A 56,258-nucleotide genomic window follows, 5' to 3' on the forward strand; every position below is an offset into this window, starting at 1 on the left:
CCTCACAATTTGTTCTCCATAAAATCATGACATGCATTTTGTCTTTTGATTTCCAATAGAGTAAAATATTAAATAAGTTGTTTGAAACTCTAAATTAAACATGTTTGGTTTCACTGAAGCTTTCTGCCATAATTTTCTTGTGCTTTTTGTAAAGATATTGAAGCGATGAGAACATACAAAAGAGACGCTTCACCACATCACTTTAAGTTGGAAATAAAGTCGTACTCCTCATTATCAACCACGCTCGCAAGAAAGTATGAATCTAGTGCGTTTGAAGCTGGCGGTCACAAATGGTGGGTTTTTCCAGTCATCTACTAGCGTAGTCTCTCCGTTATGCAAAAGGAGGAGGGATTCCACTTTCAATTATGTTGTTGAACATATTTTCATTTTAATAATATGTGTTTTTCGGTTGCATTTAATTTATATTTGTTTTATGCTATAGCTTATAGAAAATTAGCATTTAGCTTTGCACTCGAGGAACTAGCTTTGTTTATATGATTTCTATCTCTAGAAAGACAATAGAAATTGGAAGTACAAAAGAAAATTATTATTAGATTATTGAACTAATAACTTTAATTAGCCCATCCGTTGATAAATTCATATCCCGCCCACTGCTCTACTCTTTAAATCTCATCGAAAACCATATAATCATTTGATTATTATCACAAGATTTATTTCATTTTATAATTTGATACATGAATACATGCATAAACTCGAAGTTTTGCACTGTATTTAGGCAAATCTTAAGATGTATAATTATACTTGTAAGTTTGTATTGCAGGAGGTTGTCACTTTACCCAAATGAAATGATAAATGGACATTGTTACATCTCCCTCTACTTGGCAACAGCGAAATCAAGCGTTCCTTCTTTGAGTTCAATGTTCAGTCGTATTTGTGCCCCGCGTTCTTTGATGTCAGAATACAATGGTATTAGTGACGGGGAACACGTTTATGCCACTTTTAGATTGTTTGTATTTGATCAGACACAGCAGGAATATTTTACCGTCGAAGGTGAAGACTCTGCTATAATATTATTTCTCATTTACACACACACACATGTACTAATTAACTTTGAATTTGCATGTTGACGTATGTGCAGATGGGGCCGGAATATTAAGCCGATTTGATCGCGTGACAACGGAGGTGGGTTTTGCAAAATTTCTCCTCCGCGATACTTTCGAGCATCCTTCTGAGGGATACCTTCTGAATGACTGCTGCACATTTGGGGCGGAGGTTTTTGTTAATACGAGTGGGAGGACGAGTTATGGGGAATCTATTTCCCGGATACACAAGTCCATTCTCAGCCCCCCTTTCCGTTATGATTTGGTAAAGTTCTCGTCACAATTTGGGCTGGAGCACTTGTGTCCAAATCTGATCAGTTTTGGAGAAAGAAAATGGTATGGCACTTTCACTCAATCAAATTGTTGGAGAGTAATATTGGGTACTTGATTTGTGGGCTTGATGAATTGTTGGACCCTCCTTTTTTTTTTTTTGGGTTAGGAATTAATAATTTTTACCAAAATTAATCTATACATAGATAAAGCAAAAGATAGAGAATGATCAAACATTAAAAATACCATAAAATATTTTTGGTTAATTCAAACATTAAGAATTAAAATTATTAATTAAATGAGAATAATATGGTAAATTCACACTTTTTCATATTTCAAAAAATTAAAATTAAAAGAAAATTTTGATAATAAGTCCTACTTTTATCTATATATATAAAGCAAAAGGCAGAGAATGGTGAAACATTCAAAATACCAGAAAATGCCCTTGGTTAATGCAAACATTAAGAATTCAAATTATTAATTAAATGAGGATAATATGATAAATTCACACTTTTTCATATTTAAAAAAATTAAAAGAAAAAGAAAAAGCAGATAATGGATCCTATTTTTATGGAACACAACTATCCATTATCTTTTTTAATTCTAAAATAAATTTACTTATTTTTTTAAAAAAACCTCTCGCAAGCGCGAAAGCGCGTGCAGAGAGGCTAGTATAACATAACTACTCATGTTATATTTAAATTCGACGCCATTTTGGACTTTGGAGCCTCATACTCTCAATAGAGCTGGCATGTGGCTAACCTTTATAAGTATTTTATGTTGCCAAGCCAGTGTGTGGCTAACCTTTATAAGTATCTTATATTGCATTTTCTGTTTGTGTGCTTTGTACATGTATACGTTTGACCTCTATGACGCAATAAGTAATATCTAAGATTAATTGGCCATAGTCAATATGCCTTTTTTCTTTTTCTTTTTTTGGGTTTTTTAAAAAGGGATAATTTTTTCTACTAATTGTAGGCAGCTATGTGTTTATCCAAAAGGATACGGGCAACATAAGGACGTATCACTGTCACTTTACCTACGATCGGCCGACGATTTGTACACCCTTCCCAGCGTTTATGTAGAATTCAAGCTTCGGGTAGTGGATCGAGCCTTTAATTTACACCATATTGAACGAACAGGTACCTATTTTTGTATCTTCCTAATTATATACTTATCAATTCATTGGTCTTACTTGAAAAATCTCTACAAATTTGATTTTTCTGTTTTCAGGCAAACACTGGTTCGTGTCCTCGGACAACACTTTTGGTTGGCTAGATTTTATGCCGTTGCGAACTTTAAATGACCCTTCAAAGGGGTTCCTTGGGGATGATATATTATCTGTTGTAGTTGAAATGCTGGTTAAGCATGGGTCCCAAAAATAGAGAGATATTGTATTTGAAGTCATGTTGCGGAGATGTGCCGATTAGTGTGTCAATTTTATCAGTTACTTTTCAAGTTTGAATTCATCAATGAATAATAAATAATGTTTTGTTTTTGCAATAAGTGTAATTGGGTTTATATATGATTTTTTATTATAAAAAAGCGATAGTAATTATTGATGAAACATAATAAATTACAAAGCAGCCATAGTGCTGGAGATGAGTACATTCAATGACCAAAGACAACAACATGTTGATTTGATCTTGATAGAATTAGGCCTAAATATATATAAAAAAAGATTTAAATCCTCGATTTAGTAGCCAAAAGCATTTTACTTACACTTACAATACATATCCACTGCGCAGTAGCAAAAACGGTAAATCCGTATCAAAAGACGAAAACTAAAATACAAAACACAGTACATTTTTAAAGAACAAACTTGCTAAACCCCAATCTGCACAATCCGACAATTTTCATTTTTGTAATTCCAAAAAATGAACTGGAGTCAAATCCTTGTATATGTGGGCCAAAACTGTAACTATATTATGGCAACAATGGTGTTTCACGATAATTGCTTCAACAATACAAAACACATCATCATAGCAGCAGGTTCTACATTCACCGACATCGACGTCGCTGATCAGTGCATAGTTATATATCATTTTGTACCATTCTAACTTATGATTTGGTTATGCTTTTTAGTTAAACTTTTGCTTTTAATCTATTTTGTGTTTATCATTTATTTCATTGAGCTTTAGGTAGTAATGGTGGCTTTGGATAGGAAAATGTGCAAAATGATGCAAAAACGTGCAAATTGAGTTAGCAATTTGTTTCGGCCTTAACTCCTTCCTACAACCTTGGATTGGCCCAAATAACATTTGGTTGGAAAGATTACATTCTGCATTGCAAGATGGACAGCTTAAAGTCATTAGTTGCTTAAGGGAAGCCCAATTCGTGAGCCCATGAAGTTGCTAGTCATGCTGACCTAAGGATGAGCTGATTGTTGCTTGGTCAAGATGAGCTATGCATGAGCTATGGTTTCTAGTGGGATTTATTGGTGAAGTGCAATAGCCAAAAAAGAAAAGAAACTGATTTTCTATTGCATTTGTGTGTTAGGTAAAGTTGGTGAAGTGGGTGTTGTATGCGGAAGCCATACTCAATTCAAATTTCTCACTTCCTTCTCCCTATAAATACCATTTCCATTCCACACCAAAAGATGAACCACATCCTAGTATTCACACTCCCACAAACCACTCTATCCATCCTCCACACTCCCATCATTTCCCAAACACTTTCTTCCCTTTCCCTACGAATTTTCTCTTTCTCAGCCATCACCACTCACCCAAACTCATCCCAAATCCCCTCCTTAACCTTCATATATCATTTGAGACGTGGGAAAGCTCTTGGAGAAGCATTAGACGTGAAGAAACTCTTGGAGAAGCATTGGACACCACAAGAACTCCAGAAAAAGGGTTTCTCTACTCTTATTGCATTCATTATGTTTTCTCATTTCTGTTTAAGTTTCTTTCCCATTATGAGTAGCTAAATCCATAACTAGGGCTTCGATGTAACCTAACATGAATATTCTGGGTTTATAAATTTCAAGTTTGATTCATGATTCATGTTCATATTCATATTCATATTCATTATGCCTAGCTAATCAGAATGCCTAGCTACCATTCAAATTTGTGTATTTTGGTTGAAACTAAAGTAGACACCATGTGCTTTTGTTTCAATTGAACTATGAATATGAAGAGTATGTATGGACATTCGAAAACAGGGATTAGATACATGCTTGGTTGTTGGTTCTTAAAAAAATTCTTCTATACTTGTTGGATTTCTAATGCTTAATTTAGGTTTAACAACAAAGGATCTAATTACTGAATTAGGAATACAAGGTTAGGACTAGACACCATGGCTTAATCTTACTTTAGCTAGAATTAGTCTTTGAATCTGAATTAGATTTGTCACTTGAATCCTTATAACCTAGAATTGGATTGTTATAGTGAATCGAATGCCCTAGTCTCCAAATCTATTTTTCAACCCTTAAGACAATTCTTTGTTACACTTGTTTACTTGTGAAATTACATGTAGGATGACTAAAAATGCCTAGAGGGGGTGAATAGGCCAATTTAAGATTATAATCAATAAACAAAAAACAAACTTCGGTAGCAGGATTGATATGGCTTATCAATCCTGAAAAGTGCTGAGCATAAAATAAAGGAACATGCAGAGAATTATTTTACGTGGTAAACCCCCACGTATGGGGAAAATCCATAGGACTCCTCAGTCCAACACAAATCCACTATTGAACGATGATTACAAGAAGTACTCACACACTTATCCTAGACACATTCTAAATAATGTTTACCGACTTCTTCGTAACTCCACTTTTGTCACGGATGATCTTCGACACTCCTTATGTTAAAAGTAATATTGGTCACGATTGCTTCAAGCTCACCGGAGGAAAACCACCACCACGGTCTCGGTGGCCCCAATTGTATGAGTCACCGACATGCATTTAAATGTAATATGAATGATGAAAGGATTTGATAAATCACCAAGTAAACATGGAACACCTAATGACTTATCTCAAAAATACGCACATCAGCTTTCTCTTGAAAATTCTATATACTCAAACAAAATCAGAAAGCTGTGTTTCTCAAAGAAAAACACGCCATATTTTTTATATAGACATATTCTCCTATTTGTAAGAGAAGTCCACCAACCACATGATCAATCTCTTGCAATAGATGAGATTTGATTCTTAGAATCCTATTTAAAGTTGCAAGCTTATGCACTATTACAAATACCTTTTACTCCAAACACTCCTTATACAAGGAAACTAAATATAACAAGATTGACACAAAGAAACCAATAGAACGTGCTATCCAAGTCAAGAATAATGAAAACATAATATTTTAACTTAAATCAAAATAGAGTCCAACTAGGAAAGTAATATCAAGAGATAAAATCTAATCCAATTAAAAATAGGATTAACATAAAAATACTTGAGGGAAAATAATTCCAACTAAGAATCCTATAATGAATGCATGATTATGTCATGATTTACCTGAAATCAATTTCCTCATATCGATCAAGTCACACTTCGAAAATCTGGGATTGAATGTGTTGCGCCAAAACTTCCAGTAAAATATATTCACACCCTAATTCCCGACCTATGCTAGAGTCTAGGAAATGCCAATACAATTTTCATACTAACAACTTGCTTTTGTTTGCAATTTCATTTTGTTCGTTTGTTTTCACAATCACAAGCACTCTCACTTCAAATTCCAATTTTATTTTACTTTCAAACTCAATCTCACTTTAAAATCTATGTTAGACTTAAGTTCTTGTTTCTAGAATTGGGTAATCTAAGCACATAATTTATCTGAACTTCTCAATCCTCATGGGTATGACCTCGTTCTTGTCTTGCTTTACTACTAATTAGACTGTACAATTGTGAGTAACATAATAGTCGCTACCTCCACCGAGATCGAGAGCACCACCAACAACCACTCAAGACCTTTATTTATCTCCAAATCACAAGTTAAAATTGTTGGAAAAAATTGGCTCACCTAAAAATAAGATGCATGTTTTCAGAGGAAAAGTGACTGGTCGACAGGTAGACGCGACCGGTTGTTTTGAAACATAGTGGAAGGCTTGAAAAATCGCCAGAAAGTGACCGGTGGGCCTCTATTTGCGACCGGTCATTTTAAGTCTAAATGCATGCCAATGAACCTGCTTCAAAGCCACCGGTCGTTTCAGTTGTGCTGTTTTGTTTTCGACACATTTTCAAGACTCTTTTTCATGTGCTTACCTAATTGCAAGGACCACCTTAGTCAGTTATGAGTTCTAGGGAGGTTGGCAATCTACTGGGAGAGCTGGGATAGCACTTATGGTTGTTTGTTCATTTGTTTCGAAGGCTTCCTACTCTTTGGTTCTAGATAAGGTGGCTGAAGTTAAGGGGTGCAGCCTTTGCTGACTTGCTTTTTGGTTCCACTAACTCTGGATCAATATGGGGTGGCTGAAGGTTGAAAGTGCAACAAGAGGAAGCTTCCTCCAAGGTTCAAAGGCATATCTATACCAGCATAATTAAAGGGAAACAGATGCAAGACAAGAAGTGTGGTTGGAAGCTAGAGTGAGAAAAGAGAAAACCAAGTGTGAGAGAGTTTTACATGTGCATCAAAGTGTTGAGCAAGGGGTGTGAGAGAAATCAAAATTGTAACCTATCTTCATTAGTGAAATTTCTCAAGGAGATCACTAAAGAGGATGTAGACAAATTTTTGAACCTCTATAAATACTTGTGTCATTTGTGCTCGGTTATTTTTTCTGTGTGTGAGTGTTTGACACATCCATCATTGTATTTATCTAAAGTCCATCAACAACAAAATCCTAAGGGAGCTATTTGCTCAACAAAATGAACCACCCAGATATGAAGTAGATCTAAAACAAGAGCTCCGAATCTGCAAAAAGAAGACAAACAAAACAACCTGCACAACCAACAAACTAGCCCAAATGGCAAGAGAAGCCAATAACCCCCACGTTTTTAGAGTTTTCTCTTGCTCTCTCTCTCTCTCTCCCCCTCACATTTTTAGAGTTTTAGGCCTATTACCAATAGGTTTATATATAATTTAAATTTGTAATAGGTGTTTTTTTTTCAATGTATGTTTTGTTATTTTGAGAGAATGACGATAATATATTATTGAAATAAAGATGAGTAACTAGTACAAAAATTGTGATATGTCGTCAAGGATTAAGCGAGTGTGTTTATACAAATGGGCTCAGTTGTCGATCTAACTAAGTAGCCTTACTCACTCAATCGCAAGCTGGAACACTATATAAAATAGATTAATATAATATTTTTCCTTACATTTTTTTAGAGGAACACTATATAAAATAGTTATCTTGGTGTCTTCTTTTTTCTATTCTTTATTTATTTTAATTTCATCAATGCTACTACGAAAATGGGATTATAAAATATTCAAATGTGAGATCATGTGCTAATAACAACTTCTTCTTTTTTTCTTGCCGTGTTGAATTATTTATTGAATAATGTTTAATAGTGATGCCTTATCATAAGGAATCACTCCCAAAAAAGACACTCAGCTTGACCACTCTTATCATATGCAACATGATTTGCTGACAGGAGAAACATAATTAATATACCCATCCTTCTAATTTCGATCCAACTAATTATTCTACTTAAGTGTAAAGGACAGGCTAAGTGATGGACATATTTTATATTATATATTTAACCTCATTCTTAGTATATTTTGGTTAATATTTTGGAAGAATTTTGATACTTTGAATTATATTTTCAATATAGGACTTTCGACTCTCTCTGGAGCAAAACATAATCAAATGGAGGAATTTTGGAGTAATTTTAGTTGGAGGACGTTCTTGAGTCACTTAGCTTGATCGTATCAAAATTTCAGAGTTTTCTTCCAAGCGGTTATTTTCTGGCAATAAAATAAAGGAGTAGTGCGCGGTGCTGGAATAGTGACGTATTGGGCTTTTATTGCGTTTTTGGAGCACAAGGTGACCTCGGATGGGTTCGTGGCCTTCTAGAGAAGTGTTCAGAACATTTTTATCTTTAAAACAAGCTATCTTGGTCCAGATTTGGAGGAGATTTGGGGCTAAAACGTGGCTGGGCAGATTTTGGGCAGATTCTCCTATTCCAATTTGGACTTTATTTCCTAGTATTATTTTATTTTAATTAGTTTCCTTGTGGGGATGGAAAAGCTGTACATTGGTAGCTAGGTTTTAAGGGGTATTTAAGCTCTTTCTCACAAGGAATTCTGGACTTCTTTTTCACTTTTGAACTTTGCGTTGTGGAGAGCAATTGTTAGGGTTTTGGGTTTTCGCAACTTTCAGGTGTTTTTGTTCTTTTCTTCTTAATGATATTTTCTTGGATTTCAATTATGAGTATGCGTAACTAAATTTCTTTTGCTAGGGTGAAGCCTTAAACCTTAGCATGAATATGTGATTTTTATTTAATTGCTATGATGAGTGCATGCCTACTTGAATTGTTAATCACTGTTTTAAACTATCTAATTGTCTTAATACCTGATTACCATTAGGATCTTTAGAAAAGTAATTGGATGCAATTTTGGTCGGAAGGTTCCCTGAAATTGATGCTAGCTTTTTGTGATTAATAATTGTAATTTCACTTAAGATGAACACCACGTCTTAAGGGTTGCATGATTTTTCAAAGGGTTTTCACAAAACTTAATGAGTCTTTCATGTTCAGATTTGATCCGAACGTCCGGACGAGTTGCATGTTGGATATACGTTCAGTGTTGGAGGTTCCAAGTAGAATATACATTAGGAAAACCTAACCTTCAAAGTGGCATGTGCAAATCATAAGTAATTGGTAAAAATTCATAGGATTGCTAGGTGATGGTGAAACCTTAGTGCTTTTATAAATTGATATTCAAAACTCTTTCCTTCAATCGTATTTGTTTTTGTTTAATATTTGTTTTTAGAATCAACCAAATTCATAATTATCTTTCTTGACTTTTTATTTTAATTAGTTATTTGGAATTTATTTTTACTTAAATTGCTAATTAGTCCTTGAGGAAAACGACCTTGCATGAGCATCTATACTACAATAGCCTTGTATTCTTGCAAGTATTTTATGTGATTTTAACCATGTTTGCACAAGTACTAAAAATCCTATTACTAAGCTTTAAAAACTAATTCAGAACAATGCCGTAATTTTATTACAGAAATACTTAATCACTTGTGCTACAATTCCTTTGCAAAACAAATCATCTTTGTTTCTCTCCAAAACATACTGTGGCGTCTGACGATAACTAATAATGTAGTCTTTTTTTAATTGTTCAATTGATATTTGCTTAAACTTTGTTTTTCTCGGCTGGTGTATTTAATAAGCTTTGTAGTCAACCATACACGAACACGACCCCACGATTTTTTTGTTTTTTTGTTTTTTGGATTGTTTATTTATTATCTTTCTCTATCTCGAAGTATAGGTGTACTTCCTTTTCACATGCATTTTCTGTTAGCTCAAGTATTGCTTAGCTTACTATGTATATTAAAGGCAAAAAAGTCACTTTTGGTTTTTGTAGTTTGTCTCTTTTACCATTTTGGCCTCTGTCGTTTCAATTTGGTCAATTTTAACCTTCTAGTTTTACTTCAAAGCAATTCAAAGACAATATCTCATTTCTATCACATTAAAATAACTTCTGTCATTTCGAGCATTTCCACTGCTCCCTACCAGCCCAGTCAAGAGGCCCCCTCGACTCCCAAAAGTGTTTTCAGCGCCCAAGTCTTGTCAAGGCAAGAGACGGGTTCCACCTACCCAGGCAAGGACCAAGACAAAATCAGCCCGCCCTCCTGCCTAAGGGCTATGACTTCACCACTAAAGCCAGGATGGCGTCAACACACGAAATCAAATTTTTTTACTGTTTGAGCATAAAGAATTGGTTTCTAGGAGAAGATCTCTCTTTCTTTTTGTGATTGTTTCATTCGACTCCATGCTTGAACAAGGTTAATTACTATATTGGTTTTATAACTTATTAAGAACTTACATATCTTGGGTAGTAAGGTCTAACAATTTGGGAATCCAGAAGTCAACTTCAGCTAACACTTTTAAATTCCTAAGTCTTTCTTAAGTATCTGATGAGATCTCCCCAAAGCATTATCAATATGAAATCTGAGATATTACATGCTCACTCAACGACAATCTTAAAATAATAAGCTCTCTTAAATACTAAACATGTTATTTTGTCAAACCATCAATCTAATACCGTACATTAAAAGAATCTGTTTCATAAGAGAACATTTATCTGGCCATTGTACATATCACAAAATGGTGCACATACTCGTTGATGGTGGATCATAGATGTAGAATTCCAACTGAGGATGGTGAGAACAAGGTTGTGGTCTTGCATTTTCGGCTTTCTTTTCCTGTTTAGGTTCATCTTGGTTCACAGCTTTCTTTTCAGTTATTTCTTCGACACTGACCAAGTCTGCGTAGCCAAGCTTCTTCCTCAACGACTTCGCCATGTCCACAGCATCAATTCCATCTCCAGTTATCACCATTTTGTCTCTGTTGGGTCCCTGGAAAGCCACTGATATTACACCTGCAACATTATAAGTCATAAACAAAATTATCGAACTAATTAAACAAATCTCCCATTAATATGAAAGAATATAGTTTCAAAGTATGAAGGGCACCATCTTCCGCAACAGCTATCTTCATGGCCTTGGACCGACACTTATCACATCGAATCTGCGCCTCAATGGTTATCTTTTGCTGTAGGTCATGCATCCAACGAAACAAATGTGTCAGAATCAAACCATGGACTAAATATGACATGCTGCGCCTTCTTTCCTTTTCCCCAGAAAATAAAACGATACAAACTCAAGAGATTAAGAGAGAACATATATAAATTGCATGTTTCTGGGAGAAGTGATCTACCTTCATATTGTCTGCTAGTATACTGAACAAAATTAAACTTTGGGGTTTCCAAGAAGAACGTATGGATGTTCTAATGCTGTAATAAGAATGTGAAGCTGAGTGTCGTTTTTATAATGTCAACCGTTCTAGAATGGCAGTGGCAGCTAAGCCTACACGTGATTATCTTCACTAATTGAGTTTAAGGGAACAAGTTTGGGGATCGATTCACGTTTTGTGGGTTCAACGTGCGCTGTCCTATCAGACTAAGTCAAAAAATTTAGTTAATTAATTTTTGCTAATTTGATTTAAGACTGTATTTACAAGTCAATCTTGTAGTGACAAGTCAACATTTTAAAGTCAGCACCGCTAGTGTGTAAGCAAGAGTAGTGTTATTAGAATATTATGAAGCACCACATGTTCAACCAAAGTAAAAAAGAAAAATCTGTTCTAGCCAGGCTCATTCATTGTACAATGACTTGTTGCCCTCAGGAGAGAGAATTTAAGAAAAAGGAAATCTAAATTAAAGATCTTCATGGAATAAATAAGGTTGATATTCCCTTGTTTAAGGAATAGATCAATAACAGCAGCTATCTTCATGGCCTTGGCACGATGTTTTCTGCTTCTCATCTGCACCTCAATGACAATTTTTTGCTGTGCAATTAATTCAAAAAAGCATGTCACGTATAACATATTTATTTGGCTTTGCAGCAGTACTTCTCCTCGTACAATAGAACTTGTTTTCTTTTACCCTTTTCTTGAAAACTAAATTAGCGTTCACGTATCCAAATTTGATCGAAAGGTATACACGCTAGTCTTTCGATTCATGTGTAAAATCAAAATAATCAATCTTTTATATGGAGAAAACCAAAAAACATATTTGAGAACTTTCTTGAGTTGAAAAGATTAAAAATATAAATATGGCTTTGGAAAACAGATGGGTTCACTTTTCAGATAGAAAATCATCGGCCAACCTCTTACATATCATATGTATATACAAAAAAAAAGAAAAGAGAAATATAGAAATTAAAGAAGTTGACAGCCATTGATGTATGTAAGACACGTAATGAAAGCCCCATATATATCAACAGTTGAGAATAGTCATGTACAAATGGCCTACCCTCCTTATAAGTTTGTTTTGGATTGATTATACTTACCATCATATTGCACCCTGCACAACAAGTGGCTCTGAGTATAAATGATTTTGTTGTGTAGCAATCCTAGAAAGAAGAAGATGAAGAAGTATAAATATTTATTGAATCCCTATATGTATATATATATATATATATATATATTTGATGTCAACGATTCTTCTTCTTCTTTTTCCTTAGTTTTTGGGGGTCAAATGATTTCAACCATTCTAACATCGCAAGTAATCCACATGTGAGTTTCGTTCATGGAGCTGGCAATCCGCGATCCACTTTTTGAGGGTTCAAAGTATATACACCGCGTTTCACACTAGCTACAAGTGGCAATCAGAATGCTTTGCTTATGACTCTGTTTCTGCGATCTTTCTTGATTATGACTTGTTAGAGTGAATTATTGAAGTAGCATATTGTAACCTAACCCAAAATTTATCGAGTCAATAATTGCCCAAAATCCCCAAACCATCAAGTTTTGACTTAGAAGGTCATGAGGCAATCTCATTAGGTCATCAAGATGACCTCATGCATGACCAAATAACTGTACTGACATGGCATGCATTCAAAAACTTCGTCACAGAAATTTGAGATTAAATAAATCTAAGACTTTTTTCCATTTTAACTACTAAAAATTGTTATGATAAAGTTTAAGACTTAACTATTGATTTGCCCCTTGAATTTGTACATAACTTTCGATTTACCTCTAAATTTTTTTTCCTACAAAATTAAGGATACGAACTCTCTTTTTTCGCCAATTTCCCTCCTGCCGTATGAATGCGTAATATTTCATCCAATTTACCGTTAAATATGAGAAAAAAGGTCATTTCGTATATTAAAAATAAATAAAAAGTTTTAAAAATTGAAATAATATCCTCTCTCTCTCTATCTCTCTGTAGGTGGGTTGCGGGCTAGGTTATGTGGGTGAGGGGTGGAAATAGGGATCTATTGCCACTGCTGGGGTGGAGGGAAGGGATGGGTCTAGGTCTGAGGGTGGGTCTCCGAGGGGAGGAGGCAAGGGCTGGGGGATGGGTCTAGGTTCGGGGTGGATCGAGGGTGGGGAGGGTGGTTGTATGGTGACGGTTTAGGTAGAGATAAATACAAAGGATGAGAGAGAGGAAGATATAGAGGGAAAAGGTTGGGGAAGGCAGGATTAGGGGTTGGGTCGTGGAAGTGGGTGTCTGTGATGTTGAGTTGTTGAGGGGGTGCATCAAGGGGTCTTTGTTCGATGGGGTTGCAGGAGGAGAGAGAGAGAGTTGAGGATGGTGACATAGAGATTAGAGGGGGAGGGTGGGGGAGATGGAAGGGGAAGAGGAGGAGGAGGCGGGAGATGGATGGGGAAGGAGGGCCGGGTTCTTCGAGTTGGGGGGAAAGGTTGGCGCTAGGTTCGGTTCAGTAGGTCCCATGAATTTGATTTCCCTCTTTTTCTTCAATTTTTTCCAAAAAAATTTGTATTTTTAAAATAATTTAATAGAAAATTGAATTAAATGTTGAGGATTTAGACGACAGGAGGAATTGGCAAAAAAAAAAATGTTCATATCTTTAATTTTATATATATATATAAGTAAAAAAGATAAAATAAATTAAGTACAAGTTTAAAGGAACAAATCAACAGTTAAGCCTAAAGTTTAACACTAGATTTTTTTTTTTGTTTTTTCCAGAAAAGTTTAGCACTAGTTGAAAAGTGAAGGTAAATCCAAAATGAAAGTTGTGATCTAATCTAAAATGTTTATGATCCAAATTAAAGTAATGGCTTAAACGCAAGTAGTCCACGTAAAGAAAAAAGGCCTACCACTGTTTTATCAGAACCACCTAAATTAGTTTTAAAGTATTATATTATATATATACCCACTTCTATCATCATTATTATAAAGATATTCTTATTTATCGAATTTTGGGAAGAAAAAAATGTCTAAAATGAGCCACCTGTCATGAATTTATTAATATTTTATATATGAAATTTCCCTTTTGTTCTTGTGTCGTGAAATTTATAGAACGAAGCCACATCTTGCCAGCTGGGTTAAAGTTAAAGAAATAAAATCCACAAGCTGTCTTAATTGCCCTAACATATGAATTTACTTTATTGCCATTGTCATTAACTTTCAATTTCTTTGGTTTCTGTCTTTCGAACGCAACTCATTTGTTCAAATGCAGCTCCTTCATTCTTCATTGTTTGGGAGGTCTAGTTTTGATTTCTATGATTTCAGGTGTGATTTCTATATATGAACAGAGGTTTGAGTGCAATTTCTGCTACTATTAGTTCAGTTCTTGTTGATTTTTGAATTGATATTGCGTTGTAGGATTTTTGTGCACATTATGTTCTTCTGTGAGCTGCGATTGTCGTTTTTAGTTGGATTTTGAGTTATGAAATCATGAGACAAGTTATATTCTCAAAATTTTGAAGTTTTTTCGGATTTTACGGATTATTTTTGTTCTATTCCAAGCCAGCGAGTTTTTATACCTTTTTTTCGAATTTATTCTAACTCTAAATTTTTAATGTTTATTGTCATGCACAAGACGTTTTGATTAGTTTTTTGTTTTGCTACTATGTTATTGTGCTCAATTTGAACATGACCTTAATAGCATGGTACTGTTTGATAGGATGAACGCACTGTTATTGTTGTGATTTTCCAGATGAACTTAATGGCATGTAATTGTTTAAAACTTGATATTTCTAAGTGTTATAAAAATTATAGTTTTTCTCGTTCCGTAAAAGTCAAAAGCAAAGCCTTTTATAATATAAATAATATACTAAATAGATTGAAAATCTTTTTAAGGTAAAGTAAAACTAAAGAAACAAATAATAGGTAAATAAAAGTACAATAAATTAATATTATGAAAGCAAATTTGGTATAGTGAAGCACGTCAAATACGGTGTCCTAAAACCTTTCTAGCCTCCTTGCGTGCAAATACTAACGGTCTACAAGACTCCAAGATACGACACTCAATACATAGGCTCAAAGTCCTCTATGAGCACATTCACAGTCGAATATAGGTCTCCAAATCACAGAATCGTTGCCCAATAATAATAATATATGTAAAGAAAGTATGAAAGGTATAGGAAGAGAGAATCATATTGTGGTGGTGATTGTGGTGTGTGGTATCGTAGTAGTATTTGTGTTATATGGTTGTTGTTCAAATATGAAGGAGGAGTGACATTTTATAGGCATCCAAGAACATGTAAACTCCACCACATTAAACTATAAATAAAACCAAAAAAATTAAAATTTATAACCTCCACAATAAAGAAAATAAAAAAACTAAAATAATTAAACAAATCAAAACGGTAAATTTTTTAAAACCTTTTTAAAATTCCAATACTAAGAATTTGTTTGTGTGGTGTAGTAGCAGTGTGGTGTTTTATTTTATGTTTGATATATGTTGAGTCCCAAAAAAGTCACAAGAAACCCAAAGACATTTCAAGCTCAATATAACATATAATGTTGGTTATGCATTAATCCAAACTGTATTTTGGGAATTAATTCATTAATAAATATAAAAATAGTGTGCATGCCATGCCAAGCCAATAATACATTTTTCATATGTCAATCACCTACCAAGCTCGCATGAACCCAAGTCATGTGGTTTACAGGGCTTGCACGAGGGATTGTAGTATGGAAAGTTACGGAGGTCCATAAGGCCCACGGAAACTCTTGGATAATAGAGACTTTAGGCTAACTACTTGGGAGCACCAAAGTCCAAGCCCATTACTTGGAGTTCTCCAAGGTAGGTGAGCAAATGAGATATTTTTCAAGCACTTCTTTTTGCCCATAGGAAATAGTCATTTTCCAATGCCTAGCTTTACCCGCTGAAAATAAGAATGTCCTAATACTTCCTTTTACCCGCTGGAAACAAGCCAATTCCAACACTTCTTTTTACCTATAGGAAATAGTCATTTTCCAATGCCTACCTTTACCTACTGGAAATAAGAATGTCTCAATGCCCCCTTTTACCTGTTGGAAATAGACTAGCTCCAACACTTTCTTTTACCTATTGGAAATGAAAGAGAGTCTTCACCTTCTATAAATTGGGAGGCATTGCTCAGCCAAAGTCAATCCCTCTTGGTTGCTGCAAGCTTCTCAGCAACCAGGAGAACTCACCTTTCTTCAGCTGCTGCAAGCATTCCAGTAGCCTTCACATTCATTCCTGAGCCATCAACCTCCATCGTTGGGTTGCTGGAAGCATCCCAGCAACCATCGACCAACATCTCTTGGTTGCTCAAACATACCAGCAACTATCAGACCATTTTTCTTCTTCCCTTCGGCTGCTGCAAGCATTTCAGCTGCCATCCCAGCCATCCCTCAGCCATCACAACCATGTCTTCTACTTTCTCACCCTATAAATCCATCATCTTCTCCATAAAGCCTCACCAAACATAACTCCAAACTTTTCCTTCATTCCAAGCTATAAACACCATAGCCTTCAAATCTCAAGCTTTTCCTCTCATCACCCTTCTCTTGAAACTCTTAAATCCCCATAGCTATAGCCACAAACAACAGATTATCACTACCCAAACTCAAGCATATCTAAAACCAAGCCAAGCACATGCATTCTCATTTGCTAAACTTGTGGGTCTTTAGCTCCTTCACTCCAAGCTCTCATGCCAAGCCTAGTAGTATCTTGATTCACTAAAGCAGACTCTCATGCCAAGCCTGTGCAACATCAATGTACCATCTTCAACTCTTTGTCAAGCTGCCGGAAACATCAGCATAAAACACGCAGCCACTAGAAGAAGAACAAAATACTCCCCTGGGACTTGTTTCTCCCTTGAGATACTTTGGGCCTAGTTCTCGCTAACTCAGAAAAAAAGGGGCAACGAAGACTTGATTCTTCACTCTATGCCTGTCCAAGAATCAATAAGCCCGAATGAGCCTTCCGACAGAAAAATACCCTAACAATATATTATTTGGATTTTTGTGTTTAAATTTTTTTTTTTTTTTAGGGAAGTTCACTGTTATTACTTGGAGTCCACTGTTAAAGTGCTATTATCGTAAAATAGACTATTAGTGCATGTTAAATTGATTTTTTGTTTTAAACAAACACTGATTAAAATGGTGAAGAAAATGGTTCACTTTATTATTGGCAATCCACTATTAAAATGCTATTACCGTAAAATAAATTGTTAATGCATGTTCAATAGACCGTTAGTACATGTTAAATAGAATGTTTTTTAGAAGCACATAACTTGAAATTTAAAAGCACCTAAATGTTCAAAGGCTGTACAAGTCCTAGGAAAGCAGAAGAAAAGTAGCCAAATATTGGATTACAATTTCATTTTTTTTGCATTTCACTCCTCTCTATTTCATGGAATTCTAGCTTTTTTCATTGCTCATTCTTTTCATCAACACTTCTTTTCTTAGTTGCAGACATATCAACAACAGAATTACTTAGTGATAATAGTTTCCATTTGAGGAACCTGAGTATACAAAGTATTGAACTCATCACTTTGACCAAACTTCAACATATCCGACACATAGTAATATTGGTTGAGACTTGGATTTTGGGTAGCACTAATCTTGATTCTCATGAGAGTTACTAGAGAACAGCCGATTCTCACAGTCGCAGTCTCACGATGTCTCTTATTTAGGTGAGTTCTCCACAAGTACATGTGACTTTCACCCCGTGGGAGATTGCCCGCCTCAAAACTTATTAAGAGGTAAATCCCTTCATGAAGTCACATAAAATAGCACTTTTGCCTTAGGAATGAGTAGAAGAATATCTCAAAGATATCTCCATAGTTTTATGAGTGCTATATGAGTCATGCAGTATGAATTGTTTCTATCACATTGAACTTCCTTCATAGGATTGTCAATCATAGAAGTTGAGTTACCTCCATAGGTGACTCCCCGATGAGTTTAAACATATCCCCTTTGACATTTTGCATTAATAACCTCCTCCACGAGGCATGCATATCATGACTAGCCTTCATAAGGCATATATAATGTGGATCATGTGCTGAAGCCTTTTTTATGGTTTTTGCTTTTTTTTTTTTATCTATAAAACAGGGATGGGCTTCATTGTGGGGTTTGTTTTTTTTTTTTTTTTGAAAAGGCAGAGCAATGTTGTAATTAATAAGTGTTTGAAGTGTTATTTTGTTTTTGAAAATGGGCTTCGAGTTTTATTAATTTATAGAGTTTCAATATAGTTGGGTTTTCTACTATTTAATGTCCCTCTAATGGGTATAATCTCCAACTCCAATTTTTTGGGTCAACGACCTAAATTAGTAATTAATTTTTTAATTAATTAATTTTTAATATAAATTTTATCAGCTATGAGGAAAGTATTGGGGGCCAATATCATGTACTTTTCTCGTGGGCCGACTCTATATTGCACGGACACGTCAAATACCTTGAGTGTTGGAGTGTGACACGCCGGTGACATAATCAACCCAACGTCAAGACACGGCAGTGGTTTTTTTTGCAATTTTAAAAATAAAAACTCTATCTCAGATGATGAAGAGATTGAAGAGGCTGAACATAGAAGCCTCTGCTTGAAACTTTCCATAACCACAGAGAGAGAGAGAGAGAGAGAGAGAGAGCTGAACCCACCCACAATCACAGTTTTCAACTGAAGCCTCTGCCTGAAACTTTCCCGATGGAATTATAAATAAAATAATAAAATAATAAAATAAAAAAGAGGCAAATGAGAGATGGTGAACTGGGGAAAAAGGGAGATGTGAGGAAGTGGGTTGTGATGAGAGAGAGAGAGAGATAATGGGGAGGTGGGGTTGGGTTGGGTCTGCTGGTGATGGGACCTTTTTTTTGTTTTAGATAATTTTAGGTTTTTTTTTTTTTTTTTTTTTTTTGCGAAAGAATTTTAGGTTTTTTTTTAATGATTAAAAGTATTATTCTACGTTTTTACTACCATAATCCTTATGAAAAATATAAGAAACGGGTGAAAATGAGATATTAATGGCAGTTTCATTTCTTAAAATTCCTCATAAAGAATATTTTTATTGAAAACAATTGTATGAGTATGAATTATTTGTTAGGATATGATTTCTCCACTCTATTTTTCTATACTTAGACTCCTTTTGCTTTTAAATGCTTTTTAAAATTAAGTATAAAGAAAAAGAAAATAAAGTATAAAGAAAAAGAAAAAAGCGAAAGGGAGTGTAAGTGGAGAAAAGGGAAGTGGGGAAATCAGCTCCCATTTTTTAACATATATAAGTTTATTATTATTTTAATTACCATGTCTTAGTCGTGTCTGTGTCTTAGTTTTTTGAGATTTCCCATGTCACCGTGTCGCGTTTTCGTGTCCTTGTGTCTATCTTCAAGGAAGAAAATAGTATGTACGTGCAATATATCTTACGTATGTATATAAAGAAAACTGTTATTCACACTCCATATAAAAAGAAACATTATGCAATCCTTTATTCGCTATGGAAGTTAAACGGGGATCATTGTAACTTTCTTGTGTTTATTAATTTTAGGAAGTTAAGTGTTTGTTAGAACGGAGAACTAGAGAACAAATCACTATCATTTATGTTAGAATCAAACGAAGATTTAAAGAACTTTCCAAGCTTTTATGCAAAATTCAGACTTCGGGTATTGGATCGAGTCCATGGAGTGGCAGAGCTAGGAATCTTACCACAAGGGGTCTTAGTGTAAAAGTCCCAATAAAAATTTTGGCCAAGAGGACACCAGTTATTCAGCTCTTTACACACTAATGTCTCATAAACGCACACACAGAACATGCATAAATATACACTATTGTATGAGACAGACCTTACCTGGCTTTTATTATTCTTTAAGGACAAATAAGGCAAAAAATTGGGGGTTTTAGAATGAAGGTATCGGTGCTGGAGAGAAAGGATACGCTGGGCATTTTCATTAATTTTTTTTTTATTACAGACCTGGCCCAAAACGACGTCATTTTGCCCATGTTGTTTTTAAATAAATTTATAAAATAAAAATAAATAAAAAACCGCGCGTGCAACCTTCTTCTTCAGGTGGCACAACCTTCTTTCTTCTTCAGTCATTTAGTCAAGCACTTGATGTGCAGCTCTAAGAGGTCGTACCAACAGCTCCAAGGGACCTCTAAACTTATTTCCATGACTTCCAAAAGGTCGTGCAACCCCACTGACCTCATTGTGGCTCCGCCACTGTCCATGGTAAACATACTACTGAAAAAGAAGGTAATTCCCTTTACACCTATCTCTATTTGCTATATTCCTTATCTATGTGTCAACTCATTGTCCTCACTGGAAAAGAAAAAATGAAGTAAGAAATTAAGGTCCCTTTTGCTATGGAGGGTTAGACTCGGCTATCCTAGAGTAGTTACTATTGTTTCACAAGGGAACATTACTATTGTTTTACATGAATAGTGAATAGTGACTGCCCTAGCTCCCCCCTTACTATGGCTAAGGGTAAATGAGTGGAGTTGCTCTAAGAGTTTGGACTTTAATCTAACACATCAATCATGATAGTTGATGCGACGCTCATGACTTAATGCAGAAATTCTTATGCATACAGTTGATATTCACCTCATGAGTATCATACCTTATTAACCGACATTAGGGGAGGAGGGAAGACAACAAATGCAAGGATAGATGACTTCGGACCCAGCCCAGTTGGCTAAAATACTTGCCCAATTAATTAAACTCATTAACCTGTGCTTTAATTTGGTTCTTTGGTCCAAATGAACATGCGTATCCTCTAGGTTGGGAGGATTGATGATAGTTTCTTGTCAACTTCAAATTGTTTGCATTAGATATTTTGCACAAACATGATCATAAATCCAAGAACTCTCTACTATTTTATTCATCCACATGTTAAACTATCAAAGCTCCCCCAACCATCATACCCTTGATGCTAATGAGCTCTTGGAGTTCTGGTAACGTGGCGCGCATGTTTAGCAGATCTCAAATTCTCAAAAAGCGAAAAATCATTAAGATGATCGAAAATTAACTCCAATATACAGATAGACGGTGTTAAATAAGGGAGAGTAAAGTTACACACACACTGTCAATGTACCATAAGAGTTTGAACTTAAGACTATTTATCTGCAAGTTTATTATTTTTTGAGTTGACTATATCTAATATTGTAGTCTTCTCTTTACTATTATTTTGATATTTTCTTTTGGCTGGCTTTTTAAAAGGCAAACCTTATAGTCACTCAACCATTAGATATTAGTATCTCCGAGCTTCTTTTTTTTATATTTAGAAATTGAATTCATTCATAAAACCAAAATATTGTACATAGAACGATATTAGTATCTTGGAATTTTGTTTATTTTGTTATTGTTATAGCTATGTTTTTATTATATTGTAGATTGATCATTGTTATTAAAACACACAATGCATTGCAATTTATATTTCTATAGAATTAGTTTTTTGTTTGCAATTTCTGTTTTTGTTTTTATATTTGGAATTATGAAAAAGGAACTGCTCACTTTTGCATAGACTGCATTGCAGTTTTGCTCACACTCATTGTAATTTTTATTTAATTACAATTGGCTAAATTATTTTATAACTGAATATTGGTATGCTTTTTGAAGTTAATGAAAATTATACAATTGTGTCATCAATGGATATGCCTTTTTGACTTTGTTTGGTTGTTTGTTTTCATGATGAATTTGATTTTTTACGTTGTAGATTGATCATTACTATAATACACAATGCATTGTTGTCACATCCCGGGATCGACTCCACCGTAGCACGATATTGTCCGCTTTGGGCCCCCCTCTCTGCCCGCACGGTTTTGTTTTTGGGAGCTCACGAGCAACTTCCCAGTGGGTCACCCATCCTGGGATTGCTCTAGCCCCCAACTTGCTTAACTTCGGAGTTCCTACGACTCCGAAGCCAGTGAGCTCCCAAAAGGCCTCGTGCTAGATGGATGCGGGTGTGCACATATAAGGCACATCACCCCCTCTCTTTGGGCCCCCTCTCTGCCTGCACGGTTTTGTTTTTGGGAGCTCACGAGCAACTTCTCAGTGGGTCACCCATCCTGGGATTGCTCTAGCCCCCAACTCGCTTAACTTCGGAGTTCCTACTACTCCGAAGCCAGTGAGCTCCCAAAAGGCCTCGTGCTAGATGGATGCGGGTGTGCACATATAAGGCATATCACCCCCTCTTCGTTAGTTGATGTGGGATCTTACAATTGTAGTTTATATTTTATAGAATTGGTTTTTGTTTTTGTTGCAGTCTATGTTTTTTTTTGTTGCAATTTATGTGTTTGTTTGCTATTTTTGTTCACATCATTGATATGTACATTGTTTTGTTTTGCATAACTATAGAGCATGAGGGATTTGGTACAAATCTTGCCCGAATCGATGTTTTGTTTTTTTTAAAAAAAAATCATTGACTGTTAATATAAATATTGCGTAACTGAACAAATATCATAAAAACAAAGTTGGTGTAGTGATTTGAAAATGAGGATTTTACGTAATTTTGAGGTTCTTGATTTCAAATGAATAATGAAACTGTTTAAATAAACTTCAGTGGCATTCCTTGTAATTTATAGGGATTACTTTAAAATATAAGGCTATATTTTTCTTCCCACGTGCTGGATTCTTAATCAGCAATGCCATGTCAATTGCCTCTAAATTTCCGTCAAATAGTGTCAAACTCGAACCCTAATGTCATGTCAGCTGTCTTTTAATAGCTATATGTGTCTACTTTTGGAATGGGTAACTCAATTTCTGGAATTTTGTATTGGTTGATTGATGGGTTTTAGATTTGAACTTGGATATGTGTCATTTTACCATACTGTGGACTTACAAAAAACATATGAGTTAGAGAATACACAATTAAGCAACCACAAAGTGTGGTGTGGTTGATAAATTAGCATTTTTAATTGGCGAATTGTTTGATGTCTTAAAAGTAGGGGTTCAAAACTAGTTGAGAGCACTTTGCGCCCAGGGACAAACGAGTCGAATTCAGAGCGAAAATTAATTTCACCATTCGAATATGGGGACACCTCATGATATTTACTAAATAAAAAATAAAAAATACACAGTTAAGCAAAAGCCCATATGACTCGTTCACTTCTTCCTATTGCTTTGCGACAGTTCACACCTTCCTATTTCACCACATATCAGTCATGATCTCTTGGACCCCTGTAGTCCAAGAGATTTATGGTCACCCACCGTTGGATGTAAATTCAACGGTTGACTTGAATCGGGTAATAATCATTTATGTCATATTGCATTTATATATATCATTTTGAACCATTGGATTAATATCCAACGGTGGGTGACCACAATCTCTTGGACTCCTGTGGTCCAAGAGATCGGGACTGCACCACATATATACTACTTATGATTTGTTTAGGTTTGGGCTCTATCTTCTCTCTCATTTAGGTGGATTCATTTCATCTAAACTTTAATTTTTTGATTATTTTATCTTGTAAACTTTTAGTAAAGCTTATCTCGGGATATTTGATTAAATTTCTGATAACCATTATGGCTAAACAGTCAAATTTGATTGCTCATTGCTATTTTTATATCCATGTTTAGTCTTGTAAATTAAAGTTAGTCTTGTAACTCTTTATTTATCATTTAAGGGCTGTGACTTTTGTCCTCCTTAATAATTTAGCATTAATCTAATATTACTAAATCCTCAAGAATATTGTCACACCACAACCACCCCCACTACTACCACCATGCACTACCACCATCATCATCGACAACAAACCCCAACAATATGGTCACCACAACCACAACCACTCTCACTATCACCATGTCACTATTTCAAAATTTCCACATCCAAAAGACCATTCAGAAAATAATAATAATAATAATAATAATAAAAAGAACCCATGCGTGAAGTCATTTTAGTCACCCCCATAGTCATCTATCTATCTTGGAGTCAAAATTCAATGGTTGATATTCAAACTTGGATCAAATATCCTGATATGGTATTAATGTCAACCATAGATTTTTGATCCACTAATTGGCTATGAACTCCGGTGCCAATAATAGATGGTGTTGTGCCTAACACACTATTCATGTCCACTTTCTTTGAATCAGATTCTTGCTTAAAGTCTCCTTTGAATCAGATTCTACTAAAAAACCATCAATAATGTTTTTTTTTTGGTCAATACCATCAATAATGTAAGAATGTATATATATAATCCCATTCTATTAGGGGATTATTCAAATAATTTTATTTGAGGGACGCCCTTTAGGGTACTCTATAATTTTTTTTTCCAATGATCCAAACCATTTATTTTTTAGGTCTTCATTCATAAATCATCCTTACAAAAAATTAGACAAATCGAAAACTGTTTTAACATCCAATTATGTCATACAAAATCAATGAATATGGTGCTTCAAAAAAGTACTAAAATTTCAATAACTCAATTGAATGGTCAAATGATGTCAGGTTCAAGTAATTTTTTGTGGAGATGATCTTTGAATGAGTATCTACAAAATAGATAGTTTGGATTAGTGAAATACAATCTGAAGTGAGGCCTACAAGAGGTGTCTCTCAAATAAACTTATTTAAAAAATCCCTCAATAAAAGCTATATATATATATTGTTTTGGTGGTACCTAAACATAATATGCTAGTTATGGATTAATTACCAGCACGTAACTGCGACGACCATTCGTCTTCATCTCTCTCTCTCTCTCTCTCTCTCTCTCTCTCTAAAAATTCCTCTTAAACAAAAAAATAAGAAGAAGAAAATAAAAAATAAAAAAACTCTCTGCTTATACTTTTCTCTCCGACTTCCCTCAAAATCTCCCGATATGGACGCGCCCGACTCCTGCCAAACCGCGGCGCAACGCTTCCAAAACGTCGTCGTCATGCGCCACGGCGACCGCATCGACAACTTCGAGCCTCTGTGGGTGTCGCAGGCAGCGAGACCATGGGACCCGCCTCTGGTCCAAGCGGGCAAGGATCGGGCCTTCTGCACGGGTACGAAGCTCCGATCCGATCTCGGATTCCAAATCAATCGGGTCTTCGTCTCACCGTTTATACGCTGCGTCGAGACCGCCGTCCAAGTCGTCACCGCTCTCTCCGCCAGCGAACACCCTACTCTCTCCAAATACGAAAGCGACCAGCCCCTCCCTGTCGATCCATCTAAGCTCAAGGTGGGCCCCAATATTTTGTTATTACATGTTGAGGATTGTGATTGCTTATTTAATCAAATTTGTATATATATATATATATATATGTATGTGGATTAGGTCCTATTCTGATAGTTTGCTTGCATAATAAGATATATACAGTAATTTTTCTTTTTGGGCACAACAATATGTGACATAGATCGATTGAGACAGTTTTTTTCTTTTAAAATTTTAAAATTTATTTCATTTTTTATACAAGCCATATTGAAAGTGGGGGGGATTTGACCGCATAATCTCAAGCGCAGGATAACTGTTCTTAATTGGGAGAGTTATGTATATAAATTGACAATCATGTATTAAATGTCTCACATATTATCTTATCGGACTCTGAATCAAAACTTATGTTTTAAGAGTTGTACTTTATGTTTTGACAACATAACATGCCAGATATTGAAAAACGCTAAGAGAAGTGTTGTACAGACACAGCCTTAGTATATTTAAGCTTGGTGATAATAATATGTGGAGTAACAATGGCATGTAGGTTTCAGTCTGTTTGTCCATTTTACAGGTCTCAATTGAATATGGGTTATGTGAGATGCTGAACAAGGAGGCCATCCGTGGCGACTTGGCTCCAAAAGATGGACAACGATGGGGTTTCAATATACCAGAGCTTGAGGCTTTGTTCCCAGCTGGGACAGTGGATCAAACTGTGGAACGAGTGTACAAAGAGGTATTTGGAAATTTCTTGGTGTATGCATAATGTGGACATAAATGATTTTTGTTTTGACTAATGGAACCTCTTTCTGTGGTTGAGTCCAGTTGCCCCAGTGGGGAGAGAGTGTGACGGGTGCACGGGCTAGATACGCTGAGGTCATTCTGGCCCTTGCAGATAAATACCCTACAGAAAATCTGCTCCTTGTCACTCATGGTAGGCTGCATATGTGGTTCAACTCTTTCTTGAGTTTTTAGTTTCTCTTTTATGTTTTTGGAAATTTTTGGCAGCTTTTTATATTTGTTCTTTAGTAACTCCAGCAATGTGTTCCTCTTGCCAAGGAAACGCCTTTCGAATCTAAGATAAAAGCATCTTTGTGCAGGTGAAGGAGTTGGTTCATCAATTTCTTTATTCCTGGAGGGCGCCACAGTTTATGAAGTAAATTACTGTGCATATTCAGAACTAAGAAGGCCTGTCTTTGACAAAGACCAGCCAACAACTGCTGGGAAGTTTGAGGTAGTGAAAAATCTTCGCCAGACTGGTCTCAGTTACTCGCTTGAAATTGCGGAGACAGGTGATTTAAGCTTACCATCAGAGTAACGACCGTGTAATATTGCCTTCTTTCTAGCGTGCTTGACTGCATTTTTACACCAAAACTCCAATTATTGGAATTCATTCCAGGCCTGACTGGTTTACAAATTGATCAGACAATAGTTTCTCTTTTACGTTTTCTTTTGCAACTTCAGTTCCATGTATTTGCGACCAGGCCATGAAGGGCTCGGGTTTAAAAAAAAATGAAACAAAAGCTTCCTTTTTACACCAGAACAAGTTCCCTTCACCCCCACAACACACCCCCCCTCCCCTTTATCAATATGATCATGTGCTACTTCAATCACTAACAACTGAAAAATGACTGAAACCTTCAAAGAAAGTTCTCTTACTCGTGTTCTATAAGTGTTTTGAGTTACAGAACATGCAAGCATAGTACCTATCTTTAAGAAGAAGCAACTATCATGCCTGTTGGACAAAGAATGGCAGAGGCAACTTGACTTGCTATTATATGCAGTTCAATGTCTAGTACAAATAATGGCAGTAACAATAAATTATCATTCCAGTTAGACCTTGTCATTTTCTAGGTAAAGAAACTAATACAAAGTTAGTGTTTAGTTTCCACATCCTACATGCAAACTTGAAGTTACAAGGTTACTGCCATTCAATGCTGCTCTGATGAGTTTGGAAGCTGTTCAATCTGATCAAACATGTCTACCGGTAAGTCGTCGAAGACACAGTCCGGGGTTATGGGATTGCCAATTTTGTCCCTTTCACCACTTCCACAACTTCCTACCGGTTCGAGAAATGGGGGCTCCATGAGAAGTTGTTCTCCTCCATTTCCAAGTTCTGAAGCAACCAGAGGCGTTAACAAGTCGAAATAGGGGTCAAATCTTGCCAATAGTTCTTGGGTTTCTAATGAGAATTCTAGGTCTGTTTGGGGTTGTGGGTTTTGCGGAAAAGGGATTAGTGGTTGGGGCTCAATCCATGGATTCTTCTCAGTTGGGGCAAGCTCTTGTTGAACAGGGTTTGCTTCAAGAGCAAGTAACTTGGGCTTAACAAGATCTGGTAGTGGCACCATTTTGATAATCTCGGAGTTCCCAAAGCAAGGTGGTGATGAGCATGATTGAGCCTGTGATGATGATTCTCCCTCTGATGAACAACTGAACTTTGGACCCTAGAGAGGAAGGAAAAAAAAATCCAATAACATAATTAACAATTAATTACAATACTTAAATTTGTAGGAACCGTAGGTCCATAACAATAATAACGACATCTTTTTCGTCAAGATTTATTCATCTGGCTTCCATTTTTTTTGTTCTTGTAACTCTAACTACCAAAAGTTGAACAAATTAAAACGTCTAAATGGGGCTAACATGAAAATGCAAACAATTTCAGACAGAATATTTCAATTGCATAAGTAGAAAAACTTATTTTCTTACTGTGAAAAACCCGTCTCTACATGTGCAAATGACATCAATTGCAGTCATTACCAAAAATGATTAAAGAAAAATGAAAGAAAGTTGTCATTTACACATCCAGAAAACCAACATTAGGTTTTTCTTCTGTCTAGAAGTAACATGTCATTTACCTCCAAAGTCAGAACCTCATCATAAACAGGGCCTTCCCTTTTGTTTTTGTGTGACTTGGAGGGTGCTGATGCCTGCAGAATCCTAGCCAGCCTCTTCTGCCTGCTACTCCAAAAATTCTTAACATCATTGTCAGTCCTCCCAGGCAAATAGGTTGCTATTCTTGCCCATTTGTTCCCAAATTGTGCTTGTAAGTCTATCACCAACCTCTCCTCCTCTAGTGAGAATTTGCACCCACTGAGAAACAAACACAAATTCCAAATACAATTAGCAAAAAAACCCAACAACCGATATGCTAAATCCTGATTAGCAACAAAACCCAACAACCCATTTTTGAAATCTTAATCAGCAACAAAACCCAAGAACGTATTTTTAAAAAAATCTTCATCACATATCATTTGCATGAAACAATGTACCAGAAGCAAAAACTAAAAAAGAAAGAGAAAATGAAATGGTGCATGATGAGTTGGGTTACTTCTTCAAGTTGGGTCTAAGCTTATTGACCCAACGGAGACGGCAAGACTTGCCAGTCCTCTGCAAGAGGCCTTTGGATCGAATGGAGCTCCAGTCTCTTGGGCCACACTTCTTCACATGGTTTAACAGAACTTCATCTTCCTCTGCTTTCCATGGCCCTTTCCTTATACCCTCTTCTCTTCTACCCTCCATTCAGAATTCTTTCTCCTTTCTCAGACACAAAAGGAGTTACATTTGTCACTTTCTTTGCAAAAGCTTTTCTATAAGTTATGCAGCACTTTCTGTAATTTTCTTATCGTCTGTGTAGTGGCGGTTAAGGCAGTTACTAATGCCATCGTCCACTAGTTAGCCCACATTCGCACTTTTTTCTCTGTTTCAAAATCATACCGATGAAGTTACGAAAATGGCCCTCTCTTATTTTTTATTTTGATTTCCAACCATCAAAGCAAAGAGCCCTGTTTCTTTTGACATTTTTACCTCAAATATTTTAATAAAAAAATCAAAAAATTCCCGAGAAATTAAACATTTATTTGGTAGGATATCCTTATAGGACTGCTTGAAGATTTCAAAGAAGAAGCCAATGGGTTCCCACCACAGTGGTGGCGGCTTCACCCCATGCCACCTGAATTTGAACTCAGAGTTGAACTCCGATGTAACCAAAAAAAACAAAAAAAGATTTCAAGGAAAGAAAAAACAGTTCCAAAACCAGCCATTATAATAATTCTCCTTTTCCTATTGACTCTGGTTCACATGGCTAAATGCTATTCCTTCACAAAAACAATATAAAGAGATACATTTAGTACTTCCATTGGGCCAAGATATCTTAGCTTTCAAAGTTTCCTTGAAATGCGTAAGTTAGCAGCCATATAACTTGGTACAACAAATCAGGTCAACGAACAAAAAAGCTACAATTGGATCTATTGAAGAGTATATACATGAAGAAAACCCTACGACTAACTAAAGCACTAATATTTTAGCTCATCTGTCACAAGTTTGCTGGATGCCACACTCGTCAAAAGGCCTCAGCAGTCTCCATTGAAGTTGTTCCCTCAGCAGAAGTAGTATTGATGCCATTGGCAACTGGTTGGCTGATCAGCCCATTGTTAGTGTTAATGCTTTCAGCACCGTTTTGAAGTTTAGTACTAGTAAGATGAGATTCAGTAATAAAAGACGGCTTCTCAGAAGAAACAGTTTCAGTATCCCCATTCTCAACAGGCAGACGTTCCTCGTTGTAACTTGATGTTGGTGAGCATTTAAGCAATGATTCTCCTTGTACAGCCATCGAAGTGCCAACTGCATTTGAATACTGACTACAATCAGAACCATTTATCAAGTTGTCACGAACCCCATCAATTGTGATAGCATCATCAACGGATGATCGGTGATTACTTGTGCTTCCATTCTTGCTTTCAATTTCTATTCTATCACTTTCTGAAGCTTCAGACACTTGAACCACTTGTGATTCAACAGGCACAGATGCAGATGGCAAAGTCTTGCTATCTACGATATTGTTATCAGATGCTCTAACAGTAGGCTCAATATCATTGCAGTGGAGATCATTTGGATCGGTTACTGTGCATTGTTCCGCAAACTCCATTCCATTTTTTCCTTCTGTTTCCATTTGTTCATTTCCTGTTATGACACCTGAAGTTTCGGCTACTTCAACCACATGTAATTCAACAGGAATAGATGCAGATGGGGAGATCTTGTTATATACAGTATTGTCATCAGATGTCTTGCAAATAACAGTGGGTTCAATATCATGGATGTGGTCATCATCTGGATGGGTTACTGTGCATTGCTCCACAAACTCCATTGTTGAAGAAGGGATATCAATGTCCTCATCCATCGCATTTTCTTGCCTATTTCTATTTAAGATATCATCCTCATATCCAGTTGGATTAGTGAGAGCATCATCTGCGGAAGCCAAATCTTCAGTCTCTCTGTTAAACAATGACCTCTGTCTGCTTCCCGAGAAGACACTGCTAGACACAACCTCGTCAACAGAATATAACCCAGGTGGGGAAATACAGATGGATGATGGGTCAACATCCATCTCATCACAAGATACTTCTTCTCCACAACTCTCATTACATGTGCGATTTCCACGTGCTACCAGATTACTCTGTTCAGTACCCAATTTACCCTTGGTTCTCACAGCAGTGACATGTCCATCCCCACAATCATTCTCGTTATGAGATACTACTTCCTCATTTACTAATTCTCGATCTCGATCAGCAAAAGGTGTCACATCCATTGTGGTATTGCAGCTTTCCAAATTAACTAGTCCATTTAATTGATTCTGTACAAAGACGGCTAAAGAAACAGCATGATCACGAATCAAAGAATCATGAGGTGGGCAGTGCAGCATATCAATCAAGGCCTGGTGGTACTGCAATAGGCTTATAGATGGCATAGCCGACTTTTTCCGACAGACACTGATAACTTTCAGTACATGCTCGCACAGGTTGCCCATTTCTGCCCAACTGCAGTTGCAAATACCGAACTGTGAACCAGGGTTCCAAACAAGATAAGCCTTATCTTGATCAAGCTGGTTAATAACTTTTGCACATGTACCTTCCATGACTACATTGGAGTCTGGAATCTTCAACGCTTTACGCCAAGATGTTAAACCACTCACCCATTCATCTTTCCAATATCGAGCAAAATCATCCTTCTCGGAATATTCATCAAGCCAGAAGTAGGAATGTACTTTTGTACCCAGCTTGTCAACCAACCAATCAACTCGTGTGTACACACTAGGTTTCTTCTCATTCAACAACCTAAGCTTTAGTTGGTTGTGGTAGAACTCCATTGCTGCACAGGTTTCCTGGCTAGCAAGTGGAAGATTTTGTAGAGCAGAGATCCACATCCCTATGTCAAAAAACATTTTTCTTGAATGAGTAATTCAAAATAAAGCAAAAAAAAAAAAGAAAAAAGAAAAAAAAAGGCTCTTTTAATAGAAAGGGGAGAAAGAAAACAAAAGGGCCACTATCTGCAAGACTAAATATTATATTGAACCCACGCAATAAATTGATCTTCTGCCAAATAAAGACTGCTTTACAATCAGCAGGTCAATTCTTAGGATATCAAATTCCCCTGTATACAAATGGGTATATATTACATGCAAAGCATATACTAAATTATATATTACACAAACACACACACACACATGAACATCCACACATTTATGCGACTATATATGTAAAATTTATGAACATATGTATGTATGCATATATATGCACATTAACCTGTATGAATGCCACACAATCAAGTCAGGGCAGGTCTTAAGAGATACATACATAGACATAAATGTAAGTATGTCAAGATGAAAACCAATTAAAAGAGACATGTTAGTTCATATCACAGGGCAAAATATACCTCTACTTAAGATGATAGTGACCAACCTATTCTAGGATACCAGGTTGCCTTAAAGTAATCCATAAAATCTGATTCATCTAGAAAATCTTCTATGAAGTCCTCAAACAAACCCTCAGTTCCTCGTTGCTGACAAATGTTATCCATTGCCTGATGAAACCTTCTTGATATTGCAGCTCGCATCTCATTGTCCACACATTTCTTTACTAAGTTTTTATGCCATGCATGACGAACACGCCAAAAGCTTATCAACACCGAGCACTGAAATACATCCCTGAATACAATGAAAAAACATTATCACTTAGCTTCAAATCATGCAAGTATTTATCCATTAAAACAAGAAAAATAAATACAGCTCTAGATCATGTCAAAGTAGCCTGCTCCATTTTGAAATCGTTGCGGCTATTGTCACTGGCCCAAACCCCAAAAGGTCACCTCATAAAATTGGATAAATAAATAAGATTTATTTATAGCCTTCAACCTTGATTTTAAACATCGTTTGACAATAGCAAGGCTATGTGTTGAAATTAAATCACTAGTGGTCAAAACCAAACAAATCACACAATACTAGTGCATCGACTGGACAGTCTGATCAAGTCAAGAGATTGGGCATTAATTTCAAGGAGAGAATCCCACCTGCTTATAATATTAAACTGAAAACAAATCTTCTAATCATAAGTAAACAACTGAAATGGAATATATTGGAAACAGGAATAAGTGGTGATGTAGTTGGGTTCACACTGCCACTTCTATGGAAAATGATCTATGGACTGTGTTCTACCAAACAAAACATCAGCGAATACAATCATCTATTGTCAGTTTGAAGTTCGGACAAGGACTGAGAAGCCAACCTGATAGTGAGCACATCAGCTAGCGGATCATCCACAATGAACCCAGCCAACTTCCATGCAGGATCTTTCGTTTGAACTCTATTGTAAAGAGCCCTCATCCATTTATGGGCATTGGAACTTTCAAACTTTGGAGCCACTATCCAAGCTACTGGAATGGCCTTGTTGTCGTCGTTAAATACAAGGAGACTGTGAACTGAATACTATATAACATCCAAACATGAACATTTTTAGTTGCACATTCTATTAACAATTGCAGTTAACAATAAAAGGTTAAACAAACTAAACGGACCTTCAATTTGTTTGTTCCGAACCTTGAATCAGAAGCTAGAAGGCTGCGATTTCCAAAGCGAATCATCTGTTGCAACTGCCAATCTGTTTGAATTCCCAAAGTGAAAGGGTCCACATCAGAGAAATCCTCATAGTAGAAAACATTACTCTGATGGTTTTCCACCCACATGCTGATGCTAACCGCATCATCTGCATCCAATTCATATCTAGAACGTCGAATGATCCTCTCCTGTCTCCGAACGTACCTATGGGTTAAAAGATCATCACGATTAGATGGACCGCCCTGTTTCTCTACTGATTCGTTGTGTCTCTGCATTATAGTCTCCACAGAGACCCCCACATATAGCAAAGATAGCACACGAAGACGTAGGTCCTCAGAGATGTATGGGGCAAACATAGCACGTGTTCCGGCAGCCATCTTGTCTTGCGGGCCATGACATGGCACCCCTTTCTTATCCACATGCTTATCCTGATTATATATGACAAGCGCCACTGAGGGTTCAGCAATTAAGCGTTTCACGATAAAGTGGCAGGTACATCCTCTCTTGGTGTTTGGTCGACCAGCATTTTTCTTCTTTGGGAGATAAGTAGTCCTGCTAGGTCGTACAACCCCACCCTTCCTATGGTCATCAGGACCAAAGGAACACCAATATCTACACATTTAAAGAAGATAATTTAAGCTGATAGAAGGCAGGAATGCTGGCTAGAATGGACAGAGGAAAAAATGTGGAACTTACAGAATATATTCAAGAACACCATCAACCTTTGGTTTGTAAGGCGTCTTTGCCTGCCGCCGCCTCCTTGCTTCAACATGAAATCTTGTTGGACATTCCTTGTTTGCGGATTCACCCCTCAAAAAATCATCAACTCTAGCAAATGGAATTAGAGCAACTCTATCTTTATTGTCACGCCAACCTTCCACCTTTGACCACACAATATCACCAGAAGAAAACTCCAGTGTTGGTGGACTCTGAACAGGAAGGGACAGAATCTCATCCCATCTAGCCATCTACCTACAATGGATAAAACAGAAATGATACACTTAATAACGGAACACTAATACACCAATGTTCATGCTACCAGAGCACTCAATGAGCAAAAGCCAGATGTTAACCTTAGGCAACAGTGAATTCAGCACAACTCAAGTTAACCAATCAGTCTAACTTTAAGTCGAGAAGAAGAGGCTGGACCTGGAAATTCCTTCCGAAATTTCTTTCGTGTTCTTCCTTCTTCTTGAGTTGGTGCCGCCGTTTAATTTAAAATGGGAAAACCTAGCCTTCTCCTCCTTGTCCAGAGGAAGAGGCTGGTGTGATTAAAAAGTTTTAAATTTTCATTTTTAACAATGATTACCTCACCCTGCCGCCCTGAGCTCAATTACAAATTATCTATGTTGAATTAAACATTTACAAGCACACCCCAAACCCGATTAAAAGATAAAACCAAAGAGCACAGAAAGATTAGTTTAATTCATGCAATGACTCTCATGCCAAATAAAAAGTCCAAAACTTCAGCAAACTACTCCAGTTCCTGTAAATTCTTTCTCAGAAATTTCACTTCTTCTATTTTCAGGAATTCTCATAAATCGAACACAGTTGAAAAGCACAAAAAAAAAAAGAAGAGAAAAAATGTAACCTTCGCAGACTCAAACTGAGCAATATGGCTATATGCACACATCACGCAATATACACATATGGACAACTATGTATGCAAATATGTTTATACTTTCGGGTTAGGGTTTTAGAATTAGGGTTACCTGGTAAGGGAAATGAAATAGAGAGGGAGGTTGCGCTGCCTGTGGAGATTGCAAACGGACGGAGAGGACTGAACCCCAAAAACCCTTTCGTCGTACACACTTTTTTTTCTTTCTTCTTTTTCTACTACGTGTTATTTTATCTAACTTTGTAGTATTTGCAAAACAGGTCAACTTTTCTCAATAATTCATTCATACGGTCATTTAGGAAAAGGCGATAATAATTTATTTATAAGAGGAGTAAAAAGTACAGAAAAAACGACTAAGCCCTAGAATATTTAGGCATCTCTACACATAAGGGTTCGTTCGTCGTTGCTCTTAATAGAGCCCCCTCGCATCCTAGAGATACTGAATTTTTTCGTGCGTATTACAAATCAAGCTTACTTGATATTAATATAAATAATTAGATGTAAAATGAGTCATATATAGTGTCAATGCATATAATTAAAATTAGTTTGAATTGGATTCGGAAAATACTAGTGATAGAAGAATTATCTCAACTTTTATCCCATTTCTCTTATATATTGTGGTCCTTAAATCATAAAACCATGTAGAATTCATGTAAGACCTACTCACTTTGTTTTCTTATGGTGCTAAGCACGACATGGGTGTTGTGTCATATGTTCTGCCCATTGTGTTTGGGCATACCAATGCTTTTGTTGCACCAAATCCATCTTTTCCTTTAATAAATATTTTCTTACTTACGTTTTTTATTATTTATAAATAGAACATTAATGTGGTGAGATAATGGATAATTCTCAATGAGTTTGGTAACTTCATCTTACAAATGGAAAAGAGTGATCCAGTGAAAAAAATAAAAATAATTTCAAGATGAAAATCCAACATAAAGGTGTTGGTTTTATATAATAAAATTGAAATTGAATTCGAAACATAAAATTATTACAACCAAACAATGAAAGGTTATTCGTCTCTTGTCCTCCGATGTACCCCAAGTCCAGTTCTTATGTTTGCACCCAGCTCTACTAGATCCTCCACCTGTAAAATAACTTACAGACTGAGTACATGTATCATTTGAGGTACACATCACAACAGAGGATCCGAACACATCACAGCAACCTAAATGATAGGATATTTACAAATTTGCGTTGACAATGGGCCTGATAATTCACCCACAACAAAGCTACGCCACTACAATGGGTTAGCTACAATTACGTATCTAACTCACCACAAATATATATCATCCTTGCATTCATGTGAGTCTAATATGAGACCTATTCAAACTAAGTGGAGACAACTCCCATTGAATCAAAGGCTCGTTGGTAATTTCCTTGACTTTCCACTGGATATCAATTTGCTCATCTTTAGACAGTAAGGATTTATGTAAGACTTTGAGGTGTTATCTCAGCTCTTTTAGGACACCTTCATTAATTACTAAGTAGCGTCCATGTTTTTGAGAAAAGGTAAAACAAGTTGCAGATAGAACAAGGACCGAACAGTCTTAGATATCAAACCTGATAAGTTGTTCCACTCTCGGTATTGCAACTAGGAAACCTATTCAGATCAGGGTTGAGGGCTGAAAAAGGTCTAAACTTGGCAAACTTACAATAGGTCTAAACTTCGGTAATGAGGGGACTCCAATGGCCGTGAGGTTTCAAAGAGAAAAAGGGATAAACAGTTTAAAGGATCTACTCCACAAAACCACTAACGAAAGCTAATAAATTCAGCAACAAACCTTGCTAAGTTAAAACATCATGAATTCAGCTCAAAGGCTCAATGATAAACTGTACCATAGTCAGTATCCAGTCTCGAGAGTAGCTCAAGTTAAGAGGAAGACACTCTAGCTAAGATATAAGTTGCACCAAATCCGACCTCTCCCTCCTCCATGAAAATATCTGAAGGGAAGAAGATGACGAATAGCGGATGGAGAAAAGTCTCAGAACCATAAGAACACAAAAGCAAGAGCAATTGTAGGTACATGAGAGGTACACCCCAAATCCAAAACATCTAAAAACTGATAAAAATGAACTAGGTCTAAAAGAGGGAAGGATTGCTGGACTAGCTATCCATTCAAAAAGAGCCCACAAGGGAAAAAAATGCTCATATCATTTCATCACAGCAAACTCAATGCACCACATGACACAGCCCAATTCCCTGTACTCCTTTCTTCACCAAAATGTTCCTTTCAAGAAGACAACATCTGTCTCTATAACACTACCTTCCCATTACCCAAAAATGCAATCTACTTGTCATCCACTTCTTTTTCTGGGTTTTTTTTCCCCAAGCAATCAGACTAATCCTTCACTTCAAAGTTCAAAATGAACAGAACCTTACACTTCTGTTATTCAGTAAAACTGTTCTTCACAAGCATTTTGCTTCATTGCATATTATCAATATTAAAATTTGACAAATGAAATTCTGAATATTTGCAAATGCCAAAGATAGAAAAACAGACAAATAAGGAAAGCAAGACAAGGGCGTATGTATTTGCAAATAGCATCCAATCAGGGGGGCGGAATTGTAATGAGACAAGAAATACAAATCACAGATATATGCCACACTGATACAACTTGTAGCAAATTGCAGTGCTTCACTCACAGTGAAAACATTTCCCAAAGTGATTGATATACCCCTAAGAATCTGAGACACAGAGAGAGAGAGATGAGAGCTAACCTTGCGGATTCCAGAGGCTTGCAGGCCAGCTACGCCTGCGGTGGCGATGGAGCCGACGTAGAGGGACGCAACGGCAAAAGCCTTGAAAGGCATCGTCGTGGAGTTTCCGGCGCAACCTCTCCGGGACGACACCACGGCCCAACCCAACTGGGCCGCGCTGGCCCCGGCCCACCACAAATGAGCGCGGGACCCACCGCGACCTCCACTTCCTCCACTCTCCAGAGTCTCCTCCTCCTGCATCTGCGATGATAATAAAGCAGCTGGTTTTGATTCGTTCGGAAAGACTCAATTCAAGTAATGTATTTGATTGTGTTGGGTTCAACTGTTGAAGTGGGCTTTTCTTTATTTTGGGACCAAAAAAGACAGCTATGGGGCCTACACGTAATTATTGTCATGGATTTGGGCTTACTAAAAAGTTGGGTTTATTTTCAGATCATTTATTTTAGGAGCCTCCATATGTAAACTCATGTTCTTCTCGTTGATCGCTACTCGTCTTAATATTTCAATAAAACGCCGTCGTCTTTCAGAAAAGGGTAAAGGGGAAAAATCAATTTTGAGGTGTAGTGTAGATGCCTCACAGTTTAGACTGTTAAGCGCGTTGACAAATTTCCTTAAAAAATATAAATATATAGTGAAACACCCATTCCTAGACATGAAACTATAAATATACCCTACACTATTTAAAACATAGAAACACACCCAAAATAAACCCAAAAATCAACAATTGTATATTTTTTAATTTAATTAATAAGATGAAATATCTTTATTACCCTTTTTAATATTAAGTTAGTTTTGGATCTCGTTTGAAGCCTCCTCAGGTTTGACAACCTTAGGTTTGAAGCCTCAAGCCCCTCTCCTGCTTCAAACCACCATCTCTCCTCTGTTCTCTCCCTTCTTCCCTCTCTATGCATCTTTCTTCTTTGCAAGCAAACGCATAGCTCTCATTCTCTCATTCTCTTACTCTCTCACTCTCTCTTATTTTCAATTTTATCTGAGAACGCTGAAACAATGGTGAGAGAAATATCTCTGAGCTATACATTTCTACTTGATGATCTTCGTCAATATGCTTCTACCGACTATTACAATCACTCTTAATCTCATTGCAACATCTTCGTTTTCCTCAGGTTGTCGCACAAAAAGTGAAGGAAGCGAAGATTACCGAGCAGGACTCGCTTCTTCTGGTAACCTTCGATCACTCATCAATTAGGAAATAGATCGCAAGTGATAGAAATCTGAATTGTTTGAAATTCTTCTGAAGTTTCAAGCTGATACTATTTCATTTATGTAAATCTGATATGTTTTTGTTCAATTTTCGTTTACCTTCGTTTAAATCTCTCTCTCTCTCTCTCTCTCTCTCTCTCTCTCTCTCTCTCTCTCTCTCTCTCTCTCTCTCTCTCTCCTGTTGAAGTTTGATATGAATTTTTGCTAAATTTTGAAAAATTTCAGTTCGAATAGTTCAAATATAAATCGTATCTGAAACAGACTGTGATGATATAAGCTTTGACGAATACTTGATGATTCGTAAATAGATCTAAAGCTAACTGTTATTGTTCTAGAAATTTTAAGCACATCTCGTAGCATAAGCGTATTTAATTTTGGAAAGCGTATTTAAGATGGTTTTATGACATAGTATTAATAGTGTACTTCTATGATGTATTATTAATAGTGTTTTTTTTTTCTTTTTGTAGAAGTATCTTCTTATTACTAGTATACTTCACTGCTGGGGCTGGCAGGACAATGCTGATCAGCGATGCTGGGAAAGTTTATGCCTTTGGAAAGAACTCAAGATGGTTCTATGACATAGTAATAACAAGATAGTTCTATGACATAGTATAAACAATGTACTTCTATGAAATGATATTAACAACGTTTTTCTATGGAATGATATTAACAATATACTTCTATGGAATGGTATTAACAATATACTTCTATGACATGGTATTAACAATGTACTTCTATGACATGGTAATAACAATGTACTTCTATGACATGGTATTAACAATGTACTTCTATAATATGGTATTAACAATGTACTGTTGGTTTCTGAAAAGGATATCGGATGTCTTGTTGGGCTATTTTGGATTTTTTTTAGGGAGATTCACTATTATACCCAATATGGGGGCCAAAATTATAAAAATACCCTATATAAAATGGACTTTAGAAACACACCCAAAGTCCATTTACAACATAACAAAAAAGCTTTTAACTTCTTATAAATTACAAAACTGCCATCAATTTCTTAAAACAAGCCCAACCCCAAAATCTCATAAAAATACCCAAAGCACTCAATAGGGCATCAAAGTAATTTAATAATTAATATTAAATTCAATAAGGCCAGCTATCATTTTTTGGGTTTTTTTTGGGTTTGTTTATAGGAATTCAATTATGTAGGGTTTATTTATAATATTAGTGCTAGAAATGGGTATATCACTAAATATCTCTTTTTTTTTGGTTGATTTTTTTGTAAGAAATGGTATTAACAATGTACTTCTATGACATGGTAATAACAATGTACTTCTATGACATGGTATTAACAATGTACTTTTATAATATGGTATTAACAATGTACTTCTATGATATGGTATTAACAATGTACTCAGGGCTTGCTGCGCTTATTTTGGGTTTTTTTTGAGTTTTTTGTGTTGGGCTTGTTTTAAGTTTATCAATGGCAATCATGTAATTTATAGGAACTTTAACACTCATTTTTTATGTAGTAAATGGATTTTGGGTGTGTTTCTAAAGTGCATTTCATGTGGGGTTTTTTTATAATTTCAGCTCCTATTTTGGGTATATTAGTGAATTTCCCTAAAAAATAATAGCCAGGATGAAATAAATTTACTTAATTTCTCTTTTACAGATGAAGCGCATGAGCATCCCGTAGAGATCAGTCATTGCTTCATGGAGGAGTTTATATAAAGCAACCCATGCATTCATTTGAGTACCCAAAATGGATTAAGCGACTGAGCCTCAAACAGAAATCATCAAGTTCAAAGAGATTATTATCAAGTTCCGGATCCATTGTAAATCACAATATCTTAGACAGTCAATTAGTATTATTATTTTTTGATAAAAACGATATTAGGGGAGGGGGGATCAAACCTAAAACCTCAGGTGCATGAATAAATACTCTTAACTACTTGAACTACAAATCTCTTGCATCTTAGACAGTCAATTATGAATATAGCTATAAGACTGGAAAGTGATTATATCACATGTATATAAATACATGTGAAAAGGGTAGCAACAAATAATGGAGATTCATTTCCCTACTTTTTCCCACCACAGTGTAAATTCAATTTAAAACTTGAATGCTTTTTCTATGACTCTTTTTTTTTTAAAATTTCTCACGCGTCCAATCTTGATATATAATGGTTGTTGTTGCCATGAAAATGCTGGTACTACAGAAAATGCTCAAAGCCCTGTTGGGTCACCTGCATCTGTTGATACTCATTTAGCTCCTATCATGGCATCTTTTTGTAACTATACTAATTAAGTGCAAAGAGTATACAATCTTCTTCTGAAAATATGCGGTCATGTAGAAATCACGGAATCGTGTTGTAAGATGAGAACGAATACACCCAATTACTCTCAAATAAGTTTATGAATAATGATGGACCACATTTTTGTACCACATTTTAATACCAAATAATGTGGTAAGACATAAGTCGAGTGAGGTCAACTCTTGCACTCCCTTCCCCCTTCCCAAAGAAAAAAGAAACACTAAAATTCTGACTGAATGCAGGACAGGAAAAATGTTGCAGAAGGAGTGGAGTATAAAGAACCTGGCGGTGGTTAACGTTCTTGAGTCGACGACAATGGTGTCTGTTTGTCCTGTCGCTAGCTAGTGAGCTAGGCTTGTCATTGCCTTATTGCAAACAGAAAATTAAGGTTAATAAAAAGGGACTGGCTCCGTTGACCAGGCCCGAGTGGGAAAACATATGGTTAAACAAAACTTTGGATCCGTTGACCATCAAGGCGTGGCTTGGTTCCCTTAAAGATCATGGGATAAACTAAACTTAAACCAAAACTAAACTAAACTTAAACCAAGGCGTGGCGTGGCTTGGTCTTCGCCACTACTCAAAAACAATTAATTGAGTGTGGGTGTATACGTTCTCATATCTCACAACGATTCTGTGATTTTTGTTTTTCTGTTGCAGTATTTTTGGTTTTGATGTTATTGTTACTAGTAGGAAAGAGAAGCTTTGAAAGAAAAAAGGGAGAGAAATAAGAGGGAAGGTATTCTACGGTTCTGTCTTGTGCATTTGATTTGTTACTGATTTTTTCTTTTATTTGCACCTGTGATTTTTTCTGTATTAAAATCGTGGGTTGCATGAACTATACTAGCTAGTTAGACAGCAATTGCAAGATCATTGCTTTGATACCATGCTAAAATAAGGGAAACAATCAGGGGCGGACGCACGTTGAGACAAGAGGGGTCGGACGACCCCTTGGAAGGCTGGAAAGTTGGCAAGGGACCATGAAAGCCCCCTTGGATAGCTGCTGGAAGCCCCCTTATATGCACGCCAACTGCTCGACGAAAGTCCCAGGAGGCAGAAGCTTTGCTGCGCAGCTGTGCTGCGGCTTGTGCGTCTTTTTTTTTTAAAAACAGCCTTGCCAAACGACGTCGTTTGGTCCAAGGCTCAGTCAAATTTTTTTTTTAAATGACCTGGCCTCAAAACGACATCGTTTTGGGCCAGTTTAAATATTAAAAAAAAGAAAAAAAAAAAAGAATGCAGCCCTTCGAATCTGCACAGCAGTCCCAAACCCTTCATTTCCAATTTCACACCTCCTCTTCCCACCCTGTCAAACCCTAACCTCTCCCAACCTCCCAACCTCCGACAACCTCCATCAACTCTTCGCCGGTGGCCCAGTGCCGATCACCGCTGCCGTTCGGAACTTTTACACTAAGCCCCCTTAACCACATAATCCTGGATCCACCACTGGAAACAATTATGGAAATTTTCTGTGTATTCTTCTCCCTTGAAGGCCAAGTAACCTTGGAGTTTAAGTAATTCTATTTACAATAGGAAATTAGAAATAGAAAATGAAACAAATTTTACAATTAATTAATACTGAAACGTCAACTCATGCGCCAACAATTCCCTATAGCAAATGAGGAAATTAAGTCACACCAATATGATTACGATCATTTTTCTTTCGAATGTTTAGGAACATTCAAATGACCTTTGTTTAATCATATTTAAAAATTTCATTATTTTACAATTATTATTTTTAAGGGAAATCATTTAACAATAATGACAACACCAATGGGTGAGATGGAGTCGTGTATTTTCAGTCTCTGAAACAAAACTTCCAATTTATATGACATTTTGCTTATCTTCTTAGATTTCCCCTTACCATTGTTCCACTGGTGAGTCAGGAACAAAATTCTGGCCACCTAACACCCGACGCATGAATTTTGTAATCAATTTGTAAGATTTCTTCTTTAAAAAAGTTCAATGCAGAATATTCTGTGACATGAAATCTTAAAGATATTAAGAACGTGATGTATAGTGTTCAGTTAGCGTTTAAAAAAATTGTAAACATGCATTTTCTTTGTGTATTCACGCAAAATTAGTTAAGGATTTGTTTTTAGTTTGGCAAACTTCAATATAATCATCGGTTTGTGACCTAAATTAATCTCGTTATAACAATGGACTTATAGGTATTTTATAAAAATTCTTTATCTAGCTAAACTTATTTGAAAGCCTCTTGATGCACGGGGAAGTGCATGTTAAAAATCAAATCTAGAATATTCCATCACGTGAAATGACATGAAAATTAATGAGTTGTTTCAATTATCTTTTTATTAGTTTCGTAACAGCTATATGTGTGGTCTTTGTAAATTCAAATCAAACATGTGAACGATTTGTCTGTAACTAAACAAACTTAACATGTGAACGACTTGTCTGTAGCTAACGACTTGTCTGTAGCTAAACAAACTTAATATGTGAACGACTTGTCTGTAGCTAAATAAACTTATTTAATCCCATCATCGGCTTTATTGCCCAAATTTATATATAAGTGCCTCCCTGAATTTCTTTCCTAGTGTACATAAATATTGCTCATGTATACAGGTTCTTCCTTTTGTAATGGTTGTCATTTTAGAACCCTGGAGCCAGTTTTCATGTTTTAATGGAAGGAGATGGAGAAAGAAAGGGAAAATAAAAATTGAGACACAAGTAAAAGTAGTAAAAGAATATTCCATTGTAGAAATGAGTGGCATGGGAGAAATTGATGCAAGAGAGATTGCTCTTGTAATAAGGGGCTTTAAGATCCTCCTAATGGGCCTACAAGGTACATTTATTTGCTTATTACTTGCTTCTTCTTTTTTCTTAGTCATTGTCAATTTGCTCTTGATTCATTACTAGATTTAGCATAAATGCCAAATAAAGATCATGTTTGTGAGATCTTGGAAATTTTATGGTGCTTAAAAACTATTTGTAGAATTTTGGATGTGATTAAAGGAAAGTACATGTATTTATGAGTTCGTAGTATTTTTTGGAGAATTTTTAAGAACTCGGCTGAATTTTTGATCTCTTCTTTTCCCATGTAGTTGGTGGTTCCAAAGAAAAAGAAAGGGGGAAAGGACGGTTTTTAGCTGGAAACGTGAGAACCCATTTCTTCAGTTCCTACTTCACTTTGTTCACCCCAATATTTAAATTAGAGATTTTCTATTTAAACTCCACACTTCTCTTTCTTCACCCCAATATTTAAATCATTAAGCTGTAAGTTTTATTATTGTGTAAAAAGACAAAAAAGTCATCCAACTTAATACTTAACCCTAGTACATCTATTACACCCCACCACTCTTCATATTAAGTTTTAGAAAAATACAAACTCCTCTACATCATATTGCCAGAGACGTAGAACATTGACGAACATGCCTCTTTAAAATCTGCGTGGGAGCTGATGGAAAGAATTGTTGATTGTTTGGTTGTAATGATCATATTCTCTTCCCTTTGTTAATTGCTTGGCTGTTGATTGCTTTTGTTTTTGTTTTTGTTTTTTTTGCTAAAACCTGAATATTATGACATTGTTTTTCTTGAAACATGATTTAGGAACCAAATGTTGGATGCATTAAAACAATTCTCAATATCTGATCAAAATGGGATGTTGATAAATTCATGTGATGTTCATAAGTCTTTGTTGATTGCTTTTGTTTTGTTTTTGTTTTTGTTTTTTGCACTCTTGGCTATTGATTGCTTGGTTGTTTTGATTTTTATTTAAAATCTATACCTGATGTTTTGTGATCCTTTACTATTACATGTTTTGTCACAATAGTTTTATTTTCATCCGACCTATTGGGTTTTATAAACTTTTATAAAGTTTTATCAGGTTTCATCTTCTTCCCTGTTTATCTCCTACAGTATATTGGTACAATTGAGCTAGAGGAAGTCAAACAATGAATCAACATAAAGTGCCTAAAGCTTCAATACATAGTGTTTCACTGTTTGAAAATTCTAGATGGCATTCGGAGGTACATAGTGCTTCAATACATATGAAACTTCCCTTTGCAACCTCTTAATCCCATGGTGTTTACAAAAAACTAATTTAATTACTTACTATTTCTCATGCGCAGAACGTACCTCCTCCTCTAAGGGTAGCTTGTCTGGTTTAAATAGAAAATTTCTTTTATTTCTTATCTTTTCAGCTTGGGGTGTATTTAAGGGTAGTTTGGGAAGATAGTGAGGTTTTCTTAGAAATTGTGAAAATTTAAATTAAAAGTTGGGGTGAACTAAGAGAAGTGTGGGGTTTAAATAGAAAATCTCAAAAATTATTGCCAAGATAAAATAAATTTACTTAATTTCTTTTTTACAGATGAAGCGCAAGAGCAACCCATAGAGATCAGCCATTGCTTCATCACATTGCCTCATGGAGGAGTTTATATATATATAAAGCAGCCCATGCATTCATTTGAGTACCCAAAATGGATTAAGCGACTGAGCCTAAAAAAGAAATCAAGTTCAAAGAGATTATCAAGTTCCATTGTAAATCACAATATCTTAGACAGTCAATTATTATTATTATTTTTTGATACAAGTCATATTTGGGGAGGCATAATCGAATCTAAGACCACAGGTACAAGAGTAAATACTCTTAATCACTTGAGCTACAAGCCCTTTGCATCTTAGACAGTCAATTATGGATATAGCTCAGGCTGGAAAATGATTATATCACATGTATATAAAAGGGTAGCAACAAATAATGGAGATTCATTTTCCCTACCTTTTTTTTCCACCACAATGTATATTCAATTTAAAACTTGAATGCTCTATGACGTTTTTTTACTTATTTCCCACACGTCCAACCTTGAAATATAATGGTTGTTGCCATGAAAACTGCTGGTACTTCAGAAAATGCTCAAAGCCCTGTTGGGTCACCTGCATCTATTGGTACTCATTTAGCTCCTATCATGGCATCTTTTTGTAACTATACACTAATTAAGTGCAAAGAGTATACGATCCTCTACTAACAATATGCGGTCATGTAGAAATCACATAATTGTGTTTGTTTGTGCAAATAATCTCACGGGAGAATATTCGCTTCTAGATCCTTCAACCTTCGATCTTCCTTCTCTCTCTTCCTCGATTCCTGTAAAAAAGACTGGAGTAAATAGACCACACCCGGGGGGTGTTGGCCAAAGGCCCTCCGATGCCTAAGTTAGTTCGAGTGTTTGTAGGAAAACAATAGCTAAGCAAAGGGTACGGAGTTTTATGTAGGGTGTAAACCGGGTGGCCGGAGCCGTGTGTGGTGGCCGGAGCCGTGGGGAGAAAATATGGAGAGTGGAGAGGGAGAGAGAGCTTCGGGTATTTTTCTCTGGTATAAGGAGTAGGTTTAGATGTAGGTTTAGATGTACCTTGAATGATGAATGAGGTCGTCTATTTATAGGAGCCTCGGGGCTAGGGTTTCGTAGGAATGGGCCTGATAATATCTGAATTAAATAGACATTATCTCTTAAGAAGATAATATCTGATTTAAATGATATTATCTTCTCTTTATTGTGATAATATCTTAATTAATGATATTATCTCTTTAAATAAAGATAATATCATATTAATTAAGATATTTATCCCAATTAATTAATTAGCCAGATAAACTGATTTAATTAATTAATTAAAGAGATAATCTTCTTTTCCACGTGGCGTGCCCTGATTGGAGACGAAAATATATGCTCCCACAGTGTTGTGAGATGAGAACGAATACACCCAATTACACTCAAGTAAGTTTATGACTTATGTCTTATCACATTTTAATACCAAGCAATGTGGTAGGATATAACTCGAGAGAGGTCAACTCTTGCACTCCCTTCCCCTTCCAATATCTGATGAATTTACCTTTGAAATGCAAACAAAACACATTGAAAATTTATGAACTAGCTAGGAACTTGTCAATTGACATTTTAAACTCGCAGTACTCATCCGGATGTGGTACTAATGACAAAATTCTAGAACATTTGAATGAATGATGACATTCTTGAATACTGGAATTTTGCCGGTGAAGCAGACTGTCACTTCCTATGTAGTACTAATTTTAGTTTCATTGTCACTAGGAAAAAGTCGACTTCATATATGGAGGATCAGATAGAGCAGAGAATGAACCAGAATGGGCCGACGCGGTACCATTTTTCTACCAGCCTGACAAGAGGTGTATCTATAGGGTTCCCAATAAACTCCGTAAAGTAAATGAAGCAGCATACGCTCTGTTGTGAAATTATTGCAAGCGCACAATCCATACAAGTAATATAGAAATAAGTAGAGTATCGTTCCCACGAAGACTGTAATTTCCTATTAACTACCAATTATGATTAATGCATAAGTTTATTTGAACAGTTGATTAAGAAGATTGATTAATTTTAAGAAAACTAAAACAATTATGAAAAATAACAATTTAATTAACAATAGAAAATTAAGATGATGAGACACTAGAGCATCCGACTTCACCATAACCAATTCTACTTAATTCTTATAGCCAATTAACCCTAATTACTATCCATGTTGACAGTTGGTTTCTCCTAATTTATTCGATATCCCCTCTCGGGCTCAACCAAAAGTATTCTCAATTAACAACCCATTCTCTCTCGAGCAACGGATTTAGAAAACCAAGAACCCATTAAGTTCTATGAGAACCTACAAGAAAACTGCATGAGTCATGTTAGTCCCTCTCGGGCACTCATTCAAGTCATGGTATTTGTTACAAGAAGCAAACACCAAACATCTCCTCTCGGTCTCCGCTTGGATCATCAATTAAATATTAGCTAGATATTTAAATCATTAAGAACAGTAACAAATACTCAACATGAGATAATAATCAGAAATTAATATAACGATAGAAATTAAGTATTCAAGGTTAGGCTACATCGTAGCCCTAGCAAGGGAAATTAGTTCATAACAGAAGAAAATATAAACAAGAGAATTATTGTCATAAAACCAATTTGGCCGATGGACTTGATCTTCAGAATCTTCACAGGAACACCTTCAAAAGCTCCTCAAATAATGCAGCAGCAAATTCTTGGCTTCCTCTGATATTTCTCTGGTTGAATGAAAGTTGGTGGAAAAATATGGTAGAGAAGACGATGGTGGAAAAAGATGCCCTGGCTATTAGGTTAACGCTTTGTATTTATAGGCCAAGGGACTCCTCCAAAAATAAGGAAGATAATATTTATTTAGGAAGGAAAGGAAAAATAGGAATATTAGAAAAACTAAGACCTATTCTCAAAAGGAAGTAACATGCGGCTTAGTCAAAGAGGGAATTTGCTTTGGGGTTTTAAAGGGAAAATAGGAAAGTATTCTCAAGGGTCCAGCCGATACCCACAATTTGCTCCAAAGCCTTGCTAGGTATGATTTCCTACAAAATCTTCACCAAACGCATTAAACTAACCAATTTCACATGAAAAAATGCAAATAAAGATAGATTATATATGCAAAATATGAATCTATCACGCTCCTCAATTAATTTCAATAGCCCCTTTCCACCATGGCAAACCAGAACTCAAGGACATGGAGAACCATAAAAGAATATATTGTGAGAATTTTTTCACAGGTACTTTAAAGAGTAAGGAGGAACTAAAAAGTTTCATCAGAGATCGTCAAGGAAAGATTCTTAGTTGTTATGCAGGGACAATTAATCAGGGTGACAATTTTGACTTTTCGGAGGTAATTCTAGTTGATGCCCTCTTCATCATTCAGCTCTTTATGATGGATTCTGAAAACCCTAAAAATGATTATCACATCTTAAGATCACGGTGGCTGAGGAAAGCTGTAGAGCAGGACCTCGTACTGCTAGAAAATCAGCTTCCTTATTTTCTTCTTCAAGACCTGTACAACTTTGCCATGCCAGTCTCTTGTTTCTATCCCCGCAACGAAGTGCAAGCACAAGAACGGGAGAATAGACAACAAAGATGTTTTGATCTTGATAAAATATGTTACTGCTTGCCTTGCTGTCGTAGAAGCCACCACCGCGATCATTCTGTGTTAACTGTTGAAGCCGCCAAATCTGTTCATCCCTTTCTCAAGCTTACCTGTGAGTTCTTCAAAAGTTACAGTAAGGGAAAATCTGTCAGGATTGGAGTAACTATAAAACATTTCACTGATTTGGTAAGACATTTTTTGTGCCCTGCAGAAGAAATGACTTGGGTAGATACTCCTATAAAAAATATATATGACACGAGAAAGTTGAAGGCCGTAGGGGTGAACTTTAGGCTACTTCAAGAAGTAGGTTTTGTCATTAAAGGAGATGAATCCCACGATTGTAATTTCAACTTAGCATGTTTTACAAGTATGGACTTGAAGCTGACACTAATCTGTGTCAAGGATGAGATAGAATGCGTCGTCCGAAATGTCATGGCGTTGGAGCAGTTTCTGTATCCAGACTCTGCTTATATTTGCGAATATTTTTTGTTCATGGATAAACTTGTGGACACTGTTGAAGATGTGAATTTGCTGATTGAGAGTGGAGTTCTTGTTAACAAGATAGGCTGCAACGAAACCGTGGCAAACCTGATCAATAAACTCTGTGTGCAGATTATGGATGATGTATCCTGCTATGGTGGTGTCTCTGGGCAGCTTAATAAGCACTATGGGATCAGTTTTTGGAACCGTCATGTGGCAATCCTGAAAGGAGTTTACTTGAAGGATCTTTGGAGAGGCAGCTCAACTATACTTGGACTTTTTGTCCTGGTTTTCTCAATCATTGGAACCATGAAGTCGCTTGAACATAATCTAATTTAAGCTTCATTTGTAGTTCTTAGTAGAGATTCATCCAGCATATGTCGTTTAATCAGAATAGTGTCATAAGTTATTTGGATTAGATTTTAATTTTTGTAACTGATGTGTGTGGTCTCTATATTATCACGTGCGACCAGTGAAAGATTTGTCTGATTTCTGGAACTGCTGCTACATATGCAATCTATTATGTATTTTCACACAAAACTAGTGAAAATTTTGTCTCAAGTTTTCTGTATATATATGTATATCAACTTTTGGATCTTGCACAAGAGCCCAAAAATATGACCAAAAACTTTACTATATATTTCGATAGCGTTCTTGTTCCACTTTGGAGAGGAAGAAAGGTAGCACAGGTCATGGTTTGCATTGCAGGTGACGTTAGTGCTAAAATATGAATATGGTTTGAATGTATTAGTTAACTTTATTCTTCTCCATAAGGAGGTATATATAGGAGTTTACATGAGAGTTTTATAAGGAATTAGATACAGTAAAGAATTAGGAAAATATCTCCTAATTGTACAATGATTTATCACTTAAATAAAAATAGGAAAGTAAATCCCTTAATTAATCAAGGAAGTAAATCTCCTTGATTAATTAGGAGACTCAGTCAACACTCCTCCTCAAGTTGGTGCACAGATATTTCGCACGCCCAACTTGACAAGTGAGTCACAAAACACCAAACTTGAGAAGCATCAATTGTAGGGAAGGTCTTTTCGTCAACAATGAGTGAAACAAGTGACAAACTAAAGCAAAGTTCGCAGTGGAAACAAAAGAGCAAACCCTAAAAAATAGGGCACATAGTAGAACACAGAAACCCTGTGAGCATGGCAATAGGTAAGGCAGAAAACAGAAACCCTTAGCACTGCAGTAGGTAAGGCAGAACACAGAACCCTTGTGAGCATGGTAGTAGATAAGCAGAACACAAAAACCCTTGAAAAAATAAGGTAAGGTAAGGCAAAGAAAGTCAAGAGCAAAAGCGTGACCACAACGGAAACACACCAGCAAAGGCATGAGTAACAATACTGGCACCATAATAGGCATGAGCAACAATACTGGTACCAACAACAGCAACACAAGGCATTGGCACCAGCTAGAGCAACAAAGCAGAGACATAACAGGCATCATCAACAGTAATCAACATTATCCCCAGCAAGAGTCATAACAGGCAGGAGCAATAACATTGTCCCCAGCAAGAGACACAACAGGTATGAGCAACGGTACTGGCAGCAAAGGACATAGTAGTCAGCAGCAATAACAATGACAAATACTTCAATTATCGCAGGGGAAGTAAGATGTGATATGAGAAGTTGAGAAATTGTGATTGGAGGAAATTGAATTGAGGAATTTAATGTAGGAATTTGATGTAGGAATTGGATTTGAGAGGTATGTGTATAAGATTTGAGGGTCTGTGTTTAGGATGTAACACCCTGACCCCAAATTTTTCCAAATTTTACCCTTATTTAATTATTTAATTATTTAAGGGTATTTTAGTCATATTTTTAACCGGAGAGAGTTTGGCACAATTGTAAATATTTTGAAATAGAATTTTTATAAAAATCTGGTTTTCTCTCTCTCTCTCTCTCTCTCTCCCCCGCGGGTCTCTCTCTCTCCTCTCTCTCGCGCGCGACAGCCGGCCACGTTTTGGCCGGCCGTGCTCTCCTCCGGCCACCAATGACGACGGGACCGGTACCAAAATGACCGGGCCGTCGTCCTCTTCCTACCCCAGCCACCTCCCGCCGCCAGCCGCCGTGGATTCGCCGGAATTTGGAGTTGAAGCGGCCGACGTCGTCCAAACTTCAAAGCCGCCGATCTCCCTCCTCCGGCCACCAATTCCGTCGACCCAGGTATGGATTTTGAACCTCTCGAGCTGCTCTAGCTGATGGTTGGGTAGGATTAGATCGATTCTTAGCGTAGGCAACTCAATTTTCGAATTGAAAATCGGCCGAAACTTTGGCCGCCGTGATCGGCCATTTTCGGCCACTTTTTGGGGTAGGTCCAAGAACAAAAGTGGCTCCAAATAGGGTGTTATACCTAAGGTAGGAGTTTGGAGCCGTGGTTTTGAGATTTTCCAGCGAAGCGTTATCGCTTTGGGCACCCACGCGCTGCCGGTGCGTGCGGCGGCGCGTGGGCACTGTAGAAAAATAGCTCTGTGTTCCGATGAGATCCTTAGGTTGTCACGAGTGTGTATGATTTCGCGGATCTCAATTCGGACGTCGTTTGACTATCGAACGGATAATCGCATAGTATGCGTTATCCGGGTTCGATAGGTTGGGACCGTCGGATGGTCCCAAATTTAATATATGTTAATCTAGGTAATTCTAGGATCGTGTAGGAATTCACGGAGCGTGAATCGGAGCCCCGGATGTTCCGAATAATAATTTAAAGTTTATATTTTATATTAACCGTCAGATCATGCGATCGTGCGAAATCCGACCGTCTGATCTGAACCAAAATTGCAGGACAAGTGTCCTATACCTGGTAGAACTCATAGGGACTTTCGGATCCGAAATTGGAAGTCGTGGGTTCTGCAGGTCCGGTTGACCAGGGTTAGAGTAGTTTGACCCTTGGTTGACCGTGAGTCTTCCGGAGTAATCTCACCTTTCTAGGGGGGATTATCGGGTGCTAGATGATTGTGGAGGGTTACACAATATTAGAATTAATTTATATAACTATAATTGTGTATGGTTGTACAAGGGTACAACAGAGTCTAAAGTGTCAGTTTGGAGTGCTATACGCACTACTTTAGGTACCTCCTCGGATGTTGGATTCACTACAAGTACCACCAAGTGAAAGTTAGGTCCTGCGTGGCGTAGGTTATCCGGCGTTGGGACAGGCCCCATACGTGACGTTGATTGTACCGGCGTATGGGGAGCTATGTAATATGATGTTCAGGTCTCACGTGGCGTAGGTTATCCGGCGTTGAGACAGGCCCCATACGTGGCGTTGGTTGTACCGGCGTATGGGGAGATATTGTGATATTGTGTTGAGGTCGCACGTGGCGTAGGTTATCCGGCGTGTCGACAGACCCCATACGTGGCGTTAGTTGTACCGGCGTATGGGGAGATTTGTGATATGATGTTGAGGTCCCGGGTGGCGTAGGTTATCCGGCGTTGGGACAGGCCCCATACGTGACGTTGGTTGTACCGGCGTATGGGGAGTTATGTGAAATGATGTGCAGGTCTCACGTGGCGTAGGTTATCCGGCGTTGAGACAGACCTCATACGTGGCGTTGGTTGTACCGGCGTATGGGGAGATATTATGACAGTATGGCATGGTCGCACGTGGCGTAGGTTATCCGGCGTGTTGACAGGCCCCATACGTGGCATTGGTTGTACCGGCGTATGGGGAGAATATGTGAAATACAGAGAAAGGAAATAAGGCATCGCCCAAGTGTGGAATTGGGTTTTTAGGGAAGAACTACGTGTGGCTTGATCCCTCAAGGAGGGTACGTAGGCAGCATAAGGTTATTAGGTGCAGCCGCAGACTAAATGTTAGTCATATTTGGTATTTGAATGGTTTGGTAGTTGGTTAGGAATTATTGAAAGGCCGAAGGCCATTTGTGTGAATTGCATGAAATTATATTGTGCATGCTGCCAGTTGGGAATATTAAATGCGTTTTTATGCAGGTATAAATTTTAGAAAATGTCCAATTTATAGGGGAGACTCTGCCGAAATTTCGGCAGGGAGTCTCGGTTTTTAGTAAGTGGGTCTGGCATCGGAGTGATGCCAGGAATTCCAAAGGGTTCGTCTCGGGTTTTGAGAAAATTCGGGGCGGGTCCTTTCATAGGAATTTTGATAAGAGGATTTGAGGACTTTAGATTTGAGGGATTTGGATTTGGGGGAAAAATATGAGGAATTTGATTTAGGGTTTTGGATTTCAATATGAGAAGTTTGAGATAAGGGTTTAGAGACAACTTCTCTTCACTCCGATTCTCCTTCTGAAGAGAAGGGGTAGTCGGAGTCAAGAAATAGGCAATATCTTCATGAGAAAGAAAAACATATCTTTTTCACTCTCCTCTATTTGAAGATGAAGGGAAGATAGCACTTAAATTGCAAGAAGAACGCAAGCACAGGTCACAAGAGGACCTGACTCTGATACCATGCTAAAATATGAATATGGTTTGAATGTATTAGGTTAACTTTATTCTTCTCCATAAGGAGGAAAATATAGGAGTTTACATGAGGATTTTACAAGGAATTAGATACAGTAAAGAATTAGGAAAGTATCTCCTAATTGTACAATGATTTATCACTTATATAAAAATAGAAAAGTAAATCCCTAAATTAATCAAGGAAGTAAATCTCCTTGATTAATTAGGAGATTCACGTCAACAGTTAGCATGATGGGCTTCCCATCCGTATCTATCACTTTGATGAGAAGACCCTCTTGCTTCACTTTTGGTAGATGCAACCTTGATATTCATTCAGAACTAAGCACAATCAACCTAATTCAGACTAAGCACAATCAACCTTGAAACAACAAACGCTTTATAATTTTAATAGAAAAGTTTATATAGATTCAAATTTTCATTGAGAAGTTGGGTTTAAACCTTGGATTTGGCGATTTTGATACAAGTCCTTTGACTCTTGCGCCACATAGGATTACATTCATTTTTTAATATATTATGATGTAATCTTTTTATTTTTATTTTTAAAATCCGTTTTTGTTCCAATGTTGCCCATTATACCTTTAATTGAGTGATAGTAATTTATGTGATAATAATTAGCCATTTATGACTCTGTCATTGAATAGAGAAGGAAAATATTGCAAACATATCCCAGAGAGCATTTAAATAAAAACCTCTCTTTCCTCAATTTTATAAGTTTCCTTCCCTAAGAGCTGTTCTCCCACTTCTTCTTCACATTAGCAGCCTCTATGAAAAACTGCCACGAGTGAAAGGACGAAAGACAATTTGAAAAAATAAGCCTACAATATACTTCCATAGCAAGCAGAGAATTATGGCAGAATATTCCTCAAATGGTACTAATACTGTCGATACTTGTTGGCAACTTTTCTTGGGGAACATTTTGAAATTCATTTGTCCTTATGGTAGAGGTATATTACATACTCTTATAGATATATTAACCTATGGCGTAGGTATATTGTTCTATTGCCTATTGCATAGATATATATATATATATATATGTGTGTGTGTGTGTGTGTATTTTTCATATTTTAGACAATGAATAATAGTATTTTATATATCTTTTTTTTTTTATAAATTTTTTATTATAGGTAACATACAATTTATAATTGTCTTTTTTTTGTATCTAACTTATAGGTAGTCTTCTAATTTATGTTCCTAACTGTGGGTAGTCTTTTAATTTATGTTCCTGACTTATAGGTAACACGATTTATCACTAAGTTTTTTCCATTGCTAATAATAACACTATTTATCTGTATGTTAGGTACATAATTTTATGTGGGTGCTTGCGTGAATAATTGGTATAATATGCGGCCTTTATTTTTCATTGATTAAATTGTATTTTATCCATATATAGGTAAATATTAACAAGGAAAGAATTCAAAATTTAAATTCTGAAATTTAATTACAAGGAAATAATGCATTAAATTTAGATTTTCAATGTGTTTTCCTTATTTACCTCAAGGGTAATATCGACATAGCAAAAAAAGTAATAAATGTCAAATGACCTATATCTGGAACCAAAAACATGTGGTCTAAATCCAACGACAGCTAATATTTTGGACCTAGATAAGAAGCCCTAAATTGTATCAAGGTTGGACAGAAACGAGTAGTTAGTGATTACTAATGAAATTACAACTGGTTAATTAGCATTGAGCATTTATATTTTTTACTTTATATAAGTTGATATCATGAAAAGATATCAACTTCCCTGCGATCCTATATTTTATCGTACATGAGGAGCTGATAGGATTTGCGGGGCTTACCAAAGTTCTAGCATATGCTAGGCTTTGAGTTGATAAAGTAAAGGCTTATTTACACCAATGCCCCTTGAAACTACGATCAAATCTCACATTGCCCCCTCAAACTTAAAGTGGCCCACTTACCCCGCTTGATTGAGGTTTGGTAACCCACTTTGCCTCCTGCTGTCAACTCCGTCCAAAAGTCTATTAACTTTGATGATGTGGCAGGGGTGTTTTTGTAATTTCGTACACATGAATCATTATCCACCAATAAAACAGATGACGTGGCAAGTGGAGCCCACCTCCACATAATTAAATATTCTACTAATTTAAAATAATTAAAAATTAAAATACAAACATAAAAAACTATTAAATAATTCTTTAAAAAATTTATAAAATTAAAATTTTTTAAAAACAGAAAGAAAAAAAAAATCCCCACTCTCTCATTCTCTTCTTCTCTCTCCTCATCTCTATTTGCCTCTAGACTCGCCCCATTCTTCGACCATCTTTCTCAAAAACAAAAACCCCAACTAGCCGCCAACTAGTCCCGTCTACGGCATATGCCCAGCCACCACCTCCTACAACAAATCTGATCCAAACCCCCTACCCAATCACACAACCCACAACACACAC

General features: G+C 36.5%; 7 protein-coding genes across 9 annotated transcripts; 3 read left to right on the forward strand and 4 right to left on the reverse strand.

The window, feature by feature from the left end:
- On the forward strand, window positions 60-2,837 carry LOC18770965 (probable inactive serine/threonine-protein kinase fnkC). The gene is made up of 5 exons (XM_020556479.1): window positions 60-293; window positions 782-1,011; window positions 1,100-1,397; window positions 2,310-2,473; window positions 2,565-2,837. The coding sequence occupies exons 1-5, from the start codon at window positions 166-168 to the stop codon at window positions 2,714-2,716; spliced, it is 972 nt and encodes a 323-aa protein (XP_020412068.1). The 5' UTR covers window positions 60-165; the 3' UTR covers window positions 2,717-2,837.
- LOC18771879 (heavy metal-associated isoprenylated plant protein 47) lies at window positions 10,406-11,217 on the reverse strand. Of its 2 annotated transcripts, XM_007204109.2 has the most exons (3): window positions 11,161-11,217; window positions 10,917-10,995; window positions 10,406-10,822 (listed from the first exon to the last, which is right to left on the reverse strand). In XM_007204109.2, exons 1-3 carry the CDS (start codon window positions 11,164-11,166, stop codon window positions 10,542-10,544), a joined length of 366 nt encoding a protein of 121 aa, XP_007204171.1. In that variant the 5' UTR covers window positions 11,167-11,217; the 3' UTR covers window positions 10,406-10,541. The 2 variants fall into 2 exon arrangements, with proteins under 2 accessions (XP_007204171.1, XP_020413836.1); XM_020558247.1 differs by having other exon boundaries at window positions 10,917-11,211.
- Window positions 24,706-26,820, forward strand: LOC18771197. Its single transcript, XM_007202365.2, has 4 exons — window positions 24,706-25,313; window positions 25,858-26,019; window positions 26,109-26,217; window positions 26,384-26,820. The coding sequence occupies exons 1-4, from the start codon at window positions 24,969-24,971 to the stop codon at window positions 26,599-26,601; spliced, it is 834 nt and encodes a 277-aa protein (XP_007202427.1). The 5' UTR covers window positions 24,706-24,968; the 3' UTR covers window positions 26,602-26,820.
- Window positions 26,920-28,805, reverse strand: LOC18769493 (myb-related protein 305). Its single transcript, XM_020558384.1, has 3 exons — window positions 28,615-28,805; window positions 28,142-28,376; window positions 26,920-27,727 (listed from the first exon to the last, which is right to left on the reverse strand). The coding sequence occupies exons 1-3, from the start codon at window positions 28,803-28,805 to the stop codon at window positions 27,215-27,217; spliced, it is 939 nt and encodes a 312-aa protein (XP_020413973.1). The 3' UTR covers window positions 26,920-27,214.
- Window positions 29,326-35,072, reverse strand: LOC18770378. Of its 2 annotated transcripts, XM_020557692.1 has the most exons (7): window positions 34,884-35,072; window positions 34,245-34,494; window positions 33,868-34,143; window positions 33,132-33,783; window positions 32,843-33,042; window positions 32,021-32,265; window positions 29,326-31,487 (listed from the first exon to the last, which is right to left on the reverse strand). In XM_020557692.1, the coding sequence occupies exons 3-7, from the start codon at window positions 34,137-34,139 to the stop codon at window positions 29,626-29,628; spliced, it is 3,231 nt and encodes a 1,076-aa protein (XP_020413281.1). In that variant the 5' UTR covers window positions 34,140-34,143; window positions 34,245-34,494; window positions 34,884-35,072; the 3' UTR covers window positions 29,326-29,625. The 2 variants fall into 2 exon arrangements, with proteins under 2 accessions (XP_020413281.1, XP_020413280.1); XM_020557691.1 differs by lacking the exon at window positions 34,245-34,494.
- On the reverse strand, window positions 35,627-37,804 carry LOC18770428. Its single transcript, XM_007202730.2, has 2 exons — window positions 37,512-37,804; window positions 35,627-35,876 (listed from the first exon to the last, which is right to left on the reverse strand). The coding sequence occupies exons 1-2, from the start codon at window positions 37,749-37,751 to the stop codon at window positions 35,802-35,804; spliced, it is 315 nt and encodes a 104-aa protein (XP_007202792.1). The 5' UTR covers window positions 37,752-37,804; the 3' UTR covers window positions 35,627-35,801.
- Window positions 48,512-49,741, forward strand: LOC18769826 (UPF0481 protein At3g47200). The gene has a single exon (XM_020557348.1). It carries the CDS (start codon window positions 48,512-48,514, stop codon window positions 49,739-49,741), a length of 1,230 nt encoding a protein of 409 aa, XP_020412937.1.

Source organism: Prunus persica, chromosome G2 (assembly GCF_000346465.2).
Source record: "Prunus persica cultivar Lovell chromosome G2, Prunus_persica_NCBIv2, whole genome shotgun sequence".
In the NCBI taxonomy this organism is placed as follows: domain Eukaryota; kingdom Viridiplantae; phylum Streptophyta; class Magnoliopsida; order Rosales; family Rosaceae; genus Prunus; species Prunus persica.

Excerpts from the sequence above, each read along its gene's own strand:
- LOC18770965 (XM_020556479.1), top strand. The coding sequence starts at position 166 with ATGAGAACATACAAAAGAGACGCTTCACCACATCACTTTAAGTTGGAA. Across the intron at positions 1,398-2,309 it reads AGTTTTGGAGAAAGAAAATG|GCAGCTATGTGTTTATCCAA; the intron begins GTATGGCACTTT and ends TACTAATTGTAG. Across the intron at positions 2,474-2,564 it reads ACACCATATTGAACGAACAG|GCAAACACTGGTTCGTGTCC; the intron begins GTACCTATTTTT and ends TTCTGTTTTCAG.
- LOC18771879 (XM_020558247.1), bottom strand. The coding sequence starts at position 11,058 with ATGTCATATTTAGTCCATGGTTTGATTCTGACACATTTGTTTCGTTGG. Across the intron at positions 10,823-10,916 it reads GATAGCTGTTGCGGAAGATG|GTGTAATATCAGTGGCTTTC; the intron begins GTGCCCTTCATA and ends ATAATGTTGCAG.
- LOC18771197 (XM_007202365.2), top strand. The coding sequence starts at position 24,969 with ATGGACGCGCCCGACTCCTGCCAAACCGCGGCGCAACGCTTCCAAAAC. Across the intron at positions 25,314-25,857 it reads TCGATCCATCTAAGCTCAAG|GTCTCAATTGAATATGGGTT; the intron begins GTGGGCCCCAAT and ends TCCATTTTACAG. Across the intron at positions 26,020-26,108 it reads TGGAACGAGTGTACAAAGAG|TTGCCCCAGTGGGGAGAGAG; the intron begins GTATTTGGAAAT and ends GGTTGAGTCCAG.
- LOC18769493 (XM_020558384.1), bottom strand. The coding sequence starts at position 28,805 with ATGGAGGGTAGAAGAGAAGAGGGTATAAGGAAAGGGCCATGGAAAGCA. Across the intron at positions 28,377-28,614 it reads CTTAGACCCAACTTGAAGAA|TGGGTGCAAATTCTCACTAG; the intron begins GTAACCCAACTC and ends TTTGTTTCTCAG. Across the intron at positions 27,728-28,141 it reads ATGAGGTTCTGACTTTGGAG|GGTCCAAAGTTCAGTTGTTC; the intron begins GTAAATGACATG and ends CTTCCTCTCTAG.
- LOC18770378 (XM_020557691.1), bottom strand. The coding sequence starts at position 34,139 with ATGGCTAGATGGGATGAGATTCTGTCCCTTCCTGTTCAGAGTCCACCA. Across the intron at positions 33,784-33,867 it reads GGTGTTCTTGAATATATTCT|ATATTGGTGTTCCTTTGGTC; the intron begins GTAAGTTCCACA and ends TTAAATGTGTAG. Across the intron at positions 31,488-32,020 it reads AACCTGGTATCCTAGAATAG|GGATGTGGATCTCTGCTCTA; the intron begins GTTGGTCACTAT and ends TTTTTGACATAG.
- LOC18770428 (XM_007202730.2), bottom strand. The coding sequence starts at position 37,751 with ATGCAGGAGGAGGAGACTCTGGAGAGTGGAGGAAGTGGAGGTCGCGGT. Across the intron at positions 35,877-37,511 it reads AAGCCTCTGGAATCCGCAAG|GTGGAGGATCTAGTAGAGCT; the intron begins GTTAGCTCTCAT and ends GTTATTTTACAG.
- LOC18769826 (XM_020557348.1), top strand. The coding sequence starts at position 48,512 with ATGGAGAACCATAAAAGAATATATTGTGAGAATTTTTTCACAGGTACT.